The following is a 72089-nucleotide window of genomic DNA, read 5'->3' on the forward strand; positions in this document are numbered from 1 at the left end:
AGCAGGACTTTGGCCTAAAGGGGACGAAACCTACAAACTCAACATTTACACCATCTACACCACCCTGTCTTTCGCGCTTTTTCAAGCGCTTCACACCAGCACTCAAATCATCAACCTATTCTTCATATATGACGACCTCGAAGCTTTGACAGGCACTATTTTTGTCCTCCTGACGAAAGTTTTAGCCGTTTTAAAATCCTGCTTCTTCATCAAAAACATGAAAACCTTGAAACAACTAATGGTGATAGTCAACAGCGACGCTTTTCAGCCCAAAGACATCGAACAAAGAATCATCGCCGACACGAACGCGAAATTCTGGAAGTTTATTTTTGTGTACTTTTGGAGTTCGAGTATTGGAGCTTTGACTTTCTGGACGATTTATCCGATTTTTTCGGGAGCTTACAAAGAATATCGGCTACCGTTCTTTGCGTGGTATCCCTACGACGTGAAAAAGTCTCCAGTTTACGAAATAACCTACGCTTATCAGATTTTTTGTACGGGTTTTTTGATTATGGCCAACGTGGATATGGACACTTTGATAGCAGCTTTGAATATGTACGTCGGAACGCAGTTGGATATTTTGTGCGACGATTTGCGAAAGCTCCGTTTTTCCAACGGGAAGCTCAGGGAGTGTATTAAACACCATAAGAAAATTTTAGCGTGAGTGGTTTTCGGATTAATTTTACAGCGTCAATATGTCGTTGTAGTTTTGCAGACACCACCAGCGAATTTATAAACTGGATTATAATTTTGCAGTTTTTCACTGGGGCTGTGTCGATTGGGTTTTCGATGTTTCAGTTGACTTTGGTTGGTTAAAAATTGCTCCATGATAAGTTAGTTAATTTTTTTATTGTTTTAGGTGGCTCCCTTTTCTAGTGAATTTTACTCTTTCGTCTTCTACGGGGTTGCTATCACGTGTGAAATATTTATCTATTGCTGGTTTGGAAATGAAGTCATTGTGAAAGTAATTGTGGTGGTTTGGTTTAAATGTTTTTTAGTGAATTTGTTGTTGTAGAGTGGCAACATTGTATATTCGGCGTTTGAGTCAGAATGGACTGAGGCTTCGGTTATGTTTCAGAAAGAAATGATTGTATTTATGATAAATTCGCAGAAGCCTTTGCACATTACGGCTTTTGGTTTATTTACTTTGTCTTTGGACACATTCACCAAGGTAAGAAATTAAAATTTTTACAGATGTATTTTATTTTATCTTTTGGAAATATTGCAGATTCTAAAAACTGCCTGGTCGTATTTTGCTCTTTTACACAGCGTGGGTTCAGATTAGTTACAGTTATTTATATTTTTGTGTTTTTTTTTAATAGATCCGTGAAATGTGATTTTGTATTTCAATAAATTTATTTCTTAAAGAGTCATATTATACTATTCTTTGCTGTGTTATTAACCAAAATTTATGTTCGTCGTGTTGATTCAACAATTATCTTCTGAAAACCTGAAACTGTGGTATAATTTTCGGAGGAAAAATTATATTCTTAGATACTTTTCTAAACTTTGTAATCCCGGCGCATCCACCATTTTAATTAAAATATAAAATCTGATCAAGTCAGTGGAAATAGATTTATTCTTTGAGGATCATGGATTCGAGTTTATATTCGATCTATGTGGTTAGTTCATGAAGGAAAATACTTTGAAAGGACACATTTACTTTTAATCACTTCTCAAAAATGCCACAAATGGATTGATTTATTTTTATATCGAATATTTTCAGGATCATGAGCTTATTGTCACCCTATGCCATGAATTAACAAAAAAAGAATACATTTTAAGACAAATACTTAATTTCTGAAAACTCAATTCTCAAAAACCTCGCTTTTCTTCGTTCAAATTTTTGGCACAAAAATAAAGTTTCAAAATTCGCATCAAAAGTACAATGAAGTCTATAATTTCTTCTTAAATCTAATGTTTTATATATAGAACTGTCGTTAAACTCATCTTCAAATAAAAATGATCTAGATGTATTGATATTCCAATCCTCCACCACTTTTATTGAAAAAAAAAAAAATGGAAATTCATGAAATCAGTCGCGAATAGATTTATTTATTTTTATATAGAAAATTTTCGGGATCATGGATCTGAGCTTACTTTTTTCAATTTTTTACGCTATTAAATCCATTTTAATGCAAAAATTGAGTTTTTGATTGAATCAGTTCTTAACTTGGACCAAATTTGTGCAAGCTTTATTATTCTATTAAATCTATAATTTCTTTATAAATATATTGTGTCATTCAGAATTTTTATACCCTTGAGATTTGCCTGTCTATTTTAAGTCTATAATTTCTTCTCAAATCTATTGTTTTGTATACAACTGTCGGGAATAAATTTATTCTTATGTATAAAATTTGTTCAGGATTATGATTATGAATCTAAGCTTATTTTTTCACTCCAAAATTTTTACCGAAAAATTTAAAAATTGATCAGATCAGTGCAAATAAAATTATTCCGTTTAACATCATGGATTCCAGTTTATATCCGCTCTATGTGGTTAATTCAGAAAGGATAATACTTTTAAAGGACACATTTATTTTTAATTACTTCTCAAAAATCATATTTTATTTGCTCAAATTTGCGTTGGCTTTTTTGATTAGTTAGGATAACACAAGTTCAATGAAAACTATCACTTCTTTTCAAATCTATTGTTTTATAAAGAATTGTTGTGAAATTCTTCAAATAAAAAGATTCAGATGAATTAATAATCCAATCCTCCATCACTTTTATCAAAAAAAAAAATATATTTATCAAATCAGTCAGGAATAGATTTATTCTTATATAAAAAATTTTCAGGATCATGGATCTGAGGTTTCCTTTTTACTCGATTTTTTCAGTTAATGAAGAAAAATCCATTTTAATGCAAAAATTTAATTTTACTTAAATCAGTTCTCAAAGAATTAATTTCTTTTGGTTTAAATTTGTGTGGGTTCTATTATTTTGTTAAAATATCCAGATGCTCAATGAAATAAGTATGTATTTTTTTTCAAATATTCATATACAAGTTTTATAAAAAACCTTAAAATGAATTATCCCGGTGCCTCCACCATTTTTATCTAAAATTTAAAAATTGATCAAATCAGTGGAAATAGATTTATTTTTATGTGGTTAGTTTATGGAGGAAATTACTTTGAAAAGACCCATTTATTTTTAATTACTTCTCAAAAATGTCATGTTTTTGGATCAAATTTGTGCCGGTTTTCTATTTAGTTAGGATAACCAGAAGTTCACTGAAATGCATCATTTATTCTTAAATCTATTCCTTTATATAGAACTGTCGCTGAAATTTTTCAAATAAAAATAATTGACATGAATTAAATTTCCAGTTCTCACATGTTTTGAATTAATCCATTTTAAGGAAAAAATTGAATTTTATTTGTACGGGGTGTTTTTGAAAGGTACGTGCAACAAAATTGACAGTTATTCGCGAAGTCCAAGAAGTCTGAAAAACTTATTTTGTGTTATCAAAATTATGGGGGAAAACTAACCCTTATCCAACCGTTTTAGACGCTACTGAACGATAAATAGGTAAAATTAATTTATTTTAGTAAATTCTAGCAACTGTAACAACAAAACTTTTGTCAAGACTAAATGTTGCTATATAAATGAAAGACAATACAACGAATTTGGACATTAATTTTAAAAAATTTGTATCCCGCAAAGGAGAACATAATTACCTGAACTTTTTTTACTTTTAGCACCCATACTTCGACACCAATTGCCGATTTTATTTTGTACGTACCTTTCAATAATACGTTGTATTAGTTCTCAAAGAAGCCATTTTTTTAGGACAAATTTGAGTTATTTTATTATTCAGTTAAGTTATCCAGATGCTCAGTGAATTCTATATATTTTTTTAATGTATTGGTTCAAATAGAACTTTCATAAACAAGCTTGAAAAAAAAAAGTTATAAAATAATTATCCCGGCGCATCCACCAATTTTATCGAAAATTTAAAAATCTATCAAGTCAGTTGAAATAGATTTATTCTTTTGAGGATCATGGATTCGGGTTTATATCCCCTCTATGTGGTTAGTTCTTGTAGGAAAATACTTCGAAAGCACGCATTTATTTTTAATTACTTCTAAAAAATGTCATATTTTTAAATCAAATTAAGCTGGTTTTATATTTAGTTAGGACAATCAGAAGTTCACTGAAATCCATCATTGCTTCTCAAATATATTGTTTTATACAGAACTATCGTTGAAATTTTTCAGATAAAAATAATTGACATGAATTAATGTTCCAATTACCACATCACTTTCAGAAAAATTGGCCAAAGCAGACAGAATTAGATTAATTCTTAAATAGAAAATTTTCAGATTATTTTTTCACGTTGTTTTCAATTAATGTAGGAAAATCGATTTTAAGGGAAAAATTGATTTTTATTTAAATTAGTTCTGAAAAAAGTCATTTTTCTTGATGCAAATTTGGTTTATTTTTATTATTTAGTTTAGCTATTCACTATTCAGATACTCAGTGAAGTTTAAACTTTTTTTTTTAAATATATCGGTTCAAATAAAAGTTTCATAAACAACTTTGAAAGGAAAGTCGTAAAATAATTATCCCGGGCCTCCCCAATTTTCCCAAAAATTTCAAAAATTCAAGTCAGTGGAAACAGATTGATTCCTTTGAGATTGTGATTCGAGTTTATATCTATTCTATATCGTGGAATGTTGAAGAAAACGCTTTTAAAGGACCAATTTGTTTTTTATTACATCTCAAAAAAGTATTTTTTTTTGGATCAAATTTGTCCTGAATTTTTATTTAGATAGGATATTCAAAAATTCAATGAAATCTATCATTTCTTCTCAAATCTGTTGTTTTATACATTACTATCGTTGAAAATTTTCAAATAAAAATAATCGCCAATTCCCACACAAAATAAAAATTCGTAAATCAGTTAGGATTAGATTCATTATTAATTAGAAAATTTTCAGGATCCTAGATCTGAGATTATTATTTCATGCTATGTTTTTAATTAATCCATTTTAAGTAAAAAACTGAATTTTATTTAAATTAGTTCCCAAAGAATCCACTTTTTTAGAGACAAATTTGTGTTATTTTTATTATTCAGTTAAGATATCCAGATGCTCAATGAAATCTATATATGTTTTTAAATATATTGGTTCAAATAAAAGTTTCATAAACGACCTTGGAATAAAAGTTGTAAGATATATATTCCGGGGGTTCCACCATCTTTATTGAAAATTTAAAATTGATCAAATGAACGGAAATAAATGTATTCTTTTGAGGATCATGGATTCGAGTTTATATCCATTCTATGTCGTTAATTGATGGAGGAAAATAATTTAAAAGGAGACATTTATTTATAACTATTTCTAAAAAATGTAATTTTTTAAGGCTCAAATTTGTGTTGGTTTTCTATTTAAGTAGTTAAGATAACCAGAAGTTCTCTAAAATCCATCATTTCTTCTCAAATCTAGTGTTTCATACAGGACTATCGCCGAAATTTTTCAAATAAAAATAATTGACATGAATTCAAGTCTCGATTCCCACACCACTTTTGCCGAAAAAATAAAAATTGATCAAATCAGTCAGGATCAGATTCATTCTTATGTAGAAAATTTTCAGGATCCTATATCTGAGATTATTTTTCCACGCTAAGTTTTGAATAAATTAATTTTAAAGAAATAATTGAATTTTATTTAAATTAGTTCTCAAAGAACCCATTTTTCTTGGAACAAATTCTGGTTATTTTTATTATTCAGTTAAGGTATCCAGATGCTCAATAAAATCTATAATTTTTAAAAAATATATTGCTCTAAATAAAAGTTTCATAAATAAGCTAGAAATAAAAGTAATAAAATAATTATCCCGGCACCTCCGCCATTTTTATCGCAAATTTAAAACTTGATCAAGTCACTGGAAATAAATTTATTCTCTTGAGGATCATGGATTCGAGTTTATATCCCCTCTATGTAGTTAGTTCATGAAGGAAAATACTTTCAAAGGACATATTTATTTTTAATTACTTCTCAAAAATGATATTTTATTTGCTCAAATTGTGCTGGCTTTTTTAATCAGTTAAGATAACACAAGTTCAACGAAATCTGTCATTTCTTCTCAAATCTATTGCTTTATAAAGAACTGTTGTTGAAATTCTTCAAGAAAAAAGATTCAGATGAATTAATAATTCAATTCCCCATCACTTACATCAAAAATAAATTATTTAACAAATATGTCAGGAATAGATTTATTCTTGTGTAACAAATTTTCAGGATCATGGATCTGATGCGAGGTTATTTTTTTACTCGATGTTTTCAGTTAATGAAGAAAAATCCATTTTAGTGCAAAAATTTTATTTTATTTAAATCAGTACTCAAAGAATTCATTTCCTGTGTACAAACTTGTGTGGATTTTATTATTCAGTTACGATATCCAGATGCTCAATGGATTATATAATTTCTTAACAAATATATTGGTTCATATACAAGTTTCTATAGCAATTTTATAAGCAATCTTGAAATACAATTCAAGAAATGTTAATATTATCCCGGCGCCTCCACAATTTTTATCGAAGATTTAAAAATTGATCAAGTCAGTGGAAATAGATTTATTCTTTTGAGGATCATGGATTCGAGTTTATATCCGCTATATTTGGTTGGTTCATGAAAGAAAATACTTGGAAAGGACACATTTATTTTTAATTACTTTTCAAAAAGTCCTGTTTTTAGATCAAATTTGTGCTGGTTTTCTATTTAGTTAGGATAATCAGAAGTTCACTGAAATCCATCATTTCTTCTCAAATATATTGTTTTATACAATACCGTCGTTGAAGTTTTTCAAATAAAAAGAATTGGCATGAGTTAGTGTCCGAATTCTCACACCACAATCAAATCAATCGGTCAGGATTAGAGTCAATCTTATTTTAAAAATTGATCAATGCGGTCAGGAATAGATTAATTTTTTACTAGGAGACTTTTTTTTGTTCCAATTTATGCTGGCTTTATTATTTTGTTAAGGTATCCAGAAGCTCAACGAAATCTATAATTTCTTTTCAAAAGTATTCGTTCATATAGAAATTTCATAAGCAACATTAAAATAAAATTTAAAAAAATATTAATATTATCCCGGCGCCTCGACCATTTTGTCGAAAATTTAAAAATTGATGGAGCCGTTGGAAATTGAGTTATTTTTCTTAGGATCATGGATGTAACTTTATATTCAGTCTATATGTTTAATTAATGGGGAAAAATGCGTATAAGGATACATATATTTTAAATTACTTCTCAAAAATATTATTTCTCCAGGCTCAAATTTGTGCTGGCTTTTCTATTCTGTTAGGATATCCAGAAGTTCAATGAAAACACTAATTTGTTGCAAAATTAGTTGTTTTTATGTGAAATTGTTGTTGAAATTCGTCAAATAATAATTGATCAAAGCTATCAGGAATAGATTTATTTTTTACTAGGAGACTTTCAGAATCATGGATATGAGCTTATTTTTTCACTCTGTGTCTTCAATTAACACAGAAAAATCCAATTCAATGCGAAAAATTTATTTTAGTTGAATCAGGTACCGAATAAATCCTTTTTTTTTGTTACAATTTATGCTGGCTTTATTATTTAGTTAAGGTATCCAAAAGTTCAACGAAATCTATAATTTGTTTTCAAAAGTATTCGTTCATATAGAAATTTCATAAGCAACGTTGAAATAAAATAAAAAAAAATATAATGTTATCCCGACTTTTCCACAATTTTATCGAAAATTTCAAAATTGGGCGAGTCTTTGTAAATTGAGTTATTCTTTTCAGAATGATGGATCCGAGTTTATATCCAGTCTATATATTTAATTAATGGGGGAAAATGCGTTTAAGGATACATTAATTTTTAATTACCTCTCAAAAATATGATTTTTTTGGCTCAAATTTGTGCTGGTTTTTTATTCGGTTAGGATGTCCAAAGGTTCATTGAAGTCTATAATTTGTTCCAAATTCATTGTTTTTATATGGTACTGTCTTTGAAAGTCTTCAAATAAAAATTATTGAAATGAATAATAAATAATATCCCAATTTTCCACTCCTTTTATAGAATAACTAGAAATTGATCAAACCAGTTGGGAATAGATTTATTTTTTTGTAGGAATTTTTCGGAAGCACGAAAATGAGTTTATTTTTTCACCTGTCTTCAATTAACCATAAATATCTATTTTAATGCAAAAAATTTATTTCAGTTAAATCAGGCACCGAAGAAATCCTTTTTTTTTTTGTTCCAATTTATGCTGGTTTTATTATTTATGTAATGTATACAAATGCTCAATAAAATCTATAAATCCATTTCAAACGTATTCGTTTATATAGAAATTTCATGGGCAACCCTGAAATAAAATTTTAAAAAATTGTTAATATCATCCCGGCGCCTCCTCTATTTTTGTCGAAAATTTAATAATTTATTGAGTCTTTGGAAATTGATTAATACTTTTCAGAATCATGGATCCGGCTTTGTTTCCACTCTATATTTTTAATTAATGGAAGAAAATGCTTTTAAGGATACATATATTTTTAATTACTTCTTAAAACTATTATTTTCCTTGGCTCAAATTTGTGCTGGCTCTTTTATTCAGTTAGAATATCCAGAAGTTCATTAAAGACTGTAATTTTTTCTTAAATCTATTGTTTTTATGTGGAACTATTCTTGAAATTCTCCAATTAAAAGTGATTGAGATGGATACCAAGTAATACCTCAGTTCCCACTACTTTTATCGAAAAAGTAAAAATTGGTTAAAGCGATCGGGAATAGATTTATTCTTTTGTAGAAGAGTTTTAGGATCATGGGCATGAAATTACTTATTGACTCAATGTATAACAATTAACAAAGAAATTATTTTATCTAAATGAGGTACCGAAGAATTTTTTTTTATTTTATGCTTTATTATTTATTTAAGCTATCCCGATGCTGAACTAAAAATATAATTTCTAAATTTAATTTAGCTCTCATCTAATTTGTTTTAGGCCTATAGTAATTGTGCTACTAAGAACATCCAGATGCTCCGAGAAACGTAAAATTTTCTATTTACTCTATAGTTATAAGTTAAAACTTTTAACTATAAGAGGATTCGCAGAAATCTTTTTGAATAAAAAATGTTTTCAATATTATTGTCTATACCTTTTAAAAATTGACCCGGCGCATCCACCATAATTGAAGCAGCTATTTTTAAATCTCGTTTTTATTTCAAAACTAAATTTCATTGTGCAGATGCCCACATGCATAATTTATATTATATATTTTTAAAATATTAATTAATTTTAATTAATTTAATTATCGTGAAACCGTAAGGCGAGATCAAAAGATATTTAAAAAACTATAAAACGAATTACGTAAATGGTATAGTCGGTAAAGAGTGGAAACTATTTTTTCTCTAAAATGTTATTTAAAATTAAAAGCATATTTTTTACCTCACATAAGTAGCAATTTTACTTTCATTTTGTCTTTTGTTGCCACCTGACGCTCATGATGATTACAGTATTTTGTCGAAACACGTCCAAGTAATTTAAAGCGGAATGGAAATGGAAAGCAGTCACGTAACCACACCGATGTCAGTAATTATTGAACGGGCAAAATATCTACATTCAGAATGTGTTGGTAAACTTGAATTGACACTAAAATTAAATTCATTACGAATAAATACGAAACTTTGTGAAGATGCAGACCTTACAATTATAATGAAATAAGAAACAGTGGCACTTTTTTGTAGCTCGTTAGTTCTATAATTATTCGACAGAGAAACTACTTATTTCTCTGAATTTGCTAGCTTTCGTCAATTATTAACCGCTTAAAGACGTTACCTTTGTTTGTCTTCAACAACGTTCGTCCTTCTAATAATTAATTTAGTTTCAGTGACGTAGATTTTAAAGCGAATTTTCATTGGCTGGGGGTTGAGAGCATAACTTATAAGAATGCGTTCCGAGCTTACAAATTTTAATGTTAAGTTTGTTGTTGTTTATGTTGTAAGCTGGTTGTGTCCTAAAAATATAAATGAAACGCTTTGACTGGATGGACAACATTAAAATAAATCTTCTCATCATGAATTTCATGGGGTTGTGGCCTACAGGTGACACATCTTACAAACCAGGTTTTTACATGTTGTACACCACAGTCATAGTAATTCTGGTGGCAAGCCATATCTTGTCTGAAGTAATCAACATTTATTTCGTAAGAGATAATTTAGAAATGGTGGTGGGAATTATATACATAATCTTAATTGAAATTATGGCAGCCACTAAAGCTGTCATCGTCATCCGAAAAATGAAAACTCTTAAGAATACGGTGAAACTAATTCAAAGCGACTGGTTCCAGCCACAGAACAACACCCAAATATTGTTGATTCAACCCAGTATAAATTTCTGGAAACTTATTTATAAAGTGTTTGTAACCGCATCCATCGGTTGCAATATTTTCTGGATGATCCCCCTTTTAAGTTCAAGTACAATGAAAAAACAATTACCATTTTTAGCTTGGTACCCATATGATGCAGCAGTTTCTCCGTTGTATGAAATTACGTACGTTTTTCAGCTAGTTAGTACTGGATATTTAACCTTCATTAGTATAAATGTCGATGCTCTAATTTGTGTGTTTAACGTCTACAGTTGTTGTCAGTTTGACTTACTAAGTGATAACTTGAGAAATTTGGAATTTATAAATGATAATCCTTGTGAAACTAGGGCAAGTCTGATTTGGTGTATTACACACCATGAACAAATTTTAAGGTAATTTTAATAATTTGTTTTTTTTTTTTTTTTTTGTTAATGACGATAGGTTGCTTATTTTAGGTTTGTTAAAAGTTGTAATGACTTCTTTAAGTGGATTCTCTTCTGGCACTTAATTGTGAGTGGTGTATCGATTGGAATAACCATGTTTCAGTTAACTCTAGTAAGTTGGTTATGTTTTACTTAGTAATTTTTTAATTATTGAAACTTGAGGTAACTCCATTTTCGACTGAGTTTTTTTCACTTCTCTCCTTCGGCTGTTCAATAATTTTACAAATATTTATTTACTGTTATTTTGGAAATGAGGTAGAAGTGAGGGTGAGTAATTTACAAATTTGTGTTATGTAAATATACTCAAATTTTGGTTTTAGAGTAATTTTGTTTCATACGCCACATTTGAATCCGACTGGATAAATTTCCCACACAGTACCAAGAAGGATTTATTGTTATTCAGTATGAATCTAACTCGTCCACTAACAATATCCACGTTCAATGTATTTCAGTTATCACTAAATACTTTTGTGAAAGTAAGTAAATTTACAATGCTTACTGAATGTTTTTAATTTTTTTTTTGTCCTAGATTCTTAAAACCGCCTGGTCCTATTTTGCTCTTTTATATCAGCTTAGTGGCAAAAGTTAATAATTTTTTTTATATATAAAAAATTGTCACTTCATTTTTTTTACCGAAAAATATGTTTCAGTTAAATTCGATTAGTAATTTTTTTTCCAAAATTCCAACCACTTTTCTTGTATCAATTTTTGGATACTGATCCGAATAATTCGAAAACCTTGGTCCCAGACTTTTGTCGGTTTTCATGCAACTTTTTATTATTTAGACATTTTTTTGTTGATTCGACTTTCAGAATTATTTTCGGCTTTATTTCTGTCAAAATTCTAATCGTAATTTCCAAATTGCAAAGAGTACGTGGATATTTGAAAAATATATTTTTAAATTCAAAAATGTCGAAAATCTTTTTTAGAATTAGCTCGCGAAGATCTGTATTCCGGAATATAATAAATTTTTAATAACACCCCCTATGAAATATTTGATATTTGTCCAGCCACTTTCGAAAACTACTCAATTTTTCAATAATTTAAACATTTTTTTACATTTTTCTGAGCACTTTCGAAAATTAACGAAAGATATTTTTTGTTGATTTCGACTTGGGACTGTTTGAAAATTAAGTTTTTAAATTGTCCCATGAATTGTCCTGTTTCCTTTCGGTGAGTCTGGAAAACTGGTTAGAATTTTCGAAGAAATTTTTCGAAAAAAATTTGTGCTAGTCGATTTTTCAATTTCTAGATTTCTGAACACCGCGATTTTCCACATACTTATCCGAATTTTGGATTTTTCAATTTTGCAAATTCGCAATTTTAGATTTTCTTTTTGATGTTACAGTTTTACAGTTGTTCAATTTTCGAGTTTCTCGATTTTTTTCATTTTCAAAATGTAGATTTTTCGAATTTACAGATTTCCGATTTTTCGATTCTCCAAGTTTTTCAATTTTTCGATTTTCAGTTCATTTTTAATTATTAGCTTTAAAATTATCGGTTTTAAAATTCTTCAGTTTTTTAATTTTTTAATTGTCCAATTTTACAGTTTTTCGGTTGTTGATTTTTTTTTTTATTTTTCAGTTTTCCATTTTTTTTTATTTAAAATTTGTGGTTTTGCAATGTTTTCATTTTTCCATATTCCAATTTTCTAATTTCGCAGTTTTTCAGTTTTACAATTATCCGAACATTCAATTTTTCTATTTCTATTTTAATTTTCAAAAATTTTAATTTTTGGTTTGTTAAGTTTTTCATTTTTCGATTATAGGATTGTCCGGTTTTTCAATTTTTTGATTAACTAAATTGTTTGATTTTTCAATTTTTCGATTTTTAGTAAATTTTCAATTTTTCGACTATAGCTTTCGATTTTTGAAGTTTTCAGTTCAAACATTTTTTGCTCTTCAAGTTTTTCGAATTCACAATTTTTCAATTTTTCGACTTTTCAGCTTTTCCATTTCTCAAATTTTAGATTTTACAATTATCTGATTTTTAATTTCAAACTTCTTAAATTTTAAAAATTTTTACAATTTACAGAAATTAAGTCTTGGGTCGTCAGCGGACTATGTTTTTGGGCCCACGTCGTCCATATCTATATCTTTCATAATTTTTAGTGGATTTTTAGACAAGTTTCTTATTATAAGCCCAATTTTCCAATCCTCCCATCCTCAAGAAATGTTTGTCCTTTTTCCGAGCCCTTTCGAAAATGACCTAAAGAAATTTTTTTGTTGAACTATTTTTCCAAAATCGCCAAGGTGATACGGTAATTTTTCCAATATTGAAGAAAACATTATTTTGAAATAAAAAATGTGGAAATTCTTGGTCTAGGCTTGTTCCAGAATATGATGAAATTTTTGGCATTGGCAGAAAAAATTAGGTGGTCAATTTTTCAAAAATACTGAAAATATTTTCACATTTTCCGGGGCACTTTCAAAATTAAAGACATTTCGCTGGCACAAACATTTTTTCGAAAATTCCCACCATTTTTCCAGATTGATCAAAAGGAAATATGACAGTTTATGCGAGATTTTAAAAATTTAAACTCTAAACCAAACTTAAAAAAAAATCCTATTCTGGGGCCATAAATGAACTGTTTTTCTAACTACGTCGTCGATGTCTCAAAAGATTTTGCGGACTTTTATTCAATTTTCTTAAAAGCTTAATTTTCCAATCCCCAACCCTTAAGAAATGTTTGAAATTTTTCGGACTTTTTGGAACCTAAAGACATTTTTTTGTTGATTTCGACTTGCACAAGCTTTTTCGAAAAATTTCTTCGAAAATTAAGTTTTTAAAATGTCCCGTGAATTGTGGTATTCCCTTTCGGTGAGTCAGGAAAGGTGTTTGGAATTTTCGAAGAAATTTTCCGGAAAAAACTTGAATTTCCAATTATCCGATTTTTCAATTTTAAAGTTTTGCAAATTCTCAATTTTCGATTTGCTTTTTTGATTTTCGAGTTTTTCGATTTTTTTCATTTTTAAAATGTTGACTTATGAAGGTTTGCATTTTTAGAATTTACAGTTTTCAGATTTTTCGATTCTCGCGGTTTTTCAATTTTTCCATTTTCAATTAATTTTCAATTTTTACCTTTAAAATGATAGGTTTTAATATTTTTCAGTTTTACATATTTTGAATTGGTCAATTTTACAATTTTTCGTTTGCTGATTTTTTTTTAACTTTTTAGTTTTCCATTTTTTTTATTTAAAATTGTCGTTTTGCAATGTTTTGATTTTCGGGGTTTTTCAGTTTTACAATTAACCGAAAATTAAATTTTTTTATTTCTGGATTTTTAAATTTCCAAAATTTTTATTTTTAATTTTTCAAGTTTTTAATTTTCCGATTTTACAAACGGATTATTCAACTTCACAATTGTCGTCTCAATTTTTCAGTTTTGCGATTTCTCAGCTTTTCGATTTTACAATTATTTGATTCCCGAATTTTTAAATTTTCAAAATTTTAATTTTTGATTTTTCGATTCTACGATTGTCCGGTTTTTCAATTTTTTGATTAACTAAATTGTTTGAATTTTCAATTTTTGGATTTTTAGTAAATTTTCAATTTTTCGACTACAGCCTTCGATTTTTGAAGTTTTCAGTTTGAAAATTTTTTGCTCTTCCCAGTTTTTCGAATTCACAATGTTTCAATTTCTCGATTTTTCAATTTTTCCATTGCTCAACTTTTCGATTTTACAATTATCCGATTTTGATTTCAAACTCTTTACATTTTCAAAATTTTTACAATATACAAAAATTAGGCTGGGGTCACCAGCGGACTATCTTTTTCGAACCACGTCATCGATATCTATATATTTCAGATTTTTTAGTCGATTTTTACACAAGTTTCTTATTAGAAGCCCAATCCATCACCCTTAAGAAATGTTTGACCTTTTTCCGAGCTCTTTCGAAAATTGAACTATTTTTCCAAAATCGCATGATGTGGTAATTTTTCTGATAATGAAAAAAAAATATTTTGAAATAAAAAATGTCGAAAATCTTGATCTGGGCTATGTTTGAGTTAGCTCGTCAAGAAATTTTCAATACCACCACTTATGAAATTTTTGCCATTTGACATTTGACATTTCGCTAGCACCAACATTTTTTCGAAAGTATGACAGTTTTTGGGATATTTTAAAAATTTCAATGTTAAGCCAAAAATTTAAAAATTCCTGGGGCCATAAACGAATTATTGAAATTTTGTGGTTTTTTTTTCAATTTTCTTAAAAGCTCATATTTTCAATCCCCAACCCTCAAGAAATGCTTGAAATTTTTCCGACCTCTTTGGAAAATTATCTAAAGTCATTTTTTTTGTTGATCTACTTGCAGAAGTTCGAATTCATTTCTTCGAAAATTCGGACTGTTTTCCAAAATCTCCAAAGTGATGTGGTAATTTTTCTGATATTGAAAAAAAAATTATTTTGAAACCGAAAATATCGAAAATCTTGGTATAGGCTATGTTTTAGTTAAAATTAGCTCGTCAAGATCTGTATTCCAGAATATGATAAGTTTTCAGTCCCACCATTTATGAAATTTTTGGCCTTTGCCCTATCGCTTTGGAAAAGTAGGTGGTCAATTTTTCAATATTACTGAAAATATTTTCACATTTTCCTGAGCACTGTCGAAAATTAATTAAAGACATTTCGCTAGCACAAGTTTTTTCCCGAAACAATTTTTCCAAAATTCCCACCACTTTTTTAGATTGATCAAACGAAAATGTTACAGTTTTTGGGAGATTTTAAAATTTTTTATTTTAAACCAAAAATTAAAAAAATCCTCGTCTGTGGCCATGAACAGACTGTTATTCTAATCACGTAGTCGATATCTGTATCTCAAATTTTTTTGTGGATAAAAAATTATTTTGAGACCGAAAATGTCGAAAACCTTACTCTGGGCTATGTTTTTAGTTAGGATTGGTTCGTCAAGATCTGTATTCCAGAATTTGATAAATTTTCAATACCACCCCTTATCAAATTTTTGGCATTTTCGCTACCACTTTCGAAAATTTGGCGCTCAATTTTTGACTAATATTGAAAAATTTTCACATTTTCGCGGGCACTTTTGTAAATCAACTAAAGACATTTCGCTTGCACAACTTTTTTTTTCGAAACATTTTTTCCAAAATTTCCATCACCTTTCCAAATTGATCAAAAGGAAATATGCGAGATTTTAGAAATTTTACTTTTTTCGAATCACATCGTTAATACTTATATCTGAAATTTGTTGGTGGATTTTTAGACAACTTTCTTAAAAGCTAAATTTTCCAATCTCCCCACCATTAAGAAATTTTTGACCTTTATCCGAGTACTTCCGAAAATTACATAAAGAGTTCTTTTTTGTTGATTTCGACCTCCAGAAGTTATTTTCGGTTTCATCTCTGCGAAAATTTCAAACTTGTTTTCAGAATAGCGAAGACGAAAATTCCTAAGTAATTAGTAATGAATAATGAAAATTTACAGTAATAATTGACCATTTTTTAAATTTCTAAAAATTTAGATTTTTCTTATAAATATCTACTTTCATTTACTGCATTTTTTCGCAGCTCATAGGACACAAAAAGACTGGTTTTCACTCTCCGTTTGAAATGTTAACATAAAAGTTCATATTACACGATAAACTGCTAACAAAATTTTACTACGGATTGTTAAGAAATATTTTCGACCATACAATACATATAATTTTATATTTATAAATTTCGAGAAACGTCAAGACATCAAGGCGATTTTTGAAATGTTAGATATTATGAACATAGTTTAAACCAAAGTTTAATTAAGTAAGAAATCACTGTTAATTCTAAATTTATTTGAGAACCTTAGAAATTTATTAGAAGTGTATCAAATCAATATAAAGCTACCCACCAAGTTTGGCATATTTACATGCAAAAAATAAGTCACAATTTCTATAATTTATTGAGTAGGAAATTCTTACCTTTTATCTACACTAATATTAAAATCATTCTTCTGTAACCTGACGTTTCAACAAAATAACACTGGTGTGGAACACTTTTAACAGTTCATATCGAAACTTAATGAAATATTTTCCCAAGATAGTTCAACTTTAAAAAAAAATCACTCTTTTTGCAGCTAAACCAACACACTCAAACAAAGCAAAACGTAAAATAACTTTCATTGTGGGAATTATAACAGATCGCTGGGACGTAGCCCTTGAATAATAAACTAAATGCAAGAAGCGAATTCTCAACGCTTCAATCGTCATGAAAACAAGGGAAACTACACTTGCATGTCACCGTTTATTCAAGACTTTTTGCAGTTTTTACATAACCACCTGTATAAACAGACTGAAAAAATAACGCAGTTGCATCTGTCACCATTCCTATGCAATTAATTAATTAAGTATTTGAAAACATAATTTCTGCTTTCAGTCGAAGGAGTGTATCCTTATTATTAATTAATTTAATACAATTGAATAGCGCAGATGTCAAACGGATTTTTATTGGTCGATTTGTATTGCAATAAATATAAATGAAAGACGGAATATCAGAAAATTGTCACTGTATTTAGTTTGTCGACGACGATTCATATTTTAATAATTGGTGCAACATTGCAAATGGCACATTTCGACTGGCGGCTGACAATTCGCGCAAATATTTTTACCCTGAGGATGATGGGCCTGTGGCCGAAACACAACAAAAAATACGAATTCAACTTGTACCTTCTCTACGCCTTCGTCGTTATATTCTTTTTTGCAGTCGTACACATACTTACTCTAGCAATCAATGTGTTTTTCATCTACAACAACTTCGATGCATTAATGAAAACAACGTATATTCTTGTAACCGAACTTCTGAGCCTGGTAAAAATCTATTTTTTCACTAAAAACATCCAAATTGTCAAGCAGTTACTGACAATGTTAGACAAAAAGCCGTTTCAGCCCCGAACAGTCAAACAAAAAGTTTTAATCGAAAAAGACTTGAAGCTGTGGACACAGATGTATTCGATGCTTTGGGTGTCCTGCATCGCAGCCTTACTGTTTTGGGCGATTTTTCCCATCTTGGATGGGTCTTATCGAGAAGGTCAGTTACCTTTCCTTGCTTGGTACCCCTTCGATTTTGGAGTAACACCAATGTATCAAATTACTTACGTTTATCAAATTTTGAGCACGTCTGTTGTGGCGATGTGCACTTCAAATATTGATACGTTCCTAGCAGCGCTGAATTTATTCGCAGGAGCTCAGTTTGATGTTTTGTGTGATAATTTAAAACAACTTAATTTGTGTGAAGATGACTCGAAAAGTAAAGAAGACTTAAAAATTTGCTTTCAACACCATCGCGAAATTTTGAGGTAACAATTGACGTTACGTAGTTTTAAGTTATAATGAAGTTATTTTTAGTTTCGGGGAAAGTATTAATAAATTTTTAGACTGGATTGTGTTTTTTCAATTTTTTGCTAGTGCTGTGACTATAGGACTGGCCATGTTTCAGTTGACTGTCGTAAGTGTAAATTAATATTTCAGGGTTGGTTATGTGTTCGTAGATTGCTCCATTTTCTAGTGAATTTTATTCAGTCATATCATTTGGGGGTGCAGTCATTGTAGAGATATTCATGTATTGTTGGTATGGCAACGAACTGACACTGAAGGTAAAAACTAACTCTAGTGTGATGAAAAGTAAAAACTTTATTATTTTTATTTGTAGAGTAGGAACCTGGCTTACGCAATTTTTGAAGCCGATTGGTCAATGGCTAGTATCGAAGTAAAAAGATTATTAATTTTTTTCATGCTCCGGTCCCAAAAAGAGTTTACGGTGTCTCCTTTCAACTTGTTTCAGTTATCCTTGGAAACTTTTATAAAGGTGACATACTTATTTTATCTGGCTTAGATTATAATTTACAGTTTTTCTTTTTAGATTTTAAAAACAGGATGGTCGTATTTTGCTCTAGTACACAGCGTAAATATTCAGTATTGAAGCGCATAGTTGATTTTGAATCGTTATTGTGAAATCAACTGTTATTTTTATTTTAATTATTAAGTTCAAGTTTAATGCATTTATATTTTAATTTTGAAATATGTACATTTATTGTTTAAAATTATTATTATTATTAAATTATTACACAGATAATCTTCTGCACTACCAGACCCATTGTTGTTAATTTTTGTACTTACATTAGGAATATCGTGTAGATGGTAAAATACTAGCCACTATGTCCAATTATCCCCACCAACAATGTGATGATGTCACCTCAAAATCGTATATAGTAAATTGGTTCCAAATTTTTGGAAACATCATTTTATCCCAACATTTTGCAATTTAATGTTGAAACTGTACATATAGCGTGTTTTTTTACTTGTACTTTAATTATTTTTATTAGTTCTGGCGATTGTAAATTGTCCAACAGATTGTAAATTTATTAAGTTATCTGTAATAAATAATTTTCTTCTCTTACACATGCAACATTTTATATGTTAAAATTTTTAAAGTCAAAATGTTTGTCCGCCTCCTTCGCTCCTGAAGTACGACAAATTCAGGATATTTATCAACACAGTTTAAAAATAAAAATTTTGTTAAATAACTGAATCAAATAAATAATAGGCAATCTAATCATATTGTTACTATTATCCCATAATTCAGTCCCGCAATTTCATTTTGAAATTGCATAACCGAATGCTTTGAAATCTTGCAGATATTTTAAAGTTATGATAAGATTGATCAATTTTTAATCAGAATATATTTGCTTATCCTCTCCAAAAAATTAATGACGTCAGCTCAAAATTTGGACGAATAAATCGTATCTAAAATGTGTCATTCATGTCTCAAAAAAAATAATGATTTTATTGATTAAATAAAAAATTGCAACTATTTTAAATGTGAAAAAGTAATAACGTCCGTGTTTTATCCCTGATATTGAGATTTTTTCCGTTTTTCGGTTTTTCGGTTCATTGCTGTTTCAATTTTCGACTTTTCACTTTTTCGAAATTTTAGTTTGGGGATATTTCAATTTAGTTATTCAATTTTTGGTTTTTATAATTTCTAAATTTTTCAATTTCTCGTTTTTGACTTTTTGTCTTCTTCAATTTTACGATTTTTAAATATTTTGATTTTTCAATTTTTGACTTTTATAAACTCTCAGTTTTTCAATTCTTCAATTGTTACGATTTTTCAGGTTTTTGGTTTTTCAATTTTTCAATTTTTTAAGGTTTGGATTTTTTGATTTTTCGATTCTCAATTTTTCAATTTTTTAATTTTTCAATTTTTGGATTTTTCAGTTTTTATTTCAATTTTCAATTCCACGATTTTCAATTTTTCGATTTCCCAATTGTTCAATGTTACAATTTTACGCTATTTCTAATTTACCTCCTCTTCAATTTTCCGATTTTTAAATATCAATTTTTCCAATTTGACTTTCATAAACTCTGCGTTTTTCGATTTTTTAGGTTTTTGAGTTTTCAATTTTTCAGTTTTTTAAAGTTTTGATTTTTCGACTTCACTTTTTGACTTTTTGATTTGTCAATTTTTCAATTTTTTAATTTCTCAGTTTTTGGATATTTCAGTTTTGACATTTTTTAGCTTTTCCATTCTTCAGTTTTTTTTTCATTTTTCAATTTTTCGAAATTTCAGTTTAGGGATTTTTCAGATTACTTATTATTCAATTTTTGGATTTTACAATTTTTCAATCTTTCGAGTGCTCGATTTTCAGTTTTTCGATTTTTCAATTTTCCGATGTTTCAATTTTACGTTTTATCAATTTTTCTCGTTTACAATTTTATGATTTTTAAATATTTTGATTATTCATTTTATCAATTTTTGACTCTTCTAAATTCTCAATTTTTCGATTTTTCAATTAATCGAGGTTTTGTATGTCCTGTTCTTGGATTGTTTAATTTTTCAATTTATCAGATTTTTGATTTTTCATTTTTTCGATTTTTTACGGTTTCACTTTTTTGATTTTTCGATTTCTCAATTTTTCTATATTTTAGATTATCAGTTTTTGGTTATTTCAGTTTTCAAATTTTTCAGTTTTTCTTCCATTTTTCAGTGTTTCGATATTTCGGTTTTAGAATGTTTCAATATTTCGATTCTTCGACTTTTCGATTTTTAACTGGTGGATTTTTCGATGTGTCGATTTTTTTATTTTTCGATTTTTAAATTTTAGATTTTTCTTATTAATTTTTCAATATTTAAAATTTTACATTTTTCGATTTCTCGATTTTTCATTTCAGTTCAATTCAATTTTTCAAGTTTTCGAATTTTTCAAATGTTTCGATTACAGAATCTCTCGATTTTTCGACTTCCCGGTTTTAGATTATCTGTTTTCAATTGTCGTTTTCCACACATTTTTGGATTTTTCAATTTTTCAGTTTTTAGATTTTTTGATTTTTCAAATTTTGATTTCCCGATTTAGTGTTTTATTTTTCAGGTTTTTGATATTTCAGTTTTGGGATTTGTCAATATTTCGATTCTTCGATTTTTCGGTTTTTGACTGCTGGATTTTTCGATGTGTCGATTTTTTTATTTTTTCGATTTTTAAATTCTAGACTTTTCAATTTTTTGATATTTTAATTTTTCAATGTTTAAAATTTTCGATTTTTCGATTTCTCATTTCAGTTCTTCGATATTTCAATTTTCCGACTTTTCAATTAATCGATGTTTTTCCCGCTTCTTGACTTTCGAGTTGTTCGATTTTCCTGTTGTATTCTTTAATTTTTCAATTTTTCGGGTTTTTGGTTTTACATTCTTTCGATTTTTTAAGGTTTCGAAGTTTCGATGTCACTTTTTTGATTTTTCGATTTTTTAGATTCTCGGTTTTTGGATATTTCAGTTTTCAGATTTTCAGTTTTTCTTTCATTTTTCAGTTTTTCGATATTTCAGTTTTGAGATTTTTCAATATTTCGATTCTTCGACTTTTCTATTTTTGAATGCTGGGTTTTTCGATGTCTATTTTTTACTTTTCCGCTTTTCCAATTTTTCAACTTTTTGTTTTTTCGATTTCTCAATTTTTCGATTTTTCCTCTTCATAACTTTTCGATTTCTGGATCTTTTGATCTTTCGATTTCTCAATATTTCAATATTTTACTTTTCGGATTTTCGGCTTTTCGATTTTCCAATATTTCGATTCTTCGATTTTTTGGTTGTTCAATTTCTTAATCTTTCGATTTCTCGACTTCTCAGTTTTAGATTTTCTGTTTATCAATTTTTCGATTTTTCAATTAATCGATGTTTTGATTTTCCCATTTCTTGACTTTCGAATGTTTCGATTTTCCTGTTGTATTCTTTAATTTTTCGATTCTTCAGGTTTTTGATTTTTCATTTTTTCGATTTTTTTAAGTTTTCGATGTTTCGATTTCACATTTTTGAGTTTTCGATTTTTCAATGTTTCGATTTTTTAGATTCTCGGTTTTTGAATGTTTCAGTTTTCGGATTTTTCAGTTTTTCTTTAATTTTTCAGTTTTTCGATATTCAGTTTTGGGATTTTTCAATACTTCGATTCTTCGACTTTTCTATTTTTGACTGCTGGATTTTTCGATATCTCTAGCTTTTAATTTTTCGATTTTTCAAATTTTCGATTTTTAAATTTTGGATTTTTCAAGCTTTTGATTTTTTGATGTTTTAATGTTTCTTAATCTTTCTATTTTCGACTTCCCGCTTTATGATGTTCGGTTTTTCAGTTTTTCTTTTTTTCAAATTTTCGATTTGCTAATTTTTCATTCCCGATTTATCGAGATTTTATTGTTCAGTTTTTGGCCTATTTCGGTTTCTTAGTTTATCCAGTTTTCTATTTTTTCGATTTTTTATTTTTCCGCTTTTCCAATTTTTCAACTTTTAACTATTTGTTTTCAATATTTCAATTTTTCAATTTTTACTTTTCGGATTTTCGGTTTTTCGATTTTCCAGTTTTTGGATGTTTCGATTTTTCAATTTTTCGATTTTTAATTATTCTGTTTTTAAATTTTAGATTTTTGAATTTTACATTTTTTTGATTTTCTGATGTTTCATTTTTCGATTTTCAGTTCTTCGATTTTCGATTTTTTAATTTTTCGGTTTCACGATTTTTTAATGCATCGATTTTTCGAATTTTCTTCTCTTCTTTCTCAGTGTTAATGTCATACACAAAAATGATCACTGAAAACATTTAAAAATTCACACAAAGTAGAACACAATGTTTTCAAATCATAAAAACAACTAGGTACATTTTCCCGAAAAAAATCCATTAAGTTATTAGGATGTCAATATTCTTTTGAACGCTTAGAGTCGACATTGGCCTGAGCGCCCTTTGGTCTGTATATCAAATAAGTTCTCAAGCGACGATTTGTACTTTATCATTGCGTTCATAGTTTTAAGATTTGCTTATACAGGGTAACACAAAAAAATTAATGAATCAGTCAGTTTATTATTGATCAAATTCAGAACCAGTCATCCATTTTCTCGAAAATCTGAGAACACGTTCGTCTTTACAACAATAAAATAATGATACCGTAACAATTATAATAATAACATTCTGAATATTTTATTCAATTGAGACTTATGAATCATTTTTATTAATCGGTTTTAACGCGATAAACTCATTCAAAATAAAATAAATGTCTACGTGACATTCTTCCGATGTATAAACATCAACATTTTAAACATTACGCATATTGCTCAGATACCACTATTCCCGTTGAAAATATGCACGGACGGTTTATACGGGTATGCTTGTGATTTTGAAACTATTACATTTGTATTCATATTTTTTCGATTTGTTTATACAGGGTGATGCAAAAAAAATAATGGCGTAATCAATTTTTGCGAGGAAATAAACCAATACATTTTAGTACGTATTTCCAACATATGGTTTGTTTTGTAAGTTCCGTATATAGCGTTTTAAGATAAAAATGCATAAGCATTCATAAAAAATAATTAATATAACTAAGTTTTAAATTAAAATATCTAGAATTTGTTTCGAATTCCTGCAGACAAAAAATTTAAATGCAACTGGTGCGCTGCATTTAATACATATTTTAACGTTATGCTAATAAAATCAATTCAATTATCCATGACTGCCTTTAACCGTATTTTTTATTGCTATCGGATGACTTAGTTCGAGAAACTATTATTATTAATTATTATGATATTATATAACAATTAAATACACACTAAATTTGCTCTATTCACGCGGAAAAAATACGTCACAATTTCTACAATCGAATAAAAACACTCTTACCTTATGTCTACACTACAGTTAAGAGGTTCTTCATGTGCACTGGTATTGCAACCAAAAAACACTAATATTATATGAAATATTGTACCACAATATGTCAGTTTAAAAAATCACTGTCTCACAGCTAAACACCATTAATACAACTGCAAACGTCGCAAAACCTAAATTAATTTTCTCTGGAGAAGGTCACTCTTATCGTGGGAAGGATAACAGATCGTAGGACGTGGCCCTTAAATAATAAACTAAACTCATAAACCAAATAGCTATTGCATGTCAGCCTTTAAAGCAGGCAGTTTTTACATAACTCCACAAAAAATTGCGCAGTTGCATCTGTCACCATTCCTCTGCAATTAGTTTATTGGCAGGTGCATACATAATGTCGAAGGAGTGGTTCCCTATTACTAATTAATTTAACGCAATCCAACGGCGCAGATCTTAAATGGATTTTTATTGGTCGCTGTGCATTGCAATTGATATAAATGAAACATAGATAATCAGAAAAATGTCACTGGATGTAATTTTGTCGAAGACGACTGTATTGATTTAGAAAACGTTGTGACAGTTTCTTTAATTGGTGCGACACTTGAAATGGCAGATTTCGACTGGAAGTCGACAATTCGCATAAATATTTCTACCCTGTGGATGACGGGACTGTGGCCGAAACATAACGACAAATACGAACTCAATTTGTACCTTCTCTACGCTATCTTCATTATATTTTTCTTTGAAGTTTTCGACGTACTTACTCAAGCAATCAATGTGTTTTTCATCTTCAGCGACTTCGATGCATTAATGAAAACAGCGTACGTTCTTGTAACTGAACTTCTGAGTGTGCTAAAAATATATTATTTCACTCAAAACGTCCGCATTGTCAAGCAGCTACTGGCAACGCTTGACAGAAAGGCGTTTCAGCCCCGAACTGTAAAACAGAAAGTTTTTATCGAAAAGGACCTGAAGCTGTGGACACAGATGTATTCGATGCTTTGGATGTCCTGCATGGGTGCGTTATTGTTTTGGGCGATTTTTCCCATCTTGGATGGGTCTTACAGAAAACGTCAACTGCCTTTTCTTGCTTGGTTTCCGTTCGATTTTGGAGGAACACCGCTGTATCAAATTACATACATCTATCAAATTTTGAGTACGTGTCTTCTAGCGATTGGTGGTTTCAATGTTGATACGCTGATAGTAGCGCTGAAGTTGTTCGCAGGATCTCAGTTTGATATTTTATGCGATAATTTAAAGAATCTTAATTTGTGTGAAGGTAATCCGAAAGAGAAGTTAAAAAGTTGCTTTCAACACCACCGGGAAATTTTGAGGTAACTAATGACTTTAGTTTTAAGTTATAATCAAGTTATTTTTAGTTTCGGGGAAAGTATTAATACATTTTTAAACTGGATTGTGCTTTTTCAATTTTTTGCTAGTGCTGTGTCTCTTGGACTGGTCATGTTTAAATTGACTACTGTAAGTATGAATTAATTATTTCAGATTTGATTATGCGTTTGTAGATTACTCCATTTTCTAGTGAATTTTATTCAGCGCTATCTTATGGGGGTGCAGTTTCTGTTCAAACATTTATGTATTGTTGGTATGGCAACGAACTTATATTAAAGGTAAGAAATGACTCCTGTCTGATTACAAGTAAAAATAAAATTACTTTTATTTGTAGAGTGGCAATCTGGCTTATGCAGTTTTTGAAGCCGATTGGTCAATGGCTAGTATCGAAGTGAAAAGATTGATAATTTTTTTCATGCTCCGGGCCCAAAAACAGTTTACAGTTTCTCCTTTCAATTTGTTTCAATTATCCTTGGATACTTTTATAAAGGTGACTTCGTTTTATTTTATCTGGCTTACTTTGTAATTTATAGATTTTTTCAGATCTTCAAAACAGGATGGTCGTATTTTGCATTAGTGCAGAGCGTAAATATTCAGGACTGAAAAGCGTTTGTTTATTTTGACTCGTTACTGATACTTTTACTTCAATAAGGTTTAAATTTGAGATTTATAATTTTCACTGAGAATTTCTGCACGATTCAGGTTTAGAAACTGCAGTAATTTAGAAATATCTAATATTTGCATCCAATAATAAAAAATTAATGAGTGCTTTCTTATCTGTTTACCCTAAAATTCCAAGTAGCACTATCTTTTTTTTAGCGGTCGTGCATGCATCTGTAGATTTTGATTGTAAAGAAATGCAACGACTGAAGAAATTCGATTTTAGGAGTTCTTATTTAGTCGAAAATTAAAAAGTTATATAGTGGGCCTTTTATGAAATAAAAGGAAGTTTCTCAAATTATTTCACCGACTGGCTACTTTTAATATTTCATGTTCATATTTCGTTCATATTTTCTAGACGTTTCATGACCCCTAGTAAAAACATAGGTCTCTCATTGCCGCTAGTCTTTTTCCATCTGCCGTTTGTCGTCTGCCATCTGTCCGCGTCTATGTCGATTTTTATTAGACAGATAATCCGAAACTACCGGACCGATTGTTGTCAAATTTGGTATTTATATCAGCTAATCAAACTTTGTCTAATCAACAATTATCCCCACCAACAATATGATGACGTCACCTCAAAATTGTATAAGTTAATGGGTTTTAAATTTCATAAAAACATACTCCTGCACGGGTAGTTTATGAACCCGTGTTGATTTTTTTTTTTAATTTTGAATCTGCGTTTCCGTCTGCCTGTCTGTTCATCTGTCTGTCGTCCCGGATTTTTATTAGACAATGTACAAAGATAATCTCCGAAGGTACTGAGCCGATTGCTGTCAAATTTTGTATTCATATTAGGAATATCATGTGGATGGTAAAACGCTAACAAAACTTTTTCTAATCATTCCCACCAATAGTGTGATGACATCACTTCAAAATTGTTCATAATAAATGGGTTTTAAATTGTATAGTCCTACACATATAGTTTATGATTCCGTATTGAGTTTCAAGATTTTATGAAAAAAAAAAAAAACAAAATTTTAAATCTGCAAAACCGAATGCTTTGAAATCTTGCACATGTTTTATCGTTATGATAAGCATGACAAATTTTTAATAAAAATATATTTACTTATTCCTCCGAAAAATTGATCAGGTGAAAATTTTGCCGAATAAATTCTAGCCAAAATGTGATGTGTTACTTGTGATTTATCATTGCATTAACATTTTTTAAATTTTCTTGAAAAGGTGGCCCCAAAAATTAATGAATGGGGCAATTTATTTTATAATTAAATCATAAAATAAACGATTAATAACTATTGATAATTTTTGCAAAATAAAATTTTTAAGATCAAAGTAAAGCCTATAATTACAAATTATAGGCCTCCGTCACCGCCTCTAGGCTTGTCTGGAGCACTCATCGCGACTTCCGCTTCCAGGCTCTTCTTAAGCGAACGATATCCGGCCGCCTTCACCGATGATGAGTCACCCATCATCGCCGTACATACTAAAAAACCCATAGGCGTCGTACCTGGGCGGCGTATGGGTTTATTTCGTTACAGTATTATACCGGGTGTCTGGAAAATGGCGAATTAACTTTTCAGTATGTTGCGTAATCAAAAAAGAAACATTGAATAAGACATTTATAAATTATAAACAAAAACAAAACCAACAAAAAAAACCATTAAAGCAAAACCAACTAAACACTAGAGAAGATGTTCAAAATTTCTGTCCTATGCATATAAGTAAGCTCGTAATGTTTCCAAATTTTGGCCATTTTTTGTAAAATATAGCCATCAACTCGTCAGTAAGATAAAACTGATTTTGCCAAATGATATATCCTCTAAGAAAAGAAAGGGTGGGTGGGCGGGGCTACTACCTGCTAAGATAAGACTGATTTTAGCAGATGACGTATCCTCTAAGAAATTTAATGAAATGATTATAACGAAAGATACTCAAAATTGTTTTAAATTTTTCAAAAAAAAAACCGGCGTCCCGAAATTAACTCAAAAATAGGTCAGGTCAGTCAATTGAACCCCAAAGTCCCCCAAAATTGTTTTAAATAATTCACAAAAAAAAAAATCTCCATGTGCTCCCAAAATAATACACTATGGGTTCCCAAATACTGCGGCACTCAAGCCTTTTTTAAATTCGTAAAAAATAAAACACTAAAAGCTAAAAAAATTTTTCCAGTCTTATCCAGCAACAAAACACCAGATTCTTTTGAATTTATTATATTGTTATAAGCAATTAAAAAACACAATCGTCCTCCGTCGTCACCCTCCAAGAAAGATTTATTTAGTATGGTATTTAATATTACGTCATCAACTTTAGCAAAAGAATGAATCAATAGATTTTGGTTCGTATAGTGTAATTTGTCACTTTTACAGAGTATTCTACACATATTTCAACTAATGCTAACCAAAAGTTGGCTAGTCATCCCCATCAACAATTTCATGACGTCATGCCAATGAATGGTATTCTAAAATGATTTGAATGTTACACAAAAATAAAACACCAATGGTTTCCTGAGATTCTTTCTACTACGCAGTTGATGATTTTGGTAGAACGACAGAAATTTTCGAAGAAATGAGACCTAAATCTACGAGAAAATGTCTAGCTAATTTTGGAAAATGGCTGAAAAATGGTCGAACATGTCAAAACTGTAAAAATCAGTCATATCTTATAAAAGGCTAGCCCCGCCCAACCGCCCTTATTTTCTTGGAGATATGTCATTTGCCAAAGACAGTCTTATCTTATCAAGACTAGCCCCACCCACCCGCCCTCTGTTTTCTTGACGGGTTAATCATTAATGTCTAGATAATTCTCGAAAATGGTTGAAGAATGGTCTAACATGTCAAAACTGTCAAAATCAGTCATATCTTATAAAATGCTAGCCCCGCCCACCCGCCCTTTTTTTCTTGGAACATATGTCATTTGCCAAAGACAGTCTTATCGTATCAAGGACTAGTTTTATTATTTTTGCTTTTTTATTCTTACCTGAGCGTAAGCGAAGGAAATATTATAATCGAGTCCCTCGGCCGACTCTCTACTTTTACGTTTTCTTGACCTTTCATGACCCCTAGAGTACGAAAAATCGGGTCTCGTTTCCGTCTGCCTGTTTGCCCGTCTATGCGTCTATCTGCCGTCTATCCGGCCCATTATTGTGAAATTTTGTATATCATATAGATGGTAAAACGCTAACCAAAATTTGTCTAGTCATCCCCACCAATAATGTGATGACGTCACTTCAAAATTGTACATAGTAAATGGGTTTTAAATTGTATAAAATAACATAGTCATACACATGTAGTTTACGACTCCGAATTGAGTTTTTACCCGAAACGTCCCGATTTTTGGAAAAAAAATCAAAATTATAAAACAACATTTTGCAATTTAATTTTTAATCTGTTAACTCGAATGTTTTGAAATGTTGCAGATGTTGTAAGGCTATAAAGACCATCATAAATCTTTAGTCAAAATATATTTGGTTATCCCCTCCCAAAACTTGAAGACGTCAGCTCAAGTAAATCCTATCTAAAATGTACAAAATATGATGAGTCTGTACTTGTGGTATATCACTCCCTTCATATTTTTTGGATTTGCATATACAGGGTGACGCCAAAAAATTAATGATATAAACTGTACAAAATATGATGAGTCTGTACTTGTGATTTATCACTCCATTAATATTTTCTAAATTTGCATATACAGGGTGATTTAAAAAAAATAATAAATGCGTAAATTTATTTTATTGGTTTACTCAGGAACTGCAAAACCGAATGCTTTGAAATCTACTGCGAAAAAAAAACATAATAGGCATGCAGTCGTCACGTTTCCGACAGCGAGGGAAGTACTGTCTAAACTCTTTAGACGAATTTTTTTGAATAGCAAAACTGAATACTTTGAAATCTTGCAGACGCTTTAAAGTTATTGCAACCATCGTCCATTGTTAATCAAAATATATTTATTTATACCTCCAAAAAATTTATGGTGTCATCTCAATCTACAAAAAACTAACGAGTTTGCATCCAAATTAGACTGTTTTTTTTACAAAAATGGTTTAAAAATAATTTTATTTATTTAAAATATTCCGAAAAAATAAATAGAATTTCCCAGAGATCCATGCCAGGTGTGGCGTTTTTTCTAAACCCATAGTCAAAATTCCACAAAAATACTGCTTCTTAGTCCATAATTAGTTGATTTTCTAGAAACGTTACCAATCTTAGGTATATATATACAATGCCCTTTATAAATATAAAAAAAAAAATTCGAAACTTTCGTTTTGGAATGCAGTCGGTATCAGTTACGCTTTAGGAATTAGGAACGTTCATTCTAAATAAGTACTTCCCGAGCGTACCCGAATAAAGTATTTTAATATGTTTCACTGGTGGAACTGGCTACTTTCATGTTTTCTCAATATTTCATGATCCCCAAAGTACGAAAATCTGTCTGTGGTCTGTCGTTTGTCTGTCGTCTATAACAATTTTTATTAGACAGACCTCGTTGTAAGCAATTCAAGAAACAAGACTTAGCTCCTTTAAAAAAATTATATTTATTTGATAATAATGTTTTGGACGTGATGCCATTAACTTTTTTAAAGGAATGAATCAATAAATTGATGAAAATTAAATCTTTCTAGGTTTAATGCTTTTTGTGAAAAATGTAATCACTTCAAAACTTTTTTATATCTGTAACTATGATACAATTTGGAGTCATTTGACACATTTTTTTTATGCTTATTTGCTTTTTTTTCAATTTTATGCATATTAAAACTTATATGCTTATTTAATGCTTTTTTCGACGAATATGAGTTTTAATGCATTTTTTGTTCAAATGCCGGCCTTGTCGGGATGACAAATACTTGTTAGTTAGCCGTATCGTAGCGTATGCATTTTACCTGGAGTTGACCATTGAAGTACACTTACTCAAGACCCTTTCTGTGAATAGGTTCCGGTCGTTTGGGTAATAAAATTTTATTATAGGATTGGAAAAATACTCCATAGATTTTATGACTTTAAATCCTTACTACCGTTGATAATGAATTAAAGCTTTTAACCAGATGTTCTATTTCGGCATTTTGCGGCAAGACCGTTGAAGATTTTCTAGAAAAAAGGATTATTGTACCCAAATACCTACCTTAAAATTTTTCTAATGGAAACTTTTAAGTAAATGAACCGTTTATTTCACAACCATCAGACTATCGCATCTGTCGTAGTTCAGTGTTATACGTGGTTCTCCCTTGTTACATGTTGAGTTCTTTTTGGTAATATTACTAATATTTTAAAAGAATGCCGAAAGTAAAATCGACGCCGGATGAGTGGATAAAGGATTTTCCAAAATTAAAATTAGAAAACAACAAAATATTCTGCAGAGCTTGTGTGAAAACCGTAAGCCCACTTATCTATTTTCCTTTGTTAATCCTGTATATGTACGTTGTTTTAGATTCAAAGTGATAAAAAATATAACGTGACGCAACATGTCAGAACGACTCTTCATGTAGAAAGGAAGAAAATGTTTGAAGTTTCTAAAATTAAACAGCAGACCATACATGAATCTGTTGCATCTACTTCCACAAAAGATGAGCAGTTTCAGTTTAATTTTGATTTATGTAAAATGATGATCCAGTCCAATATACCTTTAAAAAAATTGGAGAAAGGACCTCTTCAAGAATTCCTTGAAAAACACTGCAATCGACTTATTCCGGTTGAAAGTACTCTCCGAAAAAATTATGTAGGCCCAGTGTTTCAGCAAGTTTACAACGAAATTAAACATCGCATTGGAGATAATTATTTATGGTTCGCTGTCGATGAAACAACCGATAGTTGTAGAAGATACGTGGCAAGTTTAATTGTTGGAATCTTAAATGAAAATTTCCCTAGTCGAGGGTATGTAGTAAGTTTGAAAATGTTAAATAAAACAAATGGCAATACGATTACCAGATTTGTAAATGACAGTCTTACGTCACTATTTTTGCCAAATGCCGTACCGGCGAATAAAATTTTATTGATGATCTCGGATGCAGCTCGTTATATGTATGTTGAAAGCAGGGAATAATCTAAAAATATTGTATCCCAATTGAATTCACTCTACTTGCATTGCCCACGGTTTAAACAGAGTGGCTGAAGGAATATGTTTGCAGTTTCCTACTGTTAATAAATTAGTGGCAAATGGTAAAGCCCCACTAAGAGTGCAACATTTTAAGGAAAAATTTCCAAACATTCCATAGCCCCCAGAGCCGATTATAACGAGGTGGGGAACATGGTTACAGGCCACATTTTATTATGACAAATATATCAAAGAATTTGAGGAAGTAGTTACGGAGTTTAGCGAAGATTCTTCTCAATCGATTAAAGATTGCATAAATATTTTGGAAAACAAAGATTTGCGACAAGATCTAGCTTTTCTAAGAAGCAATTATCAATTCGTATGTGAGGTAATAGAAAAGTTAGAAAAACGCAACATGTTGGTAGATGCCATAAACTTAGTGAAAGAATTTAAACAACAAGCAAACCCAGTAAGGGGTGATATTGGTACTCGAGTATCTCAAAAACTTGACGAAGTGTTAAATAACAATGCAGGTTCCGGTGTTCTTTTCTACGTTACTCGTGTTTTACAAGGCCAGAAGGTGGAAGATTTGGAGTTACATTCAACATTAGTTGCAAAATTCAAATTTGCGCCAACAACGAGTGTGGATGTTGAACGCACATTCTCCAATTTTAAACACATTTTAAATGATCGGCGAAAAAATTTTACAGTGGACAACTTGGAACATATTACAATCATAAATTGTTTTAAAGAAAACTGAAATACGTGTGTAAAATATAAAGTCTAGAATTATTGTAATAATATTTTATCCAAAGTTCTAAGAAGTGTTCTTTGATTTGTGATATGATTATGTTTTTAATGCTTTTTTGCTTAAAATAAAACTTTTTTATTGAAAATGTTGTGCTTATTTAAGCGGTTATTCTTAATTTTTTTGTGCTTATAAATCCGCTCTCTGTTAATCAAATATTATGTTATGTAATATTAAAACCTCAAATTTTGTCTATTTACGTGTAAAAATACGTCACAATTTCTACAAATGAATGAAAACACTTACCTTAAAAGCCTCTTTGTATGCACTGGTATTTAAAACAAATAACACTACTATGGAACAGTTTTAACAATGCATACTGAAACTTTGATGAAATTTTATTGCACCAGACGTCAGTTTAAAAAAATCACTCTCTTATAGCTAAACACCGCAAACGAAGCAATAACCAAATTAAATTTCACTGCAAAAACCGCCCTTATCGTGGGAATTATAACAGATCGCTGGGACGTGGCCCTTTAATAATAGACTAAAATGCAACAAGCGAATTCTGAACGACTCGATAGTCATGAAAACGAGCGAAACAGTCTTGCATGTCAGCATTTAATGGACACATTTGCACTTTTTACATAAGCACCTACAAAAAATCGCCCAGTTGCATCTGTCACTATTCCTCTGTAATTATGTAATTGGCATTTGAATACATCATTTCTGCGCCCTGTCGAAGGAGTGGTTCCCTATTATTAATTCAAAGGCGCAGATGTTAAATGCACTTTCATTGGTCGATGCGAATTGCAACAGATATAAATAAAGTGGAACATTAAAAATGTGTCACAGTGTTTAGTTTTGTCGAAGACAACTGCATTTATTCAGCACGGAATTTGAATAATTTGTGAGAAGTGTTAGAAAGATAATAGAAGCAGAAAGTACATACTTACAGTACACATTTATTCTTCTAGATATTTTTAAGTCATAACAATTCACATGGAACACTTCGACTGGAATTTTACAATTCGCACAAATATATTTGTTCTAAGGATGCTGGGACTGTGGCCGAAACATACCGACAAATACGAATTCAATTTATACCTTCTCTACGCCCTCATAGTTATATGTTTCTTTGCAGTTTTACACACACTCACTCAAGCAATCAATGTATTTTTCATCTTCAACAACTTCGATGCATTAATGCGAACTACATACATTCTTTTAACTTTACTTCTGGATCTGCTAAAAATCTGTTTTTTCACTCAAAACATACAAACTGTTAAGCAGTTACTGGAAACGTTAGACAGAAAATCGTTTCAGCCCCGAACTGTCAAACAAAAACTTTTAATCGAAAAGGACTTGAATCTGTGGACACAGATGTATTGGATGCTTACGTGGTGCTGCATTGGTGCCTTATTGTTTTGGGCAATTTTTCCAATTTTGGATGGGTCTTATCGAGAAGGTCGGTTGCCGTTTATTGCTTGGTATCCATTCGATTTTGGTGTAACACCACTGTACCAAATTACCTACGTTTATCAAATTTTGGGCATATCTGTTCTGGCGATGTCAACTATCAATATTGATACACTGATGGCAGCAACGAATTTATTCGCAGGAGCTCAGTTTGATATTTTATGCGATAATTTAAAGAATCTTCATTTGGGTGAGGACGATTCGAAGTGTAAAGAGAAGTTGAAAATTTGCTTTCAGCACCACCGGGAAATTTTAAGGTAACAAGTAAAATGCATTATATTTAGGTTATATAACACGATAAAATATTTTTAGTTTCGGGAAAAGTACTAATAAGTTTTTAAACTGGATTGTGTTTTTTCAATTTTTTGCTAGTGCAGTGTCTATTGGGCTGATCATGTTTGAACTGACTGTCGTAAGTATAAATTAACTATCTTGGATTGATTACGTGTTCGTAGATTGCTCCATTTTCTAGTGAATTTTATTCAGCCATATCGTATGGGGGTTCAATTATTGTTCAGGCATTCATGTATTGTTGGTATGGCAACGAACTGATGCTAAAAGTAAAGACTGGCTCGTGTCTAATGATAAGTAAAAATAAGATAATTTTTATTTGTAGAGCGGCAACCTGGCTTATGCAATTTTTGAAGCTGAATGGCCAGTGGCTAATATCGAAGTAAAAAAATTATTAATTTTTTTCATGCTCCGGTCCCAAAACGAGTTTACAATTTCATCTTTTAACTTGTTTCATTTATCCATAGATACTTTTATGAAGGTGGCTTATGTTATCTAGCATAATTTGTAATTTACAGAGTTTTTTCAGATTTTGAAAACAGCATGGTCCTACTTTGCTTTAGTGCAGAGCGTAAATATTCAGCATTGAGAATCAAAGCTTATTTAAATGAGGTGCCAAATGTGTTTAAATAAAATTAAAATTTAGACAAAAAAATGGAGAAGTGACTTATATATTTTGCTGAAATTTCCTGGCGCATCCACTTTAGTTAGCACAATTCAAGTTTATCAACGAAACTGTAATTTACAAACATGTTATTGTTGCAATGCAGACATTATAATATGTTATCTATTTCATCTAAATTCTATAGTTCATAACGTAGTGTAAAATACTCGAAGCTAAAGCCCCCTTTGAAAAACTATATAAAAAAATTGATTTTGGGATTTTTGCTTCGTGGTAACCTCTATAAAATATATAACATTGGTGTAAATAACACCCCACAAATAACCAGATAACCAATGGGAAAAATGTACTCTTAACAACATGCTTAACTTCGAGTGTTCATGATCAAACTTTGAAAGAATCGGACTAAAAGCACGTTTAGATTACAAGTATCAGCAGCCGTTTGCATTTATGTTAAAATAAAATAAAATTGGAAATGCAGCAAAACGGCTCGAATGTTATTTTGGGCGAGGAATTGTTATTATAATTATTATTATTTTATTATTATTAAATATTGACGGTACGACATTACTGTACTTTTCAAAAAAATGGGGTGAATCCTTCAGATATTTTTATTGCTCTGACTTCCGTTTATTGAATAAAACACTACATTTTATTTGGTTTTTGGATGTTGTAATTCACACTTGTCTAAATCTAGGAGAGCATCCCCTAGCCTCCCCCTAGCTACGACCTTATGATCGCCCGCATCGTCTCCAGCTTCCGGTCACTGTTTTGTCTAATGGGTTGTATAAACTATTTTGCCCGAACGTGTGAGGTCGCCGATAAAGACATGACACTGTCAGTGGCGGCCCTCCGGAAAGTTAACAGACAGACGGAAACGGGAGATTTATTTCTTCGTACTGTAGGGGTCATAAAAGGTCGAGAAAACGTAAAAGTATAGAGTCGGCCGACGGACTCGATTACAATACTTCCCTTGTACTTGGCTCAGGAAATAAAAAAATGTTAATGTTTTTAGATATCGGGAGAAAGTCACCTAGATATTTGTATGATTTCAATGTGAAACAGATGACTAAAATTATTTATTAACCTCAATTGAACAAAATTTTCTGAATGTTATTATTATAATTCTTGCCGTATCATTTTCGAGAAAAGCGGGTGGCTCGTTCTTAATTTGATCAATACTAAACTGACTGATTCATTTTTTTTTGAGTCACCCTGTATAAGCAAATCAAAAAAATTTGAATGAAATCATAAGTTACAAGTACAGTCTGATCATATTTTGCACATTTTCGAAGGAATTTATTCGGCAAAATTTTGAGATGACCTAATACAATTTTTTGAGGTTGAAAACATTTTGATTAAAAACTTACTATAATAACTTCACAACGTCAAGATTTCAAAGTACATATTCAGTTTTGCGATTCTTGATTTCTACAATAATATAAATAAACTCTGTCATTAATTTTTTTCAGACACCCCGTATAAGCAAATATAATAAAAAATCTAAATAAAAAATTCTAATGCAGTGATAAATCACAAGTATGGACTCATCATACTTTACACATTTAAGATACATTCACGGATTCATTAATTTTTTGAGTCACCCTGTATATGCAAATCCAAAAAATATGAATGGAATGATAAATCACAAGTACAGACTCATCATATTTTATACATTTTAGATAAGATTTTTTCAGCAACATTTTGGGGTGGCCTCATCAATTTTTTAGAGGATGAGCAAAAATATATTTTGATCAAAAATTTACCTTACCTAGGATAACTTTAAAACGTCTCCAAGACTTCATCATTCGATTAAATCAATAAAATATATTCACGCATTCATTAATTTTTTGAGACACCCTGTATATGCAAATCCAAAAAATATGAATGGAAAAATAAATGACAAGTACAGACTCATCGTATTTTGTACATTTTAGACAGGATTTATTCGGCAATCTTTTGAGCTGACGTCATCACTTTTTTGGAGGGGATAAGTAAATATATTGTGTTTGAAATTTTATTATGCTTATCATGACTGTAACCCATCCGCAAGATTTCAAAGTATTCGGTTTTGTAGATCCCAAATTAAATGTCAAAATGTTGTTACCTAATTTTGATTTTTTTTCCAAAAATCTGGACGTTTCGGATAAAATTTCAATTCGAAGTCATAAACTACATGTGTAAGACAATGTTATTTGAAACAATTTAAAACCCAATTACTAACAATTTCGAAGTGACGTCATCACATTAGTGGTGGGGATGATTAGACAAATTTTGGTTAGCGTTTTACCATCTACATGATATACCTAATGTAAACACAAAATTTGGCAATTTTGCTTACGCTCAGGAAGTAATAGAAATGGAGATGATCGAAACAAGGAAATAAAAGAAATGATGAAGGAAATACTGGAGAAAAAGGACGAACGAAATTACCGAGTTAAAAACAATGATGGAAAAAATGTCCGTAGCCATTTTCCAGTGAAGGAAATCAGAAATGAGACCTATGAGTATAAAAAGTAAATAAATGAATTGACAAAAGAAAATCAGGAGCTAAAAGGTGAAGTTAAGGAAATGCAGCAGAAATTAGAGAAAGTACGTAGAAATGGCCTTGGAAATATGTCAAAAAGATACCAGGAGAAACAATCTAATCATCAAAGGATTGGAAATAAAGACGAATACCACGGAAAACTTGAAAGAGGTCATAGAGGAATTTATAAAAAAGGAATTGCAGACCGAATGAGATAAATGTTGCCGGAAAAAGAAATGAAAAAAAAACATATCATCGAAATGAAAAGCTTCTTCGAGAAACAAAAAGAGTGAAGATTACAAGACACAATAAGAGCAGAAGATGCTAATTAAGAATGGAAACAAATCCAAGCAATAAAAACCGAGGTAGCCGAAATGATGATGAAGAAAACAAATAAAGGAAAAGAGAAGGATTGGTTTGATATAGAGGGTAAAAAATCATGCTTTTTGTACTACCAACTTACTAGTATAAATATAAGCCCTGTAGGATTTTTATTTGGTGCCAACTTAATTCAACAGGTAGTGGTTTTTTAATTTTTGCAAATTGAGGGTAATCTAATCTGGCAAGAAGAAAATTTTATCAAAGACACATCTTCAAAAATTCATGGCTGTCTTCGATTGTGTTTTTTATTGTTGTGGCAGTATTTTCGTACACCAAAACAACACTTCGCTTACTAATCGCACAAAAGAATTCATTCACACTTGATGACTTCTTGAGAGATATTGTGTTGGAAATGCTAAAAACTAATTGTAGTAATTTACAAAACTGACACGCTTGCCTTTGTACATATTTTAGATAAAAAAAAACATGAATTCAGTGCAAATTCTAAATCTCTCTGAGATATTCAAAAACTATTAAAAGTACGAGTATATCGAATTATAGTAAAACTATCCACCAAATTCGGTTCATTTTAGCGTAAAAAAATCACAAATTCTACAATCGAATAAAAATCTCTTACCTTTTATCTACACTACAATTAAAAGCTCCCTTACGTTCAGTGGCGTTTCACAAAAATAACACTACTAATTGGAACTTTATAAAATATTAGGGCAAGATGCATCAATTTAAAAAAAAATCACTTTTATTGATTGATGCACCACGAAAACTGCATATAAAGCAAAACCCAAATTAATTTTCACTGCAAAAGCCGCTTTTATCGTGGGAATTATAACAGATCGCTGGTAAGTGGCCCTTAATAATGAACTAAAATGCAACAAGCGAATCCCGAACGATTCGATACTCATGAAAACAAGGGAAACTATTGCATGTCAGCACTGAATGGGCACTTTTTGCAGTTTTTCATAACCACCACAAAAAAAATGCGCAGTTGCATCTGTCACTATCCCTATGCAATTATTTAATTAGCAGTTGCATAACTAATTTCTGCTTCCTGTCGAAGGAGTTGTTCCCTATTATTAATTAATTTAATGCAATTCAGTGGCGCAGATGTTAAATGCACTGTTATTGGTCGATGGGAATAACAACAGGTATAAAAGAAGATCGAATATTAAAAACTTCTATCAGTATTTAGTTTCGTCGAAGAATGCAATTAGTTTGTTACGGTGTATGGTCATAATTTAGAAATTTTTTAGTCATAAGTGAACAAGACTTACAACAGTTCAAATGGAACATTTCGACTGGAAGTTGACAATTTGCACAAATGTTTTTATCCTGAGGATGCTGGGACTGTGGCCGAAACATAACGACAAATACGAATTCAATTTGTACTTTCTCTACACCATCGTAGTTATATGTTTCTTTGCACTTTTACACACCCTCACTCAAGCAATCAATGTATTTTTCATCTTCGACAACTTCGATGCATTAATGAGAATAACGTACATTCTTTTAACCGAACTTCTGGGTCTGCTAAAAATCTATTTTTTCGCTCAAAACATACAAATTGTTAAGTAGTTACTGACAACGTTGGAGAGAAAGTCGTTTCAGCCCCGAACTGTAAAACAAAAGGTTTTAATCGAAAAGGACCTGAAGCTGTGGACACAGATGTATTTGATGCTTTCGTTGTGCTGCATAGCTGCGTTATTGTTTTGGGCGATTTTTCCCATTTTGGATGGGTCGTATCGAGAAGGTCAGTTGCCTTTTATTGCTTGGTATCCGTTCGATTTTGGAGTAGCACCAGTGTATCAAATTACGTATATTTATCAAATTTTGAGTACGAGCATTCTGGCGATATCCACTATGAATATTGATACACTGATGGCAGCAACGAATTTATTCGCAGGAGCCCAGTTTGATATTTTATGCGATAATTTAAAGAATCTTGATTTGAGTGAAGAGGAGTCGAAATGTAAAGAGAAGTTAAAAATTTGCTTTCAGCACCACCGAGAAATTTTAAGGTAACAAATATCCTTAAATTTACGTTACAATATAGTCAAATATTTTTAGTTTCGGGAAACGTACTAATAAGTTTTTAAACTGGATTGTGTTTCTTCAATTTTTTACTAGTGCGGTGTCTATTGGACTGGTCATGTTTGAATTGACTATCGTAAGTATAAATTAAATATTTTGGATTGATTATGTGTTCGTAGATTCCTCCATTTTCTAGTGAATTTTATTCAGCCTTATCATATGGGGGTGCACTCACTGTTGAGACTTTCACGTACTGTTGGTATGGCAATGAACTGACACTAAAAGTAAAGATTGATTCTTGACCAGTGGTAAGTTAAAATAAGATTAATTTTATTTGTAGAGCAGCAACCTAGCATACGCAATATTTGAAGCTGAATGGTCAATGGCTAACGTCGAAGTTAAAAGATTGATAATTTTTTTCATGCTCCGGTCCCAAAAAGAGTTTACAATTTCTCCTTTTAACTTGTTTCATTTGTCATTAGAAACTTTTGTAAAGGTGACTAATTTTATCTGGTGAAGTTTGTACTTGACAGAGTATTTTTCAGATCCTGAAAACAGGATGGTCGTACTTTGCTTTAGTACACAGCGTAAATATTCAGCATTGAGAAGCAAAGTTTATTTTAATGGTTTACGTGAAATTAACTGTCAAATGTGTTTTAATAAAATTTAAATTTAGCCAAAAAAATGGAGTAGTGATTTATATATTTTGCTGATTTTTTCTGGCGCATCCACATCAGTTTGCACAATTCAAATTTATTAGCGAGACTACTACTTTACAAATATCTTATTCTTGAAATGCAGACATTATAATATGTTATCAAATTCAACGAATTGAATGTGAAGTGTGAACTCGGAATATACCTATTAATAAGATTAAATTTTTTCGTATTCATGTACTACTAAGAAATATCTCAATGAATTTAAAAAAATATTCTTATAATTATCAAACAAAAGTGTAATTACTTCTGTCAAAATTCTAGACAAAGTGAAAACCAATCCTTATCATTTCGCCAGCTGCTGATAATTGTAAGTCTTTGCATATTAATTTTCATAAAACTATCTTTTTCAGTTTATGTATCATGAAATGGATAGAATGTCAGGCCAAAGACACACAAAATAGATGAAACTAACATTGTAATGAGTAATGACTAATGAGAGATTATTATTTCACTTCTTTATAGCGTATTAAGACAAAAAAAAAATGGTAGAAATTTATTAAGATGGAACTTTCCTCGCTCCTGAAGTACAGTGCAACAAAGCCCGTTTCGTTTAAAAATGATAAAAAAAATTTATTTTGCGATTTTTGTTTCGCTTTTACCTCTATAAAATACAAAACAGTGGCGTAAAGAACAGCCCCGCAACTACGCACAAATGCGAACTATATAAAATATATTTAAAGCAGATAACCAACGTAAAAAATTACTCTTAATAACACGCTTAACTTCGAATGTTTATGTTTATACTTCGAAAGAAATAGATTAAGAATGCGTTCAGTTTACAAGCATCAGCAGCCGTGTGCATTTATGTTAAAATAAAAACATGAAACTTGCCGGTCGCCGAATGGACCTGATTGCAACACTTTCTTAGCCACGATGGAGAAGAAAAAATTCTTGAAAATTTTAAACACGTAGAAAACTTAAAAAAACATGGTCAAACAACACTAGTTTCACCACCTGCACAGGAATGTAAAATTTTTTGTTGGTTTAAAACTTCGAAAAATTAAACTATTTGTGAAGAGATATTTTAGGCCATTTTAATTTGATGTTCCAGATTACACAACAGACTTTCGTTTCAAGATATCTAAGAAAATTAATATTTTTATACTCCAAAATCAAAAATCCACCACCTGTTGAATTCAATTACAAAAACTATGTTAAACAGTGTTTAGTTATTCTTAGGTTAGTGCTACAATGCTTGGTAGCTTCTTATCTCGGATTGTAAATTAGAAGTTTCAAATAAGAAAGAAACTGTCAATGAAACAGAAATGAGAAAACAAAAGATAAGCTTAAATTATTTTACTCAAGAAGAAATCACTAAAAGTGGCAGCGTCGCCGGTGGTATTTGTGAATTTTTTATGTTAGGATAATATATAATTAACTCCACACCAAATGTAAACAAGTGTGTTTTCGTAAGATAATGCATTCGAATTATAGTCAGTGGCGGATTGTGATTGATTAAAATATGATAAGTTAACGAATTGAGAAAAACAAGCTCTACAAGAATTCTAAAAATACATATATAGTACCTTTAAAAAAATTAGTTGAAAGTTATTTCGACAGAACTTCCCTAGCCCCTAAAGTACAGTCGAACAAATAAAGCTTCGAAAAATTATTATCAACTTTAAATTTGAGAATTCTTTTTTTATCATCTTTATAGTCAGTTTTTCCATATATTTTTTTTTTTTGATAACGTCATTAATATTTTAGCAAGGGCACAAATATCAAATTAGTATTAATAGACTCCTTAGTGTTTTGGTACCCTTAGAATTCCCGAAATCTTTGAAATTTAGAGAAGACTTTGAACTTTCACAGTAATAACTATTTTCACAAATTCAGTAAAATGTTTAGAATTTCAAGAAATAACAAATTTTTTAAAATTTCCAGAAGATGCAATGTTTTCCAATAATTGTTGTTAAAGGCACTTCATATTCTGTGTAAAAACATTAATACTTCCAAGTTCTTTACAATTTTTAACATTTTGTCGGATATTTCTTCTATTTAGAACCTAAAACTTTGGTTTATTTAGCATTTTTGGTATCTTTACAATTCGCAAATTCTAGTGGATTAAAGAAAACTTTTAAGATTTTTAGAATGTGTCGAGTCTAGAATTTTTGAAGGGTTCGAAACTTTTTATATATTTCAAACAATTGGAAACTTTAGAATTTTTTATAATATCGACAATCTTAAGATTTTGTAAACTTTTGAAATTTTGAGATTTAAAATGTTTTTATTTTATTTAATTTTTGGGAATTTTCGTAATTTGCAAAATTTGCAAAATTTCCAGAATGTTCAGATTTTTTAGATTAGCCCAATTTTTCAGATTTTGCGAAGTACACAAAATGACCAGAATTTCCACGTTCTCCAAAATTTCTAAAATTATCAGGCTCCAGTTATGCCAGAATTTTTCAATTCAACCTTTTCCAATATTCTCAAGATTTCTAGGTCTATCACATTTTTGTCACACTTTTGATAACTTTTTTCTGATTTTCTAAAATTTATGGATCTCAAGAGATTAAATCTTCGGAATTTTTGGAATCTTTACAGTCTCCAAGACTTATAAGATAATAATTAGAGGCATTTTAAGAATCCACGCGATTTTTACAAGTTTTAGAATCTTTGGCTTTTTGGAATTTCTTTACAACCTTTAAAATGTTTCAAGTATTCGAAACAGAATTTTACCTTTTGACCCCTTAGAGACCCTTTAAAATCTTTAGTCTTTCGAGTATTTAATCTTTAGACTCTCTAGAGTGTTTCCAATCTATGGAAATTTTGAATTCTTTGGGAATTACTAGAAGTTTTATAAACCCTAAAAGTTCTGTAATTTCTAGGATCATTAGTACTCCCAGGTTCTTTAAAATTGTAAAGATTTTCTTGGATCTTTTTTATATTTAGAACATTAGAACTTTAGTTTATTTAGAATCTTAAATGTCTTTATATTCGCAATTTCGAGTGTGTGTAATCCGTGAAAGCTTTTATATTTTTTTAATCTTTTAAACCACTGGAAAATTTAGAATGGTGGAATCCAGTAATCCAGACAAAATGCTAAAACTAACCCTACCCAGGTCCGTTTTTGAATTTCATTGGTTTTTTGATTAGATGAAATGACAATTTTCTAAATTTAATTAAATGCATTTTCTTGTAGATTTCGGGCCGCAGAAGTCAAAAATCCGTGACTGTCTTTGATCTTGTTTTTTAGTGCTCTCACAGTATTTTCAGACAAAAGACTATTAATTTATTCCCATCACACTTGATGACTTCGTGAGACAAATTGTGTAGGAATGCTAAAAATCAATTCTTTTTAGTAATTTGTGAAAACTGCTTCCGCTTCGTACATATTTTAATTCAATGAAAATTCTAAATCTGTTTGAGACATTACAATTTTTTTTAAATGTATCGAGTTATAATAAGTAAAAAAACCCAAAATCTACAATAGAAAAAAAATCTCTTACCTTTTATCTACACTAGAATTAAAAGCATCTTTACCACCACTCGTCCTTCAGCCAAAAAACACTTTTAACTGGAACTTTATAAAATATTGCAGGATGCGTCGATTTAAAAAAAAACTCCCTTATTGATTGATGCAACACGGTAACTGCATATAAAGCAAAACCCAAATTAATTCTCACTGCACTAAAGCCGCTTTTATCGTGGGAATTATAACAGATCGCTGGGACGTGTCCCTTTAATAATAGACTAAAATGCAACAAGCGAATTCTGAACGATTCGATACTCATGAAAACTGGAAACTTTTTGCAGTTTTTACACAATCATCACAAATAATTGCGCACTATTCCGATGTAGTTATTTAATCAGCACTTGCATACTTAATTTCTGCTTCCTGTCGAAGGAGTGGTTCCCTATTATTAATTTAATGCAATTCAGTGGCGCAGAGGTTAAATGCACTGTTATTGGTCGATATGAATTACAACAGATATAAAGCAATATCGAATATTAAAAAATTGTCACAGTATTTAGTTTCGTCGAAGACGACTGTATTTATTCGGTATATTGTTATTAATGCTACTTACAAAAATAACTGAATTATCTATGCTTAACTATCTTACCAAAATAAATAAATACAAAACGATAATTAATAAGTACCCGAATATTTTAATTGATAGGTTGAGAAAAATACGAGTTAAGTAAAGCATAAATTGTATGAAGCTCCTCTGCGATTAATTAAAAATGTTTTAATAAGTGGTTTCTATCAAACACAGCCCTTAAATTATTCACAAGCTACGCCGCTGTAGCACATATAAAAATTACTCACAATTTCTCTACAATTATTCGTCTAACTAACTTTAAATACGTCACATGGAATACCTCGACTGGAAGTTGACAATTCGCACGAACGTATCTATCCTGAAGATGATGGGGTTATGGCCGAAACGAACCGAAAAGTACAAATTCAATTTATACCTTGTCTACGCCCTGATTGTCATATTTTTATTCGAAGTCGTCCACACACTTACTCAAGCAATCAATGTGTTTTTCGTCTTCAACAACTTCAACGCGTTGATGAGAACAACGTATGTGCTTTTAACGGAACTTCTGGGACTGCTAAAAATTTACTGTTTTACTCAAAACATACAAATCCTGAAGCACTTGTTGACAATGTTGGACAGAAGGTTATTCCAGCCCAGAACTACCCAACAAAAAGTCTTAATCGAAATGGATTTGAAGCTATGGGCACGGATTTATTCCATTCTTTCAGTGTGCTGCATCGGTGCCCTGATTTTTTGGTCGATTTTTCCAATTTTAGATGGATCGTATAGAGAAGGTCAGTTACCTTTTCTTGCTTGGTATCCGTTCGATTTTGGAGTAACACCCCTGCATCAAATTATGTACATTTATCAAATCGTCAGCTCGTCTATTTTGGCAATTTCAAATTTGAACATTGATACACTTCTAGCAGCGCTGAATTTATTCGCAGGAGCTCAGTTTGATATTTTATGCGATAATTTAAAAGGTCTTAGTTTGTGCGAAGAAGATCCAAAATGTAAACTAAAATTAAAAAATTGCATTCAACACCACCGGGAAATTTTAAGGTAACAATAAAATAATTACATTTAGCTACTAACTAACTTATTTTTAGTTTCGGTGAAAGCACCAACAAAATTTTAAACTGGATTGTGTTTTTTCAATTTTTTAGTAGTGCGATTTCGATTGGATTGGCCTTGTTTGAATTGACTATCGTAAGTACGAATTTAATATTTTAAAACGCCTTGATTTTTGTCGTAGATTGCTCCATTTTCTAGTGAGTTTTATTCGGCCATTTCGTATGGAGGTGCGGTCACTCTTGAGATATTTATGTATTGTTGGTATGGCAACGAACTGATATTGAAAGTAAAAATTGACTCTGACCCGATGATAAATAAAAGCAAGATTGTTTTGATTGTAGAGTAGCAACCTGGCTTATGCAATCTTCGAAATTAACTGGTCAATGGCGAATATCGAAATCAAAAAGTTAATGGTCTTTTTCATGATGCGGTCCCGAAAACCGTTTAAAGTGTCTGCGTTTAACCTGTTTGATTTATCCTTGGATACTTTTGTGAAGGTGACTAGTTTTAGTTTGATGTAGATTTTTATTTATAGTTTTTTTTTTAGATTTTGAAAACAGCATGGTCGTATTTTGCTTTAGTACACAGTGTGAATATTCAACATTAAAATACCTAATTCAATTTAACGGAATAAAAAAAGATTATTATTTGAAAAGAGAGTTGTTTTTCCCGGCGCATTTCGCACAATCTAATTAGGAATTACTGTAATTTACAAAGGTGTTATTTTTGTAGAGCAGATGTTATCACATAATAAAAAAATACAATCTCATTAATTGATGTTTTCATATTATTGTTTTGTTGACAGAATAAACTCGTTCAAATAAAAAATGTTATACCAAAAATAGTCTCTTTGTAAATATCTAGTACTTCATCCGGCATAATATTTTTACAATATTTTTCTAATAAAGGAAATATTGGCACTAGCATAAGTATCACTTTTTATAAATCTGAATTAAATACTTACCACTCATTTTTCTTTGAAGTTCCAACAAGAGATTGAGCTCACACGTTATCTGAAAAATAAAAAAAAAAATTATTTCACAACAGAAACGAATTAAAACAGTCGTATTAAAAAATATGCAATATAAATTTAAAAAAATACTTACCGTTTTCCCACATGTTTTTGCAGAAAACTTTTTTGTTAATTGTAATAAGTTCAGGATAATCTTTTATCCACGATTTAATAAAGTTGTTTTCACTTTAGGCTTGTAAAAAAAAATGATTTGGAAATATTTTGTGTATACTGTATGCTCAGTTGACATGTACCTAATCAAACTTTTATGACTCAAAAGAAACCGCCGTTGTAAACCAAACTGGCTAATGTAAACTGCAACAAACACATTTTTAGAAACATTTATTTACATAAATACCAGAATAAAATCTTTTTTGACTTCTGAATTTTCACAACGGTTTTTACTTGCTTAACTAAACCCTATATTAATTTTTTCTGTAATAATTTTAATTAAGATAATTCACACTCAACTCCAAAGCAAGCAATTGAATAGTTTTAGTGGAGAAAAAAGTGAAATATATTTTGATACTAGTGCCACAGGATTTTTTTTTTCGTTAAAGCTTAAGAAGTTGAATTCTTTAACAGCGACAAATTTCTTAATATCTTCAACAACTAGTTCAAGAATTTTTTCAATTGACAAGACCACAAAGACTGTAATTTTTTGTTTCGTGAATTGAAATTGTGCTTTGTTTTCATTATTATATCATTATTTTTAAGATTCATGATTTTCCCACAACCAGTCTACCATACGCTTAACCCCGCCCACCTCCATTAAGGTGATTCGTTTTATCTGGTTCGAAGAAAGGGTGTATCTTATACTAAACAGAACAATGAAAAGAACGCGAGTGGGCAGGGCTAGAATCTACTATGATAAAACTGATTTTGGCCAATAACATATCCTCTAACAAAACACAGGGCGGGTGGGCGGGGTTAGTGATTGCTAAGATTAGACTGAGCACTATCAGGAGAAGTTACTAGAATGAAGAAGAGAGGGCGGGTGGGCGGGGCTATTGCTTGCTTATTAGAGTCTGTAGTAATAATTACTATTTTATTTATTATTATTCTATTCCTATTACATTACACATTTTGTCAGAAGAAATGAGTGTGAATTTTACCGGGCCTAATTTTACATTAATATCTCGTGATTCACCATTTAAAATTAAACTGATGTTTTCTAGGAGCCTATAGGGGGCTAATGCTTCCTTATAAAACACTCTCTGGGAAAAAGTTAAACCTGGCGCCGCCCACCCACCCGTTCTCTCGTTTGTTTTTTCTGAAATAAGAATAAAACTCATAGCAATTAGTATAATAAAAACCATTTGTGATTTTCCCATTGTCACCCTACCAAAAAATGTATTAATAACCCCACCCACCCGCCCCGCCTCCTTTTCAGTGATTCATTTTAACTTGTCCGAATGAAGGGTGGATCCTATACTGAACAGAATAAAACCGTTACAATGAGAAGAACGAGAGTGGGCGGGGCTAGAATCAACTAAGATAAAACTGAATTTGATAAATGACATATGCTCTAAGAAAATAGAGGGCGGTGGCCGGGGCTAGTGATTGCTTATAAAAGTCTGTAGAAAAATTGTGTTAATTATTATTCTATTCCTATTATATTTAAACATTTTGTAAGAAGAAATTGGTGTGTAGTTTACCCTACTAATAATGTCCGGGCCGAATTTTACGTTAACATCTCACCTAAAATTAAACTGAGTATCATCGTTACTCTTTTAAGTTTTTGTTCACAAAATCATCTTTTTTTCCTGAAATAAAAATGTGTCATTAATTAACCGTATTAAAGTAGTCAGCGAAATGAATAGGGGGTGGGTGGGCGGGGCTACTGCTTCCTTACAAACGACTCTGTAGGAAAAAGTTAAACTTTTCTCCGCCCACCCACCCGTCCTCTCATTTGTTTTTTTCTGAAATAAGAATAAATCTCATAGCAATTAGTTCATCGAAAAAGATACTGATATTCCCACTACCACTCTACCAATAAAACATATGATTAACCCCGCCCACCCACCCCGCCTCTATTTCAGTGACTCATTCTGTCTGGTTCGAATGAACGGTAGATCTCTGAGTGAACGGAATAAAATCGTTACAATGAGAAGAACGAGAGTGGGTGGGGCTAGAATCTACTAAGATAAAATTAATTTTGGCAAATGAAATATCCTCTAAGGAAAAAGAGGGCGGGTGGGCGGGGCTCTTACATGCTTATAAGACTCGGTAGACAAATTATAATAATTATTATTTTATTTCTATTACATTTAAACATTGTGTAAGAAGAAATTGGTGTATACTGTATACTTTACCGTATTAATAATGTCCGGACCTAATTTTGCTTTAATATCTCGTGATTCGCCATTTAAAATCATGTTTTCTAGGAGCTTATAATTAGTATTTTCATTACTCTTTTACGTTTCTATTTAGTTAGTGAAATGAGAAGGGGGTGGGTGGGCGGGGCTACTGCTTGCTTATAAAAGACTTTGTAGGAAAAAGTTAAACTTAGCGCCGCCCACCCACCTGTCCTCCTATTTTATTCTTCTGGAACAAGAATAATTTTCTTAGCAATTAATATAACAAAAAGGATTCGTGATTTTTCCACTCCCACTATACCAAAAAAACATGATTAACCCCCTGAAATTAGTGTGTACCGTACTAATAATATCCATGCCTTAAATTAAAATTGGACTAATGATTTCTAGGAGATTATAATTAGTATTTTCATTATTCTTTTACGTTTTTATTTACAGAACCGCCATTTTTTCTTGAAATATAAAATAATAATGTGTCATTAATTCACTGTATTAAGAGTGCTTAGTGAAATGAGAAGGGGGTGGGTGGGCGGGGCTACTGCTTGGTTGTAAAAGATTATGTAGGAAAAAGTTAAACTTAGTGTCGTCCACCCACCCGTCCTCTCATTTTTTCTTCTGAAATAAGAATAAATCTAAGAGAAATTAGTATAATGAAAACGATTCGTGATTTTCCCACTGCCACTCTAATAAAAAACATATAATTAACCCCGCCCACCCAGCCCGCCTCAATTTCAGTGATTCATTCTATCTGGTCCGAATGAAAGGTGGATCTTAAACTAGACAGAACAATAAGAAGAACGCGGGTGGGCGGGACTAGAGTCTACTAAGATAAAAATGATTTTGGCAAATTACTTATCCTCTAAGAAAATAAAGGGCGGGTGGGCGGGGCTAGTCATTACTAAGATAAGAGTAAGCAACATTAAGAGTAGTACTAAAATGACGAAGAGGGGGCGCGTGGGCGGAGCTATTGCTTGCTTATAGGTGTCTGTAGAAAATTTATAATAGTTACTATTCTATTCGTATTGCATTTAAACATTTTGTAAAGAGAAATTGATGTGTTTTACCGTACTAGTAATGTCCGGAACTAATTTTAAATTAATATCTTGTGTTTCTCCACTTAAAATTACACTGATGATTTCTAGGAGCTTATAATTAGTATTCTCGCTACTCTTTTACGCTTTTATCCATGGAATCGCTATTTTTAATAATAATAATTTTTTCCTGAAATATAAAATTATAATGTGTGATTAACAAACAGCATTAAGAGTATTCAATGAAATAAAAAGGGGGTGGGTGGGCGGGGCTACTGCTTGTTTATGCTGGACTGTAGGATAAAGTTAAACTTAACGCCGTCCACCCACCCGTCCTCTCATTTTTTCTTCTGAAATAAGCATAAATCTCAAAGCACTTAGTATAACAAAAACGATTCTTGATTTTCCCACTCCCACTATACCAAAGAAATATATGATTAACACCGCCCACCCACCTTGCCTCCATTTCAGTGATTCATTTTATCTGCTCCGAATGAAAGATGGATCTTGTACTAAGCAGAACAATAAGAAGAGCGCGGGATGGCGGGGCTAAGATCTACTAAGATAAAACTGATTTTGAGAAAGACATATCCTCTAAGAAAACAGAAGGCGGGTGGGCGGGGTCGTGATTGCTAAGAGAAGACTGAGCAATATTAAAAGCAGTTATTAGAATGAAGAAGAGGGGGCAAGTTGGCGGGGCTATTGCTTGTTTATTAATATCCGTAGAAAAATTATAATAATTATGATTCTCTTAGTGTGTACTTTATCGTACTAATAATATCCATGCCTAATTTTACATTAATATCTCGCGATTTTCCACTTAAAATTGGACTCATGATTTCTAGGAGCTTATAATTAGTATTTTCATTATTCTTTGACGTTTTTATTTACAGAATCGCCATTTTTTCTTGAAATATAAAATAATAATGTGTTATTAATTAACAGTATTAAGAGTAGTTAGTGAAATGAGAAGGGGGTGGGTGGGCGGGGCTACTGCTTGCTTGTAGAAGATTCTGTAGGAAAAAGTTAAACTTAGTGTCGTCCGTCCTCTCATTTTTTCTTCTGAAATAAGAATAAATCTAATAGAAATTAGTATAATAGAAACGCTTCGTGATTTTCCCACTGCCACTCTAATAAAAAACATATAATTAACCCCACCCACCCACCCCGCCTCAATTTCAGTGATTCATTCTATCTGGTCCTAATGAAAGGTGGATCTTAAACTAAACAGAACAATAAGAAGAACACGGGTGGGCGGGGCTAGAATCTATTGAGATAAAAATGATTTTAGCAAATGACGTATCCTCTAAGAAAATAAAGGGCGAGTGGGCGGGGCTAGTAAATGCTAAGATAAGACTGAGCAATATTAAGAGTAGTACTAGAATGAAGATGAGGGAGCGCGTGGGCGGGGCTATTGTTTGCCTATAGGGGTCTGTGGAAATATTATAACTATTACTATTCTATTCCTACCGCATTTAAATATTTTGTAAAAAGAAGTTGATATGTTTTACCATACTAATAATGTCCAGACCTAATTTTACATTAATATCTTGTGTTTGTCTACTTAGAAATACACTGATGATTTCTAGGGGCTTATAATTAGTATTTTCATTACTCTTTTACGTTTTTATTTACGGAATCGCCATTTTTAATAATAATATTTTCTCCTGATAAATAAAATAATAATGTGCCATTAAGATTAGGCAAATGAAATAAAATGGGGGTGGGTGGGCGCTACTACTGCTTGTTTATGATATGATAAAATTAAACTTAACGCCGCCCACCCACCCGTCCTCTCATTTTTTCTTCTGAAATAAAAATAAATCTCATAGCAATTAGTCTAACAAAAACGATTCGTGATTAAGCCCGCCTCGATTTCAGTGATTCATTTTATCTGGTCCGAATAAAAGGTGGATCTTATACTGAACAGAATAAAATCGGTACACTGAGAAGAACGCTGGGGGACGGGGCTAGAGCCTGCTAGGATAAAACTGACTTTCGCCAATGATATATCCTCTAAAAAAACAAATTTTGGCAGCAACGTATCATATAAGAAAATAGAGGGCGGGTGGGCGGGGTTAGTGTTTGCTAAGATAACACTGAACAATATCAAGAGAAGTCACTTCTTTACAATAAGAGTCTGTTGAAAAATTATAATAAGTACGAGTATTATTCTATTCCTATTAATTTTTATTTTAATGCACTAATAATGTCCGGATCTTATTCTACATTAATATCTAGTGATTTGTTACTTGAAATTAAAACGATGTTTCTAATAGCTTGTAACCAGTATTAAAAATATGTAATATAAATTTTAGAAAAACACTTACCGTTTTCACACATTTCAGATTTATATACTAACTTCCTGAAAACAAAATAAAACACACTGTAATGTTTCAGCCAAAATTCAGCATGTCCAACACTAAATAAACTAATGATAACACTAACACAATGTCAGTATTTAATTTATTCATGGCAAGAAATAAATTACCTCCTTTTATTTCTTTCTTTATTCATAAACTAGTTGTGCATCACGAAAGCAATTATGTATCTCTTAATGGAAAAGACTTTTTCGTTATAAATATTGTAGTGATTAGTGGCTTACACCAGCGACGAAATTCAAACAGACTCCACATTTTGGAAAAAAGCACTTTTCCAGATGACGTTTTTCTCACGAAAACTCAAAACAACACGTTTGAGCTAATTAATTAGTAATAATAATGAAGGGGTTAAATAGAATTCTTAAGAAAATTGGAGAAACGGCATAATAGGTAATTATAACTAGAGCACACGCACCTGCAACGAGAAAAAGTTTATAAAAGCAGACATCTCCATCGAGACACCCAGTTTAAGAAATATCAGCGTAAAAATAAATTCGTAGTATGGAAAAATTCGACTGGAAAGAAACCATCAAACGCAACATTTTCATGCTAAAAATTTTGGGGTTGTGGCCTTCTGGCAACACCTACACCATCGACGTCTACTCAACATACTCCCTCATTGCCATCCTCGCTTTCATATACGGACACAACTTCTTTCAAGCAATAAACATCTATTTTATTTTTCCAGACTTGGAAGCAATCGCTGGAACAATTTTTGTGACTCTTTCAGAGATGTTAACGATGGTAAAAACCTACTACGTCGTCCAGAACATGCAAATGCTGAAACAACTCATGGTGGATATTAACGAAGACCATTTTCAGCCCAGAAATTCAACCCAAATCAAGATGATCGAACCTAGTTTGAATTTCTGGAAAACGACGAGCACTCTTCTGTGGGGTATGAGTGGAGGCGCTGTTTTTTTCTGGGCGACGTATCCCATTCTAGATGGGTCTGTTAAAGAAAATCGGCTACCGTTTCTGGCTTGGTACCCTTATGATACCACAATTTCGCCGTTGTACGAAATCACCTATATTTATCAGATTATCAGTGTTGCGTTTATTGCTGCGACGACGTTGACGATTGATACGTTGATAGCGGCTTTGAATGTGTTTATAGGTGCACAGTGCGATATTTTATGCGATAATTTGAAGTATGTTTTCGTGGAAGATCAGTTGAATGCTTCGGTGGCGAAATTGTTGAGTTGTTTTAACCATCACAAGGAAATTTTAAGGTTGTTGAGGGTTATAGTGTGGGTAAATTTTCAACTTCGTTTTCAGGTTTGCCTACGATTCGAACAATTTTTTCAACTGGATTGTGTTCGTGCAATTTTTTATCAGTGGGGCATCAATCGGTATTACTATGTTTCAACTGACAATAGTATTTTTTTGGAAATTTAATGAGAAATAATATATTGACTTTTTTTTTTTAGACCACACCCTTCAGTAGCGAATTTTTTTCTCTTGTAACGTTCGGGAATGCTATAATAGTGGAAATTTTCATGTATTGTTGGTTTGGTAACGAAGTAGAAATCAAAGTAAGTAAACATTGTTCCAATACATAAATATTTTCAATTCAAGCGACATTTTTAGAGTGCCAATATTCCAGTGGCAATTTTTCATTCCGACTGGTTAAAAGCGGCTGAAAAAACTAAAAAGGATATGATTTTCTTTTTAATGAGATGTCAAAGACCGATAAAAATGTCAGCACTAAATTTGTTTTATCTATCGCTGGAAACATTTGTTAGAGTGAGAGTGACTGAGGTTAAAATTACAACATATTATTTTTTAAGTTTTAGATTTTAAGAACGTCGTGGTCGTACTTTGCCCTATTAAATCAAGCGAGTTCCCGAAAATAAAATTCCTGTTGTATTTAAAGTCATATTTAATTTTAAAACTGAGATATGTGCTGTAATAAATAATATAATTATGATTTGTTTTTCACATAAATTTTTCTAAAATCAGACCTGACAGGAATATTACACATTATTCAGTAAGTTTTTGTAAGTGATATCGACCTAGGAAGAAATTATTCGTGCAACAAATGGCAAAACTGAAATTCTCCCTGCTAATTACACGTTGTGCAAAACCCCAACTCGTGAATAATTAAACAAGAGATCCTTGCACTTGTTCAAACTTTAATAATGCTAATCGAAGTCCGCATAAAAACCATTAAATAGATACGTAAATCTTTTGTGTCTGGTAAGTATTTTTTTTTATTTTAATTGTTGATTTTGAATTCCATTAACAAGTATCATTCAGCAGTAATAATAATTTCCGATCAATGAATAAATTATCCAGACCTTTTGGCGCATAATCAGATACTTCCGTTTTATTGGCCGACGACTTTTGCCACTACTGTCTATGAAAGATGAGAAACTTTTCTTATACGATCATTGTTATCAACGAATTCGCTTTAAATCGTAGAATGAAAAAATACGACTGGAAAAACACCATCAAATTAAACTTATTTATGTTGAAAATCATGGGTTTGTGGCCTAGTGGTGACACATACAGCCTGGATCTATATTCTACATACGCTTGTGTTTCCATACTACTTTGCATATGTGGCCACAACTTTTTTCAAATCGTCAACATTTACTTTATTTTTCCAGACTTGGAAGCAATATCCGACACGATTTTTGTAACATTGTCAGAAATTTTGACAGCGATGAAGACATACCACGTTGTTCAAAACATTCAAGTGCTTAAAAAGCTCATGACTGATGTTAATGAAGACCACTTTCAGCCGAGAAATTCAAAACAAATCAAGATGATCGACTCAAGTTTTGATTTTTGGAGGAAGACGAGCACTCTTCTTTGGACTATGGGTGGTGGAGCTGTGTTCTTCTGGGCTTTGTATCCCATTCTAGATGGGTCTGTTCAAGAAAAACGACTTCCATTTCTGGCTTGGTACCCTTACGATACTACAGTTTCACCATTTTACGAAATCACGTACTTGTATCAAATTATCAGTGTTGGGGTTATCGCATCAAGTGGGGGTGCAATTGATACGTTGATAGCAGCTCTGAATGTGTTTGTAGGGACGCAGTGTGATATTTTGTGCGATAATTTGAAGTACGATTGTGGTAAAAAATTGACAAGTTGTATCAGACATCATCAAAGGATTTTAAGATTTGCTGAAGATTCGAACAACTTTTTCAGCTGGATTGTGTTTATCCAATTTTTTATTAGTGGTGCGTCGATTGGAATAACAATGTTTCGACTGTCGACTGTAATTTTTTAATATTTTTGTGTTTTGAGTCAAATCTTGGTTTTTCGTTTTAGACAGCACCGTTTAGCAGTGAATTTTTTTCTCTTTTGATGTTCGAAATTGGAATATTAGTGGAGATTTTCATGTTCTGTTGGTTTGCTAATGAAGTAGAATTAAAAGTAAGTAGTCTGTGAACATTATTTTTAACTTTTTTTTTAATTAATAATTTTTAGAGCGCTAATATTAAATTGGCAATTTTTCATTCAGAGTGGTTAACAGTTAGTGAAAATATTAAACATGATGTCAGTTTTTTCTTAATGAGAAGCCAGAAGCCAATAAGAATTTCAGCGTTAAATTTTTTTTATCTCTCCCTGGATACATTTGTTAAGGTTAGTACATGCTGTGATTTTCGCAAAATATTTTTATTTTTTGTTTTAGATTCTGAGGACGTCGTGGTCGTATTTTGCGTTATTGAATCAAGTTGGTGCCTGAAAGCTTTTCTAGAATTTTTTTCGAAATTACGTTTCCTTTTAATTAAAAACTTATGTAAAATTTAGTGTCTAGGATGCGTTAATACTTTTTTATATAAATTGTTTCCAACCCAGAAGTTTTCTAAAAACGTCTGCTTAAATTATTTATACATTTGTGAAGATTGTTCTTTGAAGAACACTTGAATAAATTTGCACATCATACAAAGCGTTATTCTTTTTTACTTCCCGAGCGTAAGCAAAGGAAGTATTGTAATCGAGTCCGTCGGCCGACTCTCTACTTTTACGTTTTCTCGATCTTTCATGACCCCTAGAAGACGAAGAAATAGGTCTGCCATTTCCGTCTGTCTGTCCGTCTGTCTGCCGTCCGGGATTTTTTTTAGACAGATAATCTCCGAAAGTAATGGACCGATTATTATGAACTTTTGTACTTATATTAGGAATATCATGTAGATGGTAAAACGCTAACCAAAATTTGTCTAATCATCCCCACCACTAATGCGATGACGTCACTTCAAAATTGTACATAGTAAATGGGTTTTAAATTGTATAAAATAACGTAGTCCTACACATGTAGTTTACGACTCCGAATTGAGTTTTCACCCGAAATATCCAAATTTTTGGAAAAAAATCAAAATTATAAAACAACATTTTGAAATTTAATTTTGAATCTGCTAAGCCGAATGCTTTGAAATGTTGCAGATGTTTTAAGGCTATAAAAAGCATCATAAATCTTTAGTCAAAATATATTTGGTTATCCCCTCCGAAAACTTGATGACGTCAGCTCAAAAGTTTGCCGAATAAATCATATCTAAAATGTACAAAATATGATGAGTCTGTACTTGTGATCTATCACTCCATTCATACTTTTTGAATTTGCATATACAGGGTGACTCAAAAAAAATAATGAATGCGTAAATTTATTTTATTGATTTACTCAGGAATTACAAAACCGAATTCTTTGAAATCCACTGCGAAACAAAACATAATAAGCATGCAGTTGCCACGTTTCCGACAGCGAGGGAAGTACTGTCTAAACTCTTTAGACCAATTTTTTTGTACTTCGCATTATTCATATTGATCTAAGCAAAATACAGAGGAAAAAAACTTTCGGGTGTGGGATTCGAACCCACGCTCTCTTTCGAGAATCGGGGCTTAAATCACTAAGCCAACCTTACTATACTTAATTGTCTTATTTTGAATCTGTAATTTCCTATTACGCCCAAAAGAGAAGGGATCGAACTCGAGTCTGAGCAAAACAGGACCGCCTCCGAACTTTGCCGACCTCGGAGTCTGGTCAACCAAGCACAAGGCGATGAACGGTATTGGCGCTTCTAGCTTAGGTTAAATGGGGTCAAAGTAATCTAGGAGCCCCACTATATAACAATTTTCGGGGGCGAGAGAATTTGAAATAACCTTACACCAATTTTTTTTAAACGTACTTTTGTCAAGATTATCGTTTATCGGTGAAATGCATGACATATTCGTAATAACTAATTTTATAGTCCGTAGACGGTAGATCTCCTGATTTTTTTTTCAATATTAACTTCACTATACTTCTACGCTTAATTTGTATTTAAAATTTATGTAACGTTTAAATAATGAACAATTTTCGCAATAATTTAATAAATTTTAGAAATTTATACATTTTGTTTTATTGATTAAAACAGGAACTAGAAAGCCAAATAGTTTGAAATCTTGCGGACGGTTTAAAGATGTCGTAAGCATGTTAAATTTACAATCAAAATGTGTCTGTTTATCAGTTCCAAAAAACTGATGAAGTCATCTCAAAATTTTGCGAATCATATCTAATAGTAAAAAGTGTTTGTGTTCATTGAATAATACTAAATATATTTGCAATTGGCTGATTTCAACATTCCCTCAATAAATGACATAACATTTAAATGTGATTTATTTAAACTTAAAACAAAATTTCCGAACTGCTTTTTCCTAACTGAAATGCAGTTTTGCAAATCTGATACTTCGCATTGTTCATGTTGATCTAAGGAGAATGCAGAGAAAAAAACTGTCGGGTGCAGAATTCGAATCCACGCTCACTTTGGAGAATCAGAATTTGAACTTGACGCCTGAGGCCGCTCGGCCAACCTGACTACACTTCATTGTTTTATTCGACATTTAATGTATAAATCGACCGAAAAAAATCTGCCAGGTGTGGAATTCGAACCCACGCTGTCTTTTCGAGATTCGGGACTTACACGCATGCCTTAGATCACTCAGCCAACCTGACTACACTTAATTGTCATACGAGCACAAGGCGATGTCAAACGTACGATGAAATGTAGTGTCACTTCTAGCTCACGTCAAATGGGGTCAAACTGAGCTAGAAACCCCACTATATAATTATTTTCAGGTGCGAGGGAATTTGAAATAATCTTCGACTAATTTTTACTTCCCGAGCGTAAGCAAAGGAAGTATTGTAATCGAGTCCATCGGCCGACTCTCTACTTTTACATTTTCTCGATCATTCATGACCCCTAGAAGACGAAGAAATATAGGTCTCCCGTTTCCGTCTGTCTGTCCGTCTGTCCGTCGTCCGTCTGTCCGTCTGTTCGTCTGTCCGTCTGTTCGTCTGCCGTCTCGGATTTTTATTAGACAGATAATCTCCGGATTGAGATTTTACCTGAAACGTCCAGATTTTTGGAAAAAATTCAAAATTAAGAAACAACATTTTGACATTTAATTTGGAATCTACAAAACCGAATGTTTTGAAATCATGCAGATGGTGTGGACTTATGATAAGCATGATAAAATTTTAATCACAATATTTTTAGTTATCCCCTCCAAAAAATTGATGACGTCACCCCAAAATTTTTCTGAATAAATCCTATCTAAAACGTACAAAATATTATGAGTCTCTTCTTGTAATTTATTATTACAATCATATTTTTTGGATTTGAATATACAGGGTGACTCAAAAAATTTAATGAATGCGCAAATTGATCAATAACTACAAAACCGAATGCTTTGAAATCTAATGCAAAAAAAACATAATAGGCATGCAGTCGTCACGTTTCCGACAGCGAGGGAAGTACTGTCTAAACTCTTTAGACCAATTTTTTTTTAGTATAATTTTGTCAAGATAATTGTTTATCAGTGAAATGCGTGTGACATATTCGTAATAACTGGATTTTTATAGGCGGTACACAATTTAAAATCTATATGTTCACTAAGAAATTGATGTTGTAACTTTTGATTTATTAGTTTTTTTATTCAAATTTTATATCAAATTGATTGTTAAATATAACTGATTAAAATACATTTTTATTCTATGTTCAAAATTCTAAAAATGTAAGAAAACTTTTAAACATTTGTTAAATCCATCCAGGGAATGGCTACTTTCATATTTTCTTTACATTTCTTGACTCCTAAAGTATAAAAAATAGGTCCTCCGTTTCGGGCTGTATGTCTGTCGTCTATCATCTATGTCAATTTTTATTAGACACATAATTTTCTGAAATTGTTCTGAAATTGGAATATTAGTGGAGATTTTGATGTTTTGTTGCAAAGATTTTGACAGATAGGAAGTATAAAATGAGGTTATGTACACCACCAATTGAATTTAAATTGTAGAATCGACGTAATCAAGGATTTTATCCAAAACTGGTTGCCATATTTCAAAAATAACTAAAAAGAAAAATCTCACCCATTGTGACTTCTTGTAGCCATACGGAAAAAAATGAATTGATACTACACCTTTTAATGAAAAAATTATACATTATTTCTTCTACTGTAAAATTAAAAACAAAAGTCCCTGCCTAAATTATAAGCACAAGGATCGCGTCTTTTCCTAAAACTAGGTCTTCAGTCGCTGCTAACTACAGTTTTTGTAGGTAATATCGATTTGAGAGGAAATTATTCGTGCAACAAATGGCAAAAGCGAATTTCTCCCTATTAATTACACGTTGCGCAAAACTCTTAACTCGTCAATTATGAAAGAAGACACTTGTTCAAACGATGATAATGCCAATAGAAGTTTCTATAAAAAGCACTAAACAGGCAGTAATTATTATCTAAAACCTCATACATTTTTTAACTTTAGCAAATTTATATATGCTATCATTACTAACATTGGATTAACAAGTATCGTTCACCAGAATAATCTTTAATTCCAGATCCGTGAATAAATTACATTGATCTTTGAGCGCATAATCCAGCACTCCCATTTTATTGGCTGGCGAGTTGTATCGCTCCTATGAAAAACGTAAAACTTTAGCCACATCGTCATTGTCATCACAAGCTTTAATAAAATCGTAGTGAAGACTTAGTGTTAAAATAATGATAAACTGTAACATGAAAAAATATGACTGGAAAGAAGCAATCAAACGAAACATCTTCATTTTGAAAATCGTGGGTTTGTGGCCTGCCGGTGACACATACAGCCTCGATTTGTACTCTACATACTCTTGTGTTTCCATACTAGCTTTCACCTGTGGTCACAATTTTTTTCAAATAGTCAACATTTATTTCACTTTTCCGGACTTGGAAGCAATAGCCAACATGATTTTCGTAGCACTGGCAGAAATTTTGACAGCGATGAAGACACACCGCGTCATCAAAAATATGTGGATGCTTAAAAAACTTATCGCTGATTTGAGCGAAGATCATTTTCAGCCTAGAAATTTAAAGCAAGTCGGGATGATTGAAGCCAGTTTAAATTTCTGGAAAACGACTAGCACGTTTCTGTGGATTATGGCTGGTGGAACTGTTTTCCTGTGGGCTGCATATCCAGTTTTAGACGGGTCGGTTAAACAAAGGCGACTTCCATTTCTGGCTTGGTACCCTTACGACACCACAGTTTCACCATTCTACGAAATTACTTACGTTTATCAGATTATCAGTGTTGCTTTTATCGCTTCGACTACTATCACAATTGATACCCTAATAACAGCTTTGAATGAATTTATAGGGGCACAGTGTGATATTTTGTGTGATAATCTAAAGCAGAATTCCGTTGAGAATCAGGTGAATGATTTTGGAGAACTATTAATATGTTGTATTAAGCATCATGAGAGGATTTTGAGGTTGGTTAAATAAATCAGAGAAGCATTTTCCAAACGCTGTTTTTAGATTTTCTGCTGATTTGAATCGATGTTTTAGTTGGATATTGTTCATTCAGTTTTTTATCAGTGGTGCTTCAATAGGAATTACTATGTTTCAACTTTCAATGGTAATTTTTTAGTAAATTTTGTGTCTGATTTATGTGTTATTTCTCTTTTCAGGCTGCTCCTTTCACTAGTGAATTTTTTTCTCTTCTGATGTTTGAAACTGGAATATTGGTGGAGATTTTCACGTTCTGTTGGTTTGCTAACGAAGTAGAAGTAAAAGTAAGTAATCGGTCACACTTTTTTTTTATTAATAATAATTTTTAGAGCGCTAATATATCATTAGCAATTTGTCATTCGGATTGGTTAAGATTTGCTGCAAATGTTAAACAAAATATCAATTTCTTCTTACTGAGAAGCCAAAATCCCATACAAATTTCAGCACTGAATATCATTTATCTTTCGTTGGATACATTTGTTAAAGTCAGTGTAAGTGACGCTTTTTCGCAAATTATTTTGTTTTGATATGTTTTAGATTTTACGGACGGCGTGGTCGTATTTTGCGTTATTAAATCAATTTAGAAGTCCAAAATAATGTCTACTAAGAATATAGAAGTATCAATTTTTTTGGAAAATTGGTAAATTTTTGTACAATTAATAATCTAAGAGTGTTTAAAGTATTTATACGAGTGGACACAGCCTTTTTTTTCAAGATTAAGTTCACTCTGCTTCTACGCTTAATTTCTATTTAAAATTTATCTAAACTTTAAATAACAAGTATAAATTTTAAATAATAAGCTGTTTTCGAAATAATTTAATAACTCCTAGGGATTTATAAATTTTATTTTATTATCGTAAGCATGCTAAATTTGTAATCAAAATCTGTCTGTTTATTCCCTCCAAAAAATTGTTCACGTCATCTCAGAATTTTACTGAATAAATGCAACCGGAAATGTGCAAAATGTAATGAGTGATTTATATTTTTTAGAATTACTTATCCCGGGTGGACTGATCAAATTTTGTATGTACATATATTAGGAATATCATCATATAGGTGGTAAAATGCTAACCAAAATATTGCAATTCATATCTAATAATAAAAAATGTTTGTGTTCATTCAAATATGCTACATATATTTACAGTTGGTTGTATTCAACATTTCCCCAATAAATAACATAACATTAAAATGTGTTTTATTTAAACGTAAAATAAAATTTCCGAGTTGCATTTTTCTAACTAAAATGCAGTTTTGCAAATCTTGTACTTCGCATTTTTCATATTGATCTAAGCAAAACGCAGAAGGAAAAAAACTGTCAGGTGTGGGATTCGAACCCACGCTCTCTTTTCGAGAATCGGAACTTATACCGAGACCTTAAATCACCCAGCCAGCCTAACTACACTTAACTGTCTTATTTTAAATCGGTATTTTCTTATTACGCTCAAAAGAGATGGTGAATCGAATTAAAGTCTGCGCAAAACACCATGTCCGAACTTGGTCGAACTCGGGATCAGGTCAACCGAGTACAAGGCGATGTCAAACGTTCTATGAAAAGTAGTGGCGCTTATAGCTCAGATCAAATGAGGTCAAACTAAGCTAGGAGCCCCACTATACCTGGTGTCTGGAAAATGACCGATTAACTCTTCAGTATGTTATGTACAGGGGTTTCGAGAGTCCCAGGACAATAACCATAACAACCAGTAGTCATTAATCGTCGTGCATTATTATTAACAAAACAGGTTGTGATTTTTCATTGGTAAATAAACAAAAAAAAAACATTTAATAACACATTTATAAATTATAAACAAAAAGAAAACTAACAAAAGAAAAATTCATTAAAGCATAACCAACTAAACACTACAGAAGATGTTCAAAATTCCTGTCTTGTGCATATAATTAAGTTGGGGATGTTAGTTAGTTAGTAATCAGTACTAAGAAAAAACTGATTTTGGCAATGATATACTCTTCAAGAAAAGAAAAGGTGGGTGGGCGGGGTTACTAGCTGCCAAGAAAAGACTGATTTTGGCAAGTGAGATACATTCTAAGAAAAGTGAGGACGGGTGGGCGGGGCTAGTACCTGCTAAGATAAAACTGCTTTTTGGCAAATGACATACCTTCTAAGAAAAGAGGGGGTGGGTGGGCGGGGCTAGTACCTGTTAATATAACACTGATTTTGGCAAATGGCATACCCTCTAAGGAAAATGAGGGTGGTGGGCGGGGCTAGTAGTTTGTTAGATAAGACTGATTTTCGCAAATGGCATACACTCTAAGGAAAGTGAGGGTGGTGGGCGGGGCCAGTAGCTGCTAAGATAAAACTAATTTTAACAAATGCCATATCCTCTAAGAAAAGAGAGTGTGGGTGGGCGGGGCTAGTATCTGCTAAAATAAGACCGATTTTGGAAAATGACATACCCTCTAAGAAAAGAGAGGGTGGGCGGGTTGGTTGGGGCTGGTACCTGTTAAGTCTGATTTTGACAAAAGACGTTTCCTCTGGGAAATTATTCTAAGAAAAGACACTAGAGGCCCCAAAGCACTTTCCAATTCTTTACAAACAGGAACAAGATTGTTTTAAATTAAAAAAAAAACGGGGCCCAAAATTAACTCAAAAACAGGTCAGGTCAGAATTTTCCAAAAATGGAACACCAAAGTCCCCCAAAATTCTTTTAAATAATTTACAAAAAAATCTCCCAAATTAATACATTGATACATCACGGGTGCCCAAGGATCTCCCGAATTCAAAAAAACATTTCGGCAGTCAGGACTTTTTCAAATTCAGAAAAAATAAAACACTAAAAGCTCAAAAGAGTTTTTCAAGTTCATCCAGCAACAAAACACCAGATATCTAGATTAAAAAAAAAATCGAAATTGTATTTTGACTTTGCAATTTAATTTTGAAGCTACAAAACGGAATGCTCTGAAATCTTGTAAACGTTTCAAGTTCATGGATCTTTAATTAAAATTATAGGGTTTTCTGCCTCGCGGAAAATCATGTTTCCTCAGGAAAACGTCACGATATAAATTTAAAACTATATTTACTTAAAAGAATTTGAAATCAGAAATTAGTCCGTTCCAAAGTCTGATAAAACCGTTAACAGACAAGCAGACGGAAACGGAAAACCGACACCTTCGTATCGATCTAGGAAACAAATTAGGCATTCGTTAAAATATGAATAAATCAATAGAAATGAACCAGAGAGGAAAAAAATGTCTCTAATGATTACTGCGTAAGTTTGTATATGTATTTACCTAAATCTAAGAATTCAGTCGCTATTAACTGAAGTTTGTACGTAATATCGATTTGGAAAGAAATTATTCGTGCAACAAATGGCAAACGAGAAATTCTCCCTGTTAATTACACGTTGCGCAAAACTCCTAACTCGTGAATAATAAAACAAGAAATCCCTACACTTACCTGTTCAAACGTTGATAATGCCAATCGAAGTTCTCAGAAAAACCACTAAATATAACGATGCAGCAATTACTATCTAAAATCTTATTGCATTTTTAACTTTAGCAAATTTATACATTCTATAATTGCTGGCTGCTCGATTAACATATCATTATCAAATATAGTTCACCAGTAATCCTCAATTCCGGATCAATTAATAAATTACATTGATGTTTTGGCGCACAATCCAGCACTCCCATTTTATTGGCTGGCGAGCTTTACTGCCGCTAAGAAAAACGAAAACCGTTTCCCATATGATCATTGTTAACAAAAGTTTTAAGACAAGCATTGTGAATACTTGGTACTTAGTGATAAACAATTTATTTCAATCGAAATGAAAAAGTATGACTGGAAAGAAACCATCGAATCAAATCTCTTCATGTTAAAAATCCTGGGTTTGTGGCCTGCTGGCGACACATACAACCTGGATTTATATTCCACATACGCTTGTGTTTCCATACTAGTTTTCACCTGTGGTCACAACTTTTTTCAAATTATCAACATTTACTTCATTTTTCCAGACTTACAAGGAATAGCCGACACAATTTTCGTAATACTGTCAGAAATATTAGCAGCGATGAAGACATACCACGTCATACAAAATATGCAGCTGCTTAAGAAGCTCATGATTGATATTAGCGAAGACCACTTTCAGCTAAGAAACCCATCTCAAATTACGATGGTCGAATCTAGTTTGGATTTTTTGAAAAAGACAAGCGCCCTGCTTTGGAGCATGGCCAGTGGAGCCGTTTTCTTCTGGGCGACGTATCCCATTCTAGATGGGTCTGTTACAGAAAGTCGGCTGCCATTTCTGGCTTGGTACCCCTATGACTTCACGATTTCACCATTTTACGAAATTACTTACGTTTATCAGATTGTCAGTATGGCATTTATTGCAGCAACTAGTTTGACGATTGCTATGTTAATAGCAGCTTTAAATGTGTTTATAGGGGTGCAGTGTGATATTTTGTGTGATAATTTGAAATACACTTTCAATCCGTTAACCAGTTCTGGAACAAACTTATTAGTGTGTATCAAACATCATAAGGGGATTTTGAGGTTTGTATATCGAAAAAGCGAATAAATTGCTAAGTTCTGGTTTTAGATTTGCCGAAGAATTGAACAACTTTTGCAGCTGGATTGTGTTTATCCAGTTTTTTATTAGTGGTGCGTCGATTGGAATAACTATGTTTCGACTGTCGATAGTAATTTTTCAACACGTTTTATGTTTATGTTTTATTTTGTATTCTCGTTTTAGACCGCACCTTTCAGCAGCGAATTTTTTTCTCTTCTGATGTTCGAAATTGGAATATTAGTCGAGATTTTCATGTTCTGTTGGTTTACTAATGAAGTAGAAATCAGGGTAAGTATTGTATGAAAATTATTATAATTATTATTATTAAATGGAAATTTTTAGAGCGCCAATATTCCGTTAGCAATTTTTCATTCAGAGTGGTTAAAAATTACACCAAATAATAAACAGACTGTCAGCTTCTTCGTAATGAGAACCCAAAAACCAATACAGATTTCAGCGCTAAATTTATTTTATCTGTCGCTGGATACATTTGTTAAGGTCAGCGTTGGTGACACTTTTTTCACAAAATATAGTGTTTTTGTTTTAGATTTTACGGACATCATGGTCATATTTTGCGTTATTGAATCAGTTTAGTAACCCAAAATAATGTCTAAAAAACAAGTCATTCAGAAGTATCGACAAGCTTTTGAACAAATGGAACATTTTCAATATTTACTATACTCTAGGAGTGTGATAATAAATTTCTACTTGTTTAGACAAATGTGTTGAGAAGAAATTAACTGGACACTAATTTTTTCTACTTTTACGTTTCGTTTTTATTTAAAATTTGTGTAAACTTTAAATAATAGGTTGTAAAGATTGTGTAAATAAACCCAGTTTAGTCAATAATCGCTAATTAACAGTCAGACCAACATACAACACCGCACATCAAGGTCGAGCGTTTATATGAACAATAATAATAATTGAGCATCCTCTGAGAACCGACTTCTTTTATATTTAGCACTGGTAGCGCATTCCTTCTTGAAAATTTTCATGGAAAAAATTCCATCGTTTTGTATATTGAGTGTTACAACTATTTGCTTGTACTCTGTAATGCATTTAGTAAAGATACAAAGTGTTATAAATGGTTAAAATACTTATTTGGATGTCACACGGTTGTAACCATGTGCCCCATCACATTACCATGGGAGCTAGTAGAAAAGGTATTCCGGGATAACCTCTATACATTAAAAAATATATACAGTATGTCTCCGGATTGAGTTCACAATAAGAAAAAAAAATCTATTTTACAAAAAAATGGCTATGTGCTGGAAAGGGTGGTTTATTATAATTAGAGAGCGGATTTTATGAAATTTGCATATCCGTTATTTTTTGCATATAAGTCTTGATATTTAATATGTGAACGAATCATGCTAATTAAAAATGAATACAGCTATAAAAAAATTGCATATTTGCATATATTTGCCTTCTGCTGCATATTTCACGGAACGGGTGCATATTTTGCATTTTTATCAATTTTTGTGTTAATTTGAAAAAAAAAATATTGTCATTCTATTGGCATTTATCTAGAAAAACGAAATTTTATTAATCATATTGCAAATATTGTCCTGAGCTTCAAATAACTATGAAAGGTTTGGGTTTTATGGTAGTTTGGAGACACCACTGGGTGTTAAGCTATCCTTTCAGGTAAATTCGCGCCCTAATTACTTTTGGAAATACCGTTCATTCCCAATATTTTTGTTCGTTAGTTAAGTGTATTAATTGTACGTTTAGTGGTGGTCGAAGGGACGTTATACTATTATATTTCATCGTGAGTTTGTATTGAAAGCATTTAAAGGGATACAGGTATACCAATATGTCGAAGATGACTCAAATTAATTTATGGATTAAACCTTTTCCTAAACTTATTCTTCAAGAACGAACTGTGTTTTGTCGCGCCTGCCCTAAATTGGTAAGTATTTTTACATCTCTGGACGTAGTACGCAGTTTTTCTATTTACACATATATATATATATAGGTACTTTAGAATCACCGGAAAAACTTTTTGTTACAATATTTCGAAAAATATTTAAAAATAAGTTGGTACCAAAGTAATAATAATAATAATAATATATTTTGCCCAACAGAATAAAAAATAGTAATTAAATAGTGGATTACTACTATTTTTTAATTTGTTCTGTTTATATTTATTTTTTAGTACAAGAATTTTATCTTTAAAAACGTGATTTATGTGTTAGTGAGATGTAATTAAACACCATGCAATGTGATTTATGTATTTTTTGTAATAAAACGTAAGCTCGGGAAACCTGTTTTTGTATTTTATAAATAAATTTAGTTCGCTTATTAAGCTTTTTTTTTAATTTTTGGAGCATATGCAACTGCATATCTCTGCATATATTAAGAAAGTTACTGCATATTTGCATAAATTTGGTGCATATCATATGATCATATTTCTCAAAATTTTGCTGCATATTTTCCGCTCTCTAATTATAATCAAACAGTAGAAATTATTTTGAATTAAGGAATAATTTTATTCCTTTGACATTTTTCTGTAAAATTCAAAATCAAAAATGCGTTCGTTGTTTTTGTCTATTTTTTCTGAGATTTTAAGAATGTTAAAGTTTTAATTGTAGATTTATTTATTTTAAATCATCATCATGTGTGACGACAGTTGGGTGGCCTTCGCATAAAGACAAGTCTGGAGCGGGTTACCGGAAGTCTCGATTGCGGGATCCAAAAAAATCTCGAAGCGGTGTTCGCGGTCCATCCAGAGGAACGTATAGATTTTTTTTATTATTTAAGTGTGAATGTTGACGCCAAAACCGTTTTTCAAATAAAGAAATTAAAATTTAGTGAAAAATAAAATTAAAAAAAAATTGTAACCCTAGATTCGACTTTTGACTTTCTTTTAAATATTAGATTCTACCGCTTGTCAAAAGATGATTCCATTGCCATTTGTAGTTTTTCGTTGTGTCGAAGAGCAAGCACAATTACCAAGTTTCAAGTAAAAAATGTGTTGAAAAGAATTACTACAAAGTCTCAAATAAAAATCACAATAAAGTTATTTTTCCTTATATAAACTTTGTCACCCCTTTTCATTTTCTTAGGGGTGGAATCTCGTAAAAATCTGAATTACATGTTTTTATTTGTGTTGAAGAGTATTAAAAGTTTCACGTAAAAATTTACAATAGAAATATTTTTCCCATACAGACTTCGTCACCACTTTTCACTCCCTTTGGGGTTGAATCTCGGAAAACGCTTAGATACGTGTTTCATTATTTGTATTCAAGAGCATAGATATACCAAGTTTCACGTAAAAATTTAAATTTAAATTAGAAATATTGTTCCCAGACAAACTTAGCCATCCAAAGTTAACCACCACTTTTCACCCCCTTAGGGGTTAAATCTCGGAAAATGCTTAAACACGTGTTTAATTATTTATGTTGAAGAGTATTAATACCAGGTTTTAAGTAACCATTACCTTAAAAATATGTTCCCATACACACTCCTTTTCACCCCTTAAGGAATTTTGGAAAATGCTGAAATACATGTTTCATTATTTGTGTGAAGAGCATTAATATCAAGTTTTACGTAAAAATGTAAATTTTCGGTAAAAATATTTCTCTCATACAAATTTTACCAGCCCTTTTCACCCCCTTCGGGGATGAATTTCGAAAAATTCCCAGTACAAAGCGAACATCCTCTCCAAATTTAAAATTTCTATCATTGCCTTTTATATAAATAAATAAAATAAGCCAGTGAAATGTAAAAAGGAGGTGGGCAGAGTGTTATAAGCGAGCCGTAGCCCCGCCCACCCACCCTCTCTTTATTCTAGTGACAATTTTTAATATTGTTCAGTTTTATCTGAGCAATTACCAGCCCTGCCCACCCGTCCTCTATTTTCTTAGAGAATATGTCATTTGCTAAAAATAGTCTGATCTTAGCAACTAATAGAGGACGTCGTGAAATTGTTGGTGGTGATGATTAGCCAAATTTTGGTTAAACTTAGAAATTATATGATGTCTCTAATATACATATCAAATTTTACAATAATCGGTCCAGTAGTTTTGGAGATTATCTCTCTCTAATAAAAACGTCCACAGACCACAGACAGACGGAAACGGGGACCACTTTTTTCGTACTCTAGGGGTCCTAACACGCCGAGAAAACATAAAAGTAGCAAGTTGCTCAAAAGATTCACTCATGCTCAGGAAGATAAAATGACTAGAAAAGTTTGATAGTTTGATTCTTTCAACACGCTTTATACAAGTATGGCAAAATGTAGCCCCGCCCACCCACCCTATCTCAATTCTGATGATTTTTTATTCGTCGCCAAAGAGGGGCAGAGCTTCATTGTAAAATCCTTATTGTCCTACGAGAAATTACCATGTGAATTATGTCCTTAAGTAATCGTGTTAACTAAAAAAGAAAACCAATAGAGAAACCCCACCTATCCGTCTCGATCTCAATTGTGATGAATTTTTATTCGTTGTCACACCGAGAGGCGGAGCGTAATTTCAAAATCAATATTTCCCCATACAAATTTACCATTTTAAAAATGTTTTAAGTTTCTTGTTGGGAAAAAATGACTATACATATTAAGAAAAAAAGGTAAAATATATGCCCCGCCCACCCGCCCTATCTCAAATGTGATGATTTTCTTTTATTCGTCGTCAACCATGGGGGCGGAGCTTAACTGCAAAATACTTATTATTTCTCTAAAAGAAATTACCATATAAGACATCTTTTTGAGTATCGTCTTATTCAAAAAATACTATGTATATTAAGAAAAAAATTAAAGCCAAAGATTAAGCCCCACCCATACCTGTCCTGATCTAAATAGTAATGAAGAGTTTTCATTCGTTGGTAGACCTAGAGGAGGAGCCTAAGTGCAAAATCCATATTTCCTTGCAAAAATTTACCATTCTAAACGTGTTTTAAGTTTCTAAGAATAACAAAAGTCATCACAATTGAGACGGGGCGGGTGGGCGGGGGTTATATTTTGCTCGTTTTTCTTAATATACATTGTACTCTTTGAACAACACGATACTCAAAAACAATTTTTTTATTTTCTTGCAAAGAAATAAATATTTTGCAGTTAAGCTCCAGCCCCTTGGTTCACGGCGAATAAAAAAAATCATCACAATTAAGATAGGGCGGGTGGGCGGGCAGACTTCTTTCCACAACATGAAAGTTAAACATGTGCAAAATTTAAATAATATTTTTTTTTTGCATATTTCCTTGCAAAAGTGTACCATTTTAACCATGTTCTAAGTTTTTTGTTGTAAAAAGTTGGGTATGTATATTAAAAAAAAAGTGAGAAAAATGGGGGAAAACTTGAGTCAGGTTCAAACGTCGGCAAATTCTTTTAAATGTCAAAGAACTTGAACGTAATGACAATTAATTAATTAATTAAAATTAATTCGGGGGCATTTTACTGACTCACAATTGAATGGAACTACACAAAGTAGTAATTGTCAAAATAAGACTGATTTTGGCAAATGCCCTACTCTCTAAGAAACTAAAGGGCGGGTGGGCGGGGCTAGTATTTACCAAGATAAGACTGATTTGGGCACATGACCTAAGATAATGAAGGACGAGTGGAGAGGCTGGTTCTTACTAAGATAAGACTGATTTTGCCAAATGACATAGCTTATAAGAAAGTAAAGGGTAGAGGGTATGTCATTTGGATAAATCAGTCTTATCTTAGCGAGTACTAGCCCCGCCCACCCACTTGCTAAGATAAGACTGATTTTGGCAAATGACACACCCTTTAAGAAAAGAGGGTGGATGGGCGGGGCTAGTACCTGCTAAGATAAAACTCATTTTGGCAAATCACATACCTTCCAAAAAAATAGAGGGTGGGTGGGCGGGGCTAGTACTTGCTAAGATAAGACGGATTTTGGCAAATGACGTATCTTCCAAGAAAATAAAGGGTGGGTGGGTGGGGCTAGTACTTGCTAAGATAAGACTGATTTTGGCAAATGACACACCCTTTAAGAAAAGAGGGTGGGTGGGCGGGGTTAGTACTTGCTAAGATAAGACGGATTTTCGCAAATGACGTATCTTCCAAGAAAATAAAGGGTGGGTGGGGCTAGTACTTGCTAAGATAAGACTGATTTTGGCAAATGACACACCCTTTAAGAAAAGAGGGTGGGTGGGCGGGGCTAGTACCTGCTAAGATAAGACTGATTTTGGCAAGTGACGTATTCTCTAAGAAATTTAATTAAATTATTACAAGAAAAAACACAAGAGGCTCATACCTAGAACCTCAACATTGTTTTAAATTTTTCAAAAAAAAAACGGGGTCACAAAATTAACTCAAAAACAGGTCAGGTCAGAATTTTCCATCAATAGAACACCCCCAAAAATGCTTCTAAATAATT

The 72089-nt window shown here is 31.6% G+C and overlaps 3 protein-coding genes across 3 annotated transcripts; all 3 read left to right on the forward strand.

Moving 5' to 3' along the window:
- The first annotated feature begins 10019 nt into the window (after positions 1-10019).
- Positions 10020-11372, forward strand: LOC135139612 (odorant receptor 49b-like). Its single transcript, XM_064069912.1, has 4 exons — positions 10020-10732; positions 10796-10895; positions 11104-11259; positions 11313-11372. The coding sequence occupies exons 1-4, from the start codon at positions 10020-10022 to the stop codon at positions 11370-11372; spliced, it is 1029 nt and encodes a 342-aa protein (XP_063925982.1).
- A 5965-nt stretch (positions 11373-17337) lies between these two features.
- Positions 17338-18607, forward strand: LOC135139613 (odorant receptor 82a-like). Its single transcript, XM_064069913.1, has 5 exons — positions 17338-18071; positions 18121-18220; positions 18264-18368; positions 18425-18481; positions 18557-18607. The coding sequence occupies exons 1-5, from the start codon at positions 17338-17340 to the stop codon at positions 18605-18607; spliced, it is 1047 nt and encodes a 348-aa protein (XP_063925983.1).
- A 5905-nt stretch (positions 18608-24512) lies between these two features.
- On the forward strand, positions 24513-35981 carry LOC135139614 (uncharacterized). Its single transcript, XM_064069914.1, has 7 exons — positions 24513-25240; positions 27236-27393; positions 34271-34385; positions 34441-34540; positions 34584-34688; positions 34745-34801; positions 35754-35981. The coding sequence occupies exons 1-7, from the start codon at positions 24513-24515 to the stop codon at positions 35979-35981; spliced, it is 1491 nt and encodes a 496-aa protein (XP_063925984.1).
- Positions 35982-72089: the final 36108 nt, after the last annotated feature.

The sequence above is a fragment of the Zophobas morio genome, unplaced genomic scaffold (genome assembly GCF_036711695.1).
Source record: "Zophobas morio isolate AGI-343-1 ecotype UQ-CSIRO unplaced genomic scaffold, CSIRO_AGI_Zmor_V1 ptg000031l, whole genome shotgun sequence".
In the NCBI taxonomy this organism is placed as follows: domain Eukaryota; kingdom Metazoa; phylum Arthropoda; class Insecta; order Coleoptera; family Tenebrionidae; genus Zophobas; species Zophobas morio.

Coding starts and splice junctions, on each gene's coding strand:
- LOC135139613 (XM_064069913.1), top strand. CDS start 17,338: ATGGCACATTTCGACTGGCGGCTGACAATTCGCGCAAATATTTTTACC. Junction 18,072..18,120: donor CACCATCGCGAAATTTTGAG/GTAACAATTGAC, acceptor AGTTATTTTTAG/TTTCGGGGAAAGTATTAATA. Junction 18,482..18,556: donor GGTCAATGGCTAGTATCGAA/GTAAAAAGATTA, acceptor AACTTGTTTCAG/TTATCCTTGGAAACTTTTAT.
- LOC135139612 (XM_064069912.1), top strand. CDS start 10,020: ATGGACAACATTAAAATAAATCTTCTCATCATGAATTTCATGGGGTTG. Junction 10,733..10,795: donor CACCATGAACAAATTTTAAG/GTAATTTTAATA, acceptor TGCTTATTTTAG/GTTTGTTAAAAGTTGTAATG. Junction 11,260..11,312: donor CACTAAATACTTTTGTGAAA/GTAAGTAAATTT, acceptor TTTTTGTCCTAG/ATTCTTAAAACCGCCTGGTC.
- LOC135139614 (XM_064069914.1), top strand. CDS start 24,513: ATGGCAGATTTCGACTGGAAGTCGACAATTCGCATAAATATTTCTACC. Junction 27,394..34,270: donor AGGCGTCGTACCTGGGCGGC/GTATGGGTTTAT, acceptor ATTTATTCGCAG/GAGCTCAGTTTGATATTTTA. Junction 34,386..34,440: donor CACCACCGGGAAATTTTAAG/GTAACAAGTAAA, acceptor AAATATTTTTAG/TTTCGGGAAAAGTACTAATA.